Source organism: Magnolia sinica, chromosome 6 (assembly GCF_029962835.1).
Source record: "Magnolia sinica isolate HGM2019 chromosome 6, MsV1, whole genome shotgun sequence".
Lineage (NCBI taxonomy): Eukaryota > Viridiplantae > Streptophyta > Magnoliopsida > Magnoliales > Magnoliaceae > Magnolia > Magnolia sinica.
Genome location: NC_080578.1, coordinates 20,248,831 through 20,320,919, shown reverse-complemented (window position 1 = coordinate 20,320,919; position 72,089 = coordinate 20,248,831). Strand labels below are relative to the sequence as shown.

At 40.0% G+C, this 72,089-nt stretch overlaps 3 protein-coding genes, 1 long non-coding RNA gene and 1 other non-coding gene across 7 annotated transcripts; 3 read left to right on the top strand and 2 right to left on the bottom strand.

Annotated features, from left to right (window-relative positions):
- Positions 1-2,224: 2,224 nt before the first annotated feature.
- Positions 2,225-3,564, bottom strand: LOC131249903 (uncharacterized). Its single transcript, XR_009172898.1, has 2 exons — positions 2,901-3,564; positions 2,225-2,685 (listed from the first exon to the last, which is right to left on the bottom strand). It is a non-coding gene; the product is annotated as an uncharacterized LOC131249903 (long non-coding RNA).
- An 8,749-nt stretch (positions 3,565-12,313) lies between these two features.
- LOC131248481 (uncharacterized) lies at positions 12,314-16,763 on the top strand. Its single transcript, XM_058248763.1, has 4 exons — positions 12,314-12,777; positions 12,915-13,689; positions 15,341-15,491; positions 15,901-16,763. The coding sequence occupies exons 2-4, from the start codon at positions 13,006-13,008 to the stop codon at positions 16,386-16,388; spliced, it is 1,323 nt and encodes a 440-aa protein (XP_058104746.1). The 5' UTR covers positions 12,314-12,777; positions 12,915-13,005; the 3' UTR covers positions 16,389-16,763.
- An 11,871-nt stretch (positions 16,764-28,634) lies between these two features.
- On the top strand, positions 28,635-28,741 carry LOC131250236 (small nucleolar RNA R71). The gene has a single exon (XR_009173162.1). It is a non-coding gene; the product is annotated as a small nucleolar RNA R71 (small nucleolar RNA).
- Positions 28,742-40,946: 12,205 nt separating this feature from the next.
- Positions 40,947-48,872, top strand: LOC131248480 (uncharacterized). 3 transcript variants are annotated; one of them, XM_058248761.1, is made up of 4 exons: positions 40,947-41,170; positions 41,272-41,354; positions 47,508-47,715; positions 48,075-48,872. In XM_058248761.1, the coding sequence occupies exons 3-4, from the start codon at positions 47,692-47,694 to the stop codon at positions 48,456-48,458; spliced, it is 408 nt and encodes a 135-aa protein (XP_058104744.1). In that variant the 5' UTR covers positions 40,947-41,170; positions 41,272-41,354; positions 47,508-47,691; the 3' UTR covers positions 48,459-48,872. The 3 variants fall into 3 exon arrangements, with proteins under 3 accessions (XP_058104744.1, XP_058104743.1, XP_058104745.1); XM_058248760.1 differs by having other exon boundaries at positions 40,950-41,354; XM_058248762.1 differs by lacking the exon at positions 41,272-41,354 and having other exon boundaries at positions 40,954-41,170.
- Positions 48,873-48,933: 61 nt separating this feature from the next.
- On the bottom strand, positions 48,934-65,936 carry LOC131248479 (uncharacterized). Its single transcript, XM_058248759.1, has 5 exons — positions 65,446-65,936; positions 57,040-57,301; positions 50,408-50,607; positions 50,025-50,212; positions 48,934-49,375 (listed from the first exon to the last, which is right to left on the bottom strand). Exons 1-5 carry the CDS (start codon positions 65,547-65,549, stop codon positions 49,089-49,091), a joined length of 1,041 nt encoding a protein of 346 aa, XP_058104742.1. The 5' UTR covers positions 65,550-65,936; the 3' UTR covers positions 48,934-49,088.
- Positions 65,937-72,089: the final 6,153 nt, after the last annotated feature.

Sequence of the window (72,089 nt, the reverse complement as noted above, 5' to 3'; positions counted from 1 at the left end):
TGGTTTAGGTTATAGGTTTTGGTTTAGGTTATAGGTTATAGGTTTAGGTTAAGGTTTAGGTTTATGTTATAGGTTTTGGGATTTGAGAATGGGTTCGGGTTTAGGTTATAGGTTTTGGGATTTGAGAATGGGTTCGGGTTTAAGTTATAAGTTTTGGTTTTGGTTTTGGTTTTGGTTTAGGTTAAAAGTTTTTGGATTTGAGAATGGGTTATGGTTTAGGTTTAGGAAATTGGGTTCAGGTTCGGGATTAGGTTTAAGTTTTGGGTTTTCAAGTTTAGGTTTAGGTTTAGGTTAGGGAGTTAAGATTAGGATTAGGTGTAGGTTTAGGTTTTGGGAATTGAGTTTAGGTTATAGGTTTTGGGAAAGGTTAGGTTTAGGTTATAGGTTTTGGGATTTGGGAATAGTTTTAGGTTATAAGTATAGGTTTAGGTTAGGTTATAGTTTAAGGTTTAGGGATTTGAGTTTAGGCTATAGGTTTAGGTTTAGGTTTAGGGAATTGAGTTTAGGTTATAGGTTTAGGGAAAGGTTAGGTTTAGGTTATAGGTTTTGAGATTTGAGAATAGTTTTAGGTTATAAGTATAAGTTTAGGTTAGGTTATAAGTTAAGGTTTAGGGATTTGAGTTTAGGTTATAGGTTTAGGTTTAGGTTTAGGTTTAAGTTTGGTTTAGGTTATAGGTTTTGATTTAGGTTATAGGTTAACGGTTTAGGTTATAGGTTTTAGGTTTACGTTTAGGTTTAGATTATAGGTTATAGGATTTGAGAATGCGTTCGGGTTTAGGATATAGGTTTTGGTTTTGGTTTTGGTTTTGGTTATATGTTTTGATTTAGGTTTAGGTTATAGGTTTGGGTTTTAGGTTAAGGTTATAGGTTTAGGTTAAAGTTAGGGTTTATGTTTAGGTTTAGGTTTAGGTTATAGGTATAGGTTAGGGTTTAGGTTTAGGTTTAGGTTTAGGTTATAAGATATAGGTTTAGGGAATTGAGAATAGGTTAAGGTTTAGGTTTAGAAAATTGGGTTCGGGTTCGGGATCGGGTTTATGTTTGTGTTTTCAAGTTTAGGTATAGGTTTAGGTTAGGGAGTTAAGATTAGGATTAGGTGTAGGTTTAGGTTTAGGGATTTGAGAATACATTTAGGTTTTAGGTTTAGGTTTAGGGTTTAGGTTTTAGGTTAAGGTTTAGGTTTAGGTTAAGGTTGAGGTTTAGGTTATAGGTTAAGGTTTTAGGTCATAGGTTTTGGTTTAGGTTAAGGGTATGGTCCCTGCAAATACAGATATAAACACGGCCATCTGGCGCAAATGGCCAGGCCCTTCCAATGCTGTCTATAAAAAATGGACAGCTTCATCATGGTTATAATAGCGGTTCCCTCTTTCCAGGGAACCCCGCTCTTCCGAATAGCTCCGACGCACATCCAAGTCTACTCCATTAATTTCGATCAAATACATAAACACGACCTGTCCAAATAGCCAGGCCCCTCCAATGCTGTCCATAGGAAATGGACAGCTTCATCATGGTCATAACAGCGGTTCCCACCTTCTAGGGACTCCCGCTCTTCCGGATAGCTCCGACGCACATCCAAGTTTGCTCCATCAATTTTGAGCAGCGGTTCATAAATACGGCCTGTCCAAATGGCCAGGTCACTCCAATCATGATTCAAAGAAGAGAACTTGAGGGTTTTCCTTATCTTCCATTGTATGCTTCCAAGGTGCAGATGACCCTTGCTTCTCAAAACCGCAGGCTGTTTTGTTTTGAAACTCGTTCATCTCACTTGAAAAACCAGCTGAAGCAGATCACTCTGAAAAACAGAAACAGGTGCAGAGGCAACAACTATGAAGACAAATTGCAATTAGAGTTTCAACGCTCAAAATGAAAAGAGATGGTATGAAATACCTCAGATATTTCATGGCCCACGTTTCGGACATGAATAACCTTAGAAGGCTCTATCATCTTAGCAGATCTCTGCAGCAAGCAAAATGGCAGAGAATCCAGGAATTTCACTATTTACTATTTACATACAGGTAAAATATAGTTGAATTCAATGTAAAGAAAAAGAATCACTACCAATTCATGTCATTTACTTCAACATATAAAGTTAGGGGGAAAAAACTAGTAATCTTTATAGATGAGGGCCATGTAAGCCCAACTTTCATTGATCCAGACCGTACATATGATAACTAGACACTCTAGATCTAGACCGCTGCTAGAAACTAGACACTCTACCCACAGAAGATTCCAGCCAATCCATGTCCATGGAGAGACCTTTTGAATTAATGAACAATCAAAAGTTTCAATTAAGCGAATCGCAAATTAGGTGGCATGGCATGCAACAAGGTTATTACATGACATCTCACAAAGACTACACAAAAGGGTGGGCTAAATCAGATGATCCCAGCCCTTTGAGTGTGGGTTTATTTTCTCACCACCATCTGTTTTTACATATCATAGATAATTAGCATCATCAAAACCAACAACATATAAGTATACATGTTATCAAATGTACAGTAAGATCTAATCACTTTAAGACCCGGCTGAACATCGAATCTAAATTCTCGAGTTTTTGAACATGTCAGAGTTTCTCTGATGGCAACTCACTATTAGGATTTTATAATGAGGATGGTGTTAGTAGCTTCCATTGGCCTTCCATGTATATTGAACAGTCCCATAAAGTGGCACACATGAAGAAGATGAGATCTGTACACTATGCATCTAGTGGCCCTGTTATGGATGGTATGATGGACCATACAAAAATCACATTGCACTAGACAATACAAACTGCTGATTACTGAATTACATTAACCAACAGATTAACCTTTTGACACTGTGTCTAAAAGGTAAACTCTGTAGTCTAATCCAGATAAAGCAATCCAAGAGATATTGAATCACTGAAAAAAGAAATCCAAACTCACTTGGCTTGTAGATGTTTATAGAACGACACACTTCCCCTTCCTTCATGAGTCAAGATCAACATCGGCACCATCTTCCTCAGCTTTATCTTCTGGGTCATTTCCAAGATCTAAAAAAGTCAATGAATAACCATTAAAATGCTTCATCTTCTAGGTTCATTTCCAAGATCTTATATAAGTTCATTTCCTGCTACATCCTTTTGATTCTAAAAATCATTAATTAGAAATGGAACCAATTCTCTGCAAAGAACAAAGGTTAACATAAATACTCTTGAACCATGTAAGCAACACTTCAAATACATGAATACTCCAGCTCCAGCTTCTTGGCATTCATGATGCATTACATTCCCCAATAAAGGCTGCCTACACTAGTTAACAAATCAAATATTTAAAAATGATTGCTTCTAGATGAATAATTGCCTGTGGAATCATGAAAGATTTGAAAATATTCAAACATATAAGAGAACTATCCTTCTATTTTTGAGGTAGCATTTGGAGTTACTGACAAATCATGGATGACAGTTGGTAGGGCTTTCAGCTACCCACCCAATCATAATCATAAACATTTAAAGAATAAATATCCAAATATATAAGAAAAAGAATGAAATAATGATGTAAATGTAAGTTAACTTAGTGAAACATATTTTTCCAAACATGTCATCTTGGCCTTTGGATGAAATATTAATTTAAATGTAAGATGGTTAATATTACTTTTCACAGTGTAAAGTTTCAGTTATGTCTCTTCTTTACCTTCCATTTTCTTCTTAACAAGAAAATCCATATTTACTAATATTCCCATTTTTCTATTTTTCAAAAGCATGAGTTCGAACTCTGAACTCATTGATGGGGTGTAAATAAAATAACACAGGAGAGAAATTATGGGGCCCTGTACATCAGTCGATGTGAATAGTATAGCACACTCCAAAAGTTGGCTGCCAAGAACCTATTTGTCTGTATAAAAAAGAAAACAACACATGCCATCACCACTCCCACATACAAGAAAAGGACCGGACCAGTACTAACAGTAGAGATGCACACACTAATATGAAATGATCAGATTTTTCTCTATTTTTTCCCTTCTCCATCATAAAACAAGAAGTTATTTCTTTGCGATAGGAATTTGGAAGTAAACAAAAATAAGGGTAAGCACTAGCAAAAAGAAAAAACAGAAGAAGAAGAACCATATACTCAGAAGCATGAAAAAGAACTACCAATCAGGCCATGAAAAAGAACTAGACCGAAGACCCATTTGTCTTTCAGAATCAGATTCTGAGTTGCTGGATGAATTTATCTTATATGTAAAATTTATCTCCCAAATTCAAATTAGAGCTTGGTGAATTTTTCCCAACCTAGATCCTTAGTTGTTTAATTTTCTTGTGTGTAAATTGCTAAATCTATCACCAAAAATCAGATTCTTCTTCTAGGTGATCAGATTTCTTTTGCCAAATGGTGTTGATTTTTGTGTCTTTCCCAACCTGATTCTATATGTGGATTTGTACGTATTTTTTGAAACCTGATTTTTTTTTTCTACTGATCCATAGATAATACCATGTTGACTTTGAATCATCCAAGATCATATTTTTTTTCCCATTGAATTGTTCTCTGCACACGTGCTAAATTTTAATTGAATTCTGAACGTCATTCACAGTAAACTTGCTGGCTTTGTTGAACTTTCAGGGCTCACCATATGTGTTGGATCACAAAGCTCCAACTAGTAGAAGTTTTTATCAATATCTGAACCATATATATAAATAACAAATGACATAATACAAATATTAAAGGCAAGAGAAAGGGAAAGAAAGTTCAGGCAAAGTCATCTTGCAACGAGGAAATTTACCTGTGTAAAATATGTAATCAACTGTGCCAATGAAATCTCTAGTGCACTTTGTGAACTACGGTTCATTAGTCGTGGGGTCCATTTTCCTTCTTTGTTGCTCCAAACCAATTCCAACTCCCACCATCCTTACAAAGGATGAGTATGCACTGACCTGTAACAAACACATTGTCACAACTTGTGCAAAATAAGTGGGTGGTTCAAGGGAAGTGGCAGCAGGCTGAAGTTTTACCATTGGAAGTTGATGAATTAATTTGTTTGCAGGATGCAAGATTCCAAGAGTGTCTACTGTCAAGTCAGGATGCAACTCATCCACCTTCCCCATAGCCAGATGTTCATTCAACACTTGTGATGTAAAATTATACATTGGCAATTGCAAAGAATGCAAAGAAATCAATTGACACTGTGAATTGGAAAAATGAAAAATTGAAGATCATCTATTCTGAGATTCCACATAGAAAGCACACACCTTCCCAACAATCAATTTAATCCTCATAATGCTAATAGTTTTACATGTACTTCCATGAATGACTTCGGAACCTTTTGCATTCTTTTTCAAATGATGGAAAGCTATTTCACCCTATGAACATTAAAATAATCTGAAAGAGATTGCTTGATCACAATCAAATCCAACAATAAATAAAACATGCCACCAAATTTCATGGAATGGAATCATATACCTACTTTACACACAACAACACCCCTATATGAAGTGTAACTAGAGCACATTCCCTACTTCAATGTATTCAACTTTTGCAACATAAGCAAGTAAAAATCAAGCCACAAGTCAAACTGAAAAGAGTGCTCAACTAAGTTACAATTTAGGTGTGGCGGTAAGGATTTTTTTTCTTTTTCTTTTTTACTTTTTATGGCATTACTATGAGGGATTTACAAACTATTGCAGTAAATAAATGGAGATATGCTGTCTATGACTCTACATGCACATTAACATTACAATAACATATGAGCAACATTTGCAAGACAATTCATGAAGGTCTTGCAGGATACACTATGGTATTATTACCAACTCAATGATATCAACATGCACAAAAAATAACATAAACTATCTCAACCAGAAACAAAGTCACAATGCAATAACTTCCCAATCATTATACAAAGCATTGTTACATGATTAATCCCGAGAACAGCAAGGAAGAAAATGTGAGGGACCAGCTGAACAAGGGCATTGTACCTGATGACATTGATGTTCATTACCTAGCAGGTCTAATTAAGGCCTGGTTCAGAGAGCCTCCTGCAGGAGTACTCCGAATGCCATTTCAAAGTCTTCCAGAAAGAAAAGTGGAAAAAAAAGGAAAAGAAAAGAAAAACCCACTTGAGTTCTTTGAAACCCGTACCATAAAGCTTGAGTTGTGTTTCAAGATCATGGCTCCCACTCGAATCACCTGCACTACTGCCAATGGGCTGTTTATCAATCAACCGCCTCCTTTTCTTGGTCATCGCTTCTTCAAGAATTCAACTTATCAAATATCAAAATACTATCAAACAGATCTCAAACCAATTCCAAAGAAAAGCAATGAAATCATCAATGAAAATAGAGAATTCTGCATAAAAAAACACTAAAAAAAAAAATGAACTTTTTCTGTGGCACTCTTTCTTTGCACCAAGGCCACATCTCTTCTGGTAGCTTTCACATCAAATTAATGTGTATGATAACCATCAGTAATTTTTCAGCAACGATCTAGAATAAGAAAGAAAGAACCAACATACAGAGGTGAAAGAGAAGGAATAAACATACACAAGTGTAAGACATGCAAAGTTGTAGGGTCTCTCCAATTACAGCTAGCAAATGTCTTCTTTACACACACAACACAATTCGATAATGATATTCTGACAATCACTGTAAGAGTCTCTCCAATTACACCTACAAGAACATTTGTGTCTAGGTCCCATAAAGTGACAATATCCTCTGCAGCAATATAACTAGAACAGAGCCATCGCCAGAAAATACAGCAGTTGTCATTGACCTTTTCTTGCATGGAAATCAAGTTCTCAATCAGAACGTGGACTAGAGCAGTCCAATCTCTGTCATTTTTGGCTCATTGCTCACCAATGTAGTGACAACCGGTGCACAGTCCCAATCACTATAAATAAATAGAAAACGAGATGTGAAAATCTTATTTAAGGCATGCATTTGTAAAACTAAAGATTTTACATATATTCCAACCATCCACATTCAAAAGAAAAGAAAAAAAGTTGCTAATTTTATGAAGTGACACATTTCATTACAGAGATTATCTGAAAATAAACAATTATAAATAAATAGAACATGAGATGTGAATATCTGAGCTAAGGCATGCATGTGTAGATCTAATGATTCTATGTGTACTCCAACCATCCACACTCAAAAGAAAAGACAAGAAAAGAAAAATCTTCTCTTTTTTTTTGGCTGAATTTTATGAACTAACACCATTCATTTGAAAAATTAGCTGAAAATAAAATATAAAAACAATAGAAAATGAGATGCAAAAATCTGATCGAAGGCATGCATTTGTACATTTAATGATTCTACATGTATTCCAACCATCCACACTCAAAAGAAGAAGAAAAGAAATACTAATTTTGCTGAATTTTATGAATTGACACCATTCATTCCAAAAATTACTTGAAAATAGAAAGTTAACAAAAAATGAAAATGAGATGCAAAAAATTGAACTATGGCATGCATGTGTAGATTTAAAGATTCTACATGTATTCCAACCATCCACGCTCAAAAGAAAATAGAAGAAAAAGCTGACACTATTCATTACAGCTGACATTATCCATGTATTTTGTGAATTTCAGTCCATGTAAGATGAACAAACATCCCTTGTAATACGATGAGCCAAAAGAGCTCAAAACTACTCTACACATGATAGGAAAAGTGATAACAGGCGGGAAAAAGTTTCAGACCTTGAAGAAGGCTCCTTAGCTGACTCTTCGATCACCTAAGATGACTCAGACAAAGGTGTAGAGCTCTTGTCAGTATTTGGGCCATTTGTGAAGATTGCATTAAGCCCAAAACTAGCATCAAAGCTTCCGAAACTCAATCCAGTTCTCTCAGCTTCAGGGACATGAAGATGGTTTGGAATGATGACGTGTTTGTCTGAGAAATGCAAATCCTCTAGCTTCTTTTCCAGCTTCACTATTACCTCTTGAGTCTGCAGCACTAGACGCAAATAGTGACTGAGAACTGACTTCTTAGTAGCCTTGATGCATAAATCAATCAAGCAAAACTCAATGACCTAAACTTGAATCAGCCGTATTTTCAAAGCACAATTTGACATGCCCGTGCAGCAAATGTTTATAAAAAGATCAACCATTGAAACCTTAGAAATGAGTTGTATATTCACATTTTGAACTTAATCTTGGCACATACAACTGAACAAGCAAAATAAATTCAGATCAGTGCAACCGCTTTTAGTGTACTATGAAGTCAGATTCTAAGGTTTTTTTTTTTTTTTGAATGGTAGCTAGTAGCTACTAAGAAGTCAAAGAGTGAAGTTTTGTATGAAAGATATATATATATATATATATAAATGAACGGATAGAAATTATAAACAGATTCGATACCTGAAAGTTGCAAAATGCAAATACAGTCTATTAGTTCTAATTCCAGAGCTTATCTGCAAGTTGCGTGCAAGTGATAATGGAGAGATCTATGAGCCTAGATGCAATATCCTGATACCTGCGGCCATCAATGGCAATTGTACACACATTAGTACTAAGATTTAGTGACTAAAATCATCCACTGAAAGAGTCATCATCCAAGATCATATCTAAGGCATAATCATAATAGGGAACCTGTCCTTGCAGTCCACATAAATTGAAGTCATCTTGTATATAATCCTCATCAACTTCACAAAGGAGCTCATTTCGTCTCAAGCCACAGAACCAAGAGATCCATGATGAATCATCTCCCTCAAAACAGCTAAGTTCTGTCTCTTCGTTGCCTGTCTCTGAGAGGTCTTTAAAATAAAAATAACCCAGTTCAGAAATTAGGATTTAGAGAAATAAAATAATGCAAAGATATAAGAAAAGATATACCCAGAACAAGTTGTTAGGAGAAAAGGCCTTTTATTTGAGACAAGCAAATGCATTGCAATGAATTTGAGACCATCCAAGTGCTAAAGCAAGCTTCAACAGTAACCAAGTACACCCACATCCCGCAGCTGATCCCAGCATTAGACTCATCATAGAGCAGGTTAATAGAATTACTAGAAGCGACAAATGGTATCTTGGAGATATGTATATAACTAATACAACTATACAAAGATATTCTCTTTTATGGACTAGTTCCATATCAATGAATAATACACACAACATTTACAATAGTGGATCAGATCAGAACGGGTGCCTTTAGCCACCTACCACAATTCAATATCATATCCTCAATCAGTCAACATTTTTTCCTTGCAAATTTTTTTTTTTTTTGAAACAACACCTTTGGAAAAGATTGTTATCATTCATAATCCTTTTACAACAATAACACTTCAACATACAACATTATTCAAATAAAATTCATGCCTAAAAAATAGCTTATCCAATCTCATCTCCAGCAAATACAAATTCATGCCCACATCTGGCTATATTCCAAGTTCCAACATCTTAAATGGTGGCTCACATATGTTGACTCATCACTACTACTAACTACTATGATGATCCACATTCTTACTCATGACTACATGCAATGGATGGCTAACAAGGATCATATCTAGGATCAAATGACAATTGACAACACGATATGAAGCATCAAGCGATCTTATTCTTATTGCTACATCAATCTATAGGATCCTACCAAAATCTAAAAATCCCAAAATAAAGCTTAAATGGGGAATTTATCAACAATTGAGATGGCCTGCATTTTGCATGCTTGCAATCCCCAAATTGCATTGGCTTACATCATTAAACATTAGGAACGTTTCAACTACTACCTTGTGAAGGGAGACTATGTCTTTAGATCTATGCAGCAAGCTGAAGCAAGTTATCAAGCACCACCTGTCTAGCAACTGAGTGCTATATGCAGTAAGCTGAAGCAAGGCATCAAGCACGGCCTTTGTCGGTAATGCAGGAATAGCTCCCCTCTCCATCACAGTCAATGCCCCACATGCATTTGCAAACTTGAGAGCCCCTCTCAATCGATCTTCATCTTGAAGCAACAAAAAATCAGAAGCAAAGAAGAAAATCAATACAAAAAAAATAATAATCATAATAATCTTGAGAGCCCCTCTCAATCGATCTTCATCCTTGCATAGAAATTCAATACAAAAATAGATTCATCATCACGTACCTAAGCAAAGAAGAAATTGCAATCAGATGATTGTTAAATGCCTGGAACTTCTAACCACCTGGGACTCCTAGGAGGATCAAGCAAACACGAACAGGGGCGGTGGCTGCCGACGAAGGCTGTGGTCACAGGGGCTGCGGCTGGTGGATGAGCCGGGGCAGTGACGAGGGTTGGATGAAAGGGGTTTTGAAAACCCTAGCACGGAATGTGCTCACAGATCAATGTTGAGTTTGCGGCGAAAGGGGGTTTTGAAAACCCTAGTGAGAGAGACAGAGAGATTGGGAAACAGAGAGAGGGAAATGCGACTGAGTGACAGAGAGTGGATGAGGGAGTGCGAGAGATCGCGAGAGGGAGAGGGAAAGGGAGAGGGTCAGTGCGAGAGAGAGAGAGAGAGAGAGAGAGAGAGAGAGAGAGCGGGGGTTTTGGTTTTGGGAATTTGGGTGCGCGTGGGTAGGAGTGCGGTTCGGGATTATTTTTAGGGGTGACGGACATCACCGTCTGGATTTTGTTTCGAATTGTGGGGCCCACCGTTGTGTATTTTATCTATCCACTCTGTCGATTCATTTTAACGGCTCCTTTTTATGGTTTATTCAAAAAATGATTCAGATCTAATATTTAGGTGGACCACACCACATATTAACGATATAAATTTATTTTTTATTCTTTCTCATTGTGTGGTCCACTTAGAATTTTGATCTTTCTAATTTTTTGTCCCATGCACTGAAATAATATTTCAAAATTGATAGACCGATTAGATAAAACAAATATATTACAATGGGCCCCATGAAGCCCCTTAAGCATAGTCAGTCTCTAATAAGGTCCTATGGGGAGGTATGCTTTAGCTACAGATTAAGTATGCTTTAGCTACGGATTAAATCCGTAGCTATTTAGCTACAGATTAAATCCGTAGCCATAGACCTCTATAGACCGCAGCCTTTGCTCATTTTTTTGGTAGTGATCCTTTTTTAGGGCCCGTTTGGCCCAGTGGATTGAAAGGGATTGAATGGAATTAGGGTGGATGGCATGGATTTCAAAGTAATGATGGTGTTGTCAGTGGATTTTCTTAAGATCCATAGGATTGCTATATCCAAGGGATTGCTATATCGAGTTTGTTTGGCATGCCCGGCCAATCCTGAGATTAAACCTTCCCATCCCTTCCAATCCCTCAAACCAAACACATCCGATGCAAATTTGAACGGATTAAGATGGATTGGATGGGATTTAAAGGTACTGATGGTGTTGTCAGTGGATTGTCTTAAGATCCACGGGATTGCTATATCACATGATCAGATCCCCCGGTCTGTTTAGCACGCTTAGCCAATCTTGAGATTTAACTTCCAATCCCTTCCAACACCATCCAATCCCTTCCAATCCACCCGGCCAAACGGGCCCTTATTGTTTTGCACAATATAAATGGGCTTTCAGTTCCAGCCAGTTACGCCCACTATTGAATTGTAGGCCAACGTTCCGTTTCACACATTCACCGATGCACTATTTCCTTAGAAATATTAAAGATTGATAAACATTGATTGTTTTAATGTTCTAGCAAACAACGAACCAAAAAGTTAGAATTTGCCGTGCTGAGGAAATTTTTGCAGCATGGCCGTCCAAAGTCGGAAGCCATGGACAATGGCCAAGATTGCCATACTTGAGAGCCCATCAACTAATTAGGGGGCGTTTGGCACATGAGTTGATATGGTATTAGGTGAGAACAGGTTTTTAAATCAAATAGATCATCCCACGTCTTGCTTGGGACCCACGTAAGGTATGAGTTGTGAAACCCCTTCTTAAAATCTGTCCAAGCACAAGGGTTTCTAAAATCATAACTAGGGGTTTTATGTGGATAATGGTCGGTACTAAGTGGACTTTTCTACGCTCCTTGGGTGTGAGTATTTAACTGCAAGACCTAATAATCCAACCGGTGCGTATCTTCAACTAAGATCCATCTATAGTGGAGCCCATCGATCAGAGAACTTGGACCACCCATTTAGGGTGGCCCGCTCGGATTACAGAGGAGTCCCATCGTGTGTAATTTTCTTGTTTTGATCTCTTTCGCAATAGTTCCACCTGCCCCCACGCAATAAAGCCCCGAGTCCCGACATTCCGCTGGTGGGACCCACTTCCCTTGTCAATGCGACCAAATAATTTGCTACTCCAGCAGAGTACAGTACTATATTTACCAAAATCTCGCGGTAAATCGTAAATCGAGAAAGCAACCCCGTATATTTTCTTCACCAGTCGCTCGCTCTCTCTCTCTCTCTCTCTCTCAGAGAGACAGTCAACTGTCTACGCGACATGCCTTCGCCCCAGTCCAAAACCCGGGATCTCATCTCACCTATCCGACGTGGCATTTCCCCTTACAAACCCCTCTCAATATTCAAATCACTACAAGAAGCTACCAACCGTCCACCTATTCTGTTTTCTTCCCATGGATTCTCTCTTCCTCTTGCCTGGAGATCTTCCCTTCTCGTCCCCTCTCAAGAAGCTGCCTCTCTCCTTCATTCCCATCATTTCCGCTCCCTCTCTCCATAAATCTCATTTCACCCTCCTCGTTCATCTCAATATCTAGAATCTCTCTCTCTCTCTCTCTCTCTCTCTCTCTCTCTCCCATAACTCCTACGTTTACTTCACGATCTATGCCGCTTCTGGAATTTCTCCTCTTTCCTCTGCACTTGCAGTAGAGATCTGCAAAGCAGCTCAGTTTCTCAGGTCTCTGATTTTGTATTAATGGCGGTTGTAAGCTCTGCGGCTCTTCTCCGCAGGTATTTTACCTTAAATGCTCGCTGAGTTCTCTGCGTATATCAGTTTTGCCAGCTATACCACGTCTCTACAGACGGTTTTATTGTCTTTTCGTCTCTTTTCTCTTTCATCGTCGATTTTGGTGTTTCACGGATTCCAGATCTTTAAAGATCTCATAAAGCGAAGAGAATCACTGTGGAGTTCTTCCTTTTGATTTCCATTTTTTTCACCGGATCTTGATTTCTCAAGCCATGGCTTCGTCCCATGGAGCGAGACCTGTACTGCTGAAGGATTTTCTGCGCGACGATCAGCATTCATCGGACGACGACGATTTCCTCTCTTTTCCGAGGCGGTCTGATACGACCGTTAGAAAGCTTCTGGAAATCGATCTCAGTGCTGGAGATCTGAACAGCGTGAGGCGATTGCGCAGGAGCCGATCGAAGGCGGCGGCTTCTACGGCGATATCGGCATTCCAAAAGGCGTCTGAAGCTGTTATAAACGCCGTCAAGTTGCTTCCGTTTTCCTCCGTTAAGTCTCCGTCGTCGTCCCGCCCGAAACAGAAGCTGAGAAGAAGCTTCTGGAAGAATAACGAGAGAGAAGTGCGGGAAATCAGAGGTAGGGTTAGAGTCCGAGACATCGTACGGTGGAGATCCTTCGGTGATGAAGAAGGGAAGAAGAAGAACAAGAAACCGTTGGATTTCACCTTCCCTTCTTCCACCAACACCATAACCACCACCACCAGCAGCCACAGCAGCTGGTCGGAGAGCGATTTCACGTCCGATTTCGTACGATCTTCTAGTGGCAGTTCAGTATATTCGGCCGAAAACGAGGGGTATGATGGTAAAAAGCACTCGGCGGAGATAAGCCGCAGCACAAAGCGAGGCGGTGTCGGTGAGGATTCGATGGAGACAGCCACCTGCTACGGAGAACGTAAGGTGCGTTTTCTTCAATTCTTAGTTTAATCTTTCATTTATTTGTGTTTTTTGGACTTTTTGAGAGGCGTATACGTGCAAATGTATGGCGTATATCTCTCTGTCTGCTGGTTAGGGGATATGATAGCTTTGTTTAGGCTCTCAGATTCCCACCGCACTGTACATTCCCGTAGTTTTTTATTGTTAGAATATTTATTTTTAATCTTGTAGGTTAGGTGTTTGTACTTATTTGCATGTTAAAAAATGCTGATTTGTAGTCTCAATGTTTTAGAAATCAGGTTGACTGCAACCATAACGTGCGGCTATTTTACTTCGTTTGACCTAATAAATGATAGGTGTAGATTTCTATGTTGATGGGTCACCTCCATCCAACTACCATACAGATTGCATGAGTGTATATCAATCCGGACCTCCAAAAAGTGGGCCACATCCAATTGATGTTGATCAAATGGACGGTCAAAAATGGTCCAACTTCAGTAGCCGATATCTGATCGATGAGATCGTCTAGTAGCTGTGATTTTCTGTCTATGGACCACCACAATCGGATATTGCAACCCGCTCGATTTATGGACTGGGGCATCCAAAGGCCTACTTGGGCTATGACACGTGCGCATGGGTGTCTACGTGTGGGGTGCGTATGGAGAGCAGCGAGCAGAGTTTTTCAGATCATTCCGTTTGAAGGAAGTGAGCCAGTAACAAACAGTTCACGACTTGAACACCATTCAATTTATAGAAAGAAAAGCCTTGGCTGTCTGACAGATTGTGATGCTTCGTACAGTCGGCTCTGAAACACAAATTTAACTGTCCAAACTGTGGGCCCCATTACAGATGGGTAATTAATGAAAAGTTACCCTGATAGGTTCGCATCTAATGGACGGCTAGGATGAGAAATAGTCAACGGTCTGAATTCTACAACCAAAATGTCCAAAATCCGTTTGCCGTCCACGCATAGGGAAGATCCCACCGACAGATGGTCACACGTAAAGAAAACTCATCACAGATCTCACTTTCCATACTGGATGAGTTAGAAGAGACGCTCAAGCAAAGCAGCTTCTAACTTACTTTCATATGGACGGTGAGGATCACTCTTCTTAGAGAATTTTCCATGTGGAACATACACGGTGGGCCCTCCCAGAAGGCCCGATTCACCATTTGGTTAGGCAAAGATGCGAACCACTAGGCTAGTAAAGAAACCCATTGAAAAATAGCAGGGGAGGTTTGGGTGAACCACCCCGTTTTATTCTTCTTCCTGCCACCATCTGGGTCGGTTGGTGAGGGGTTTTGGTTGGGGTTTATTTAAAGCCATCTGATTCCCATTTCCACTGTCCTCCTTCAAGGAAATAGCGAATTTTGTTCTTCGTCTTGTCGTGATTTTATCTCCATTTCCATCTTTACCAAACTACCCTTGTGTCCTATCCACTATTACCAAACTACCCCTAGTGTGAAATGCCCCATGCCCGCTCTTTTCTACCAGCCATCGAAGCTCTTCTTAATCTTATGGGATTAGAATGGATTATTGAGCTCTGTATGGATATTTTGGTAATTTTGTAGTTCTGCTTCTCCACGGATTTTATTATTATTATTATTATTTTTTATTTTTTTTCTGGTTTTCATTTTCATGTAGAATTTGACATGTAAACATGGAATTTTGCAGGGAGCGGAGGGCGAAGGAGGATCAGAAAGCCCGTACGAGGAGAAGGAACAGCTGAGCCCCGTTTCCGTGTTGGATTTCCCATGTGAAGACGAGGAGACCCCGTCCTCGTCCTCGTCCTCGTCTTTCCAGCAGAGCTTGGCGAACATGGAAAGTATGTTCTTTGTTCCATTTTTTTTTTTTTTGGGTCATTCCTTGTGTGTTCACGATCTCGTTGGATCGGTTGTGGGACAACTGCTTACGGCTCGTTAGTGAATGCTATAAGCCATTCATCATAGAAAAGGTTAAAGAGGCCAACCCTGGCACATGTGCTTCTATAAGCATGTAAGAACTGAGATATATGCCATCCAACAGGTGGGTCCCGCGATACAACTGGACGGGGATGAAAGGATGGCATAATCTCTCGGGTGTGTACGACCTGATTAATGAAATCGTTGATTTTTTGGCAACATTTACATGTGGAGTGTGGTTGCCGCGACACGTTTTGTTTTTTGTCGTTTTCTTGTAAGTAAATGGCCATCGCAGTGAAACTATCTGACGACGATGATGTTTTGCTCGTATAGGGACAAAGCAGCAGCTTCTGCAGAAGATTCGACGCTTCGAGTGCCTCGCTGAACTAGAACCCGTCGATCTAGTGAAAAGGATCGCTCAATCCGAGCTGGAAGACGACGACGATGACGATGAAGAAGAAGAAGAAGAAGAAGACAAATTGATGGATCTGCTCAAGCATTTCAAAGCTAGCTACGGAGAAAGCCAAAAAACGAATATCGACAGGTTTCTGATAGATTTCTTTCGGGAAGGATTGTCGATGCAAGAAAGAGAGGATGATGAGGTTGAGAAGGAACTATTGAGGGCTGCAAGCAATTGGATGAATGGGCTCGGGGCGATCATCTGGGGGGTGCAGGATACCAGGGAGGAGCACCTTAAGGAAATAGAGAGAGGCGGGAGGTGGAGGAAGTTCGACGAGGGAAAAGGGGAGCTGGTGGTGGAGCTGGAGGTTGGGGTCTTATCTTCTTTGGTGGAAGAGTTGATGCTTGATCTTCTCTCTTGATATATCTACGTGCCGGATTGACAGAAATACCCTTGAAGATGGCCTCCTTTGTGAGGTGGCACACTGTCATATTAGTGAAAATTCCGGGTGGTTTTCGTCATTAGGTAAAGCATGGCCAGATTGAGACCCAAACCACCTTGAATTTCGAAGAGAAAATGCTTCATAGGATCGGGAATTTTAGAAATATTTAGGGGTACTTTCGTCATCTGAATGTGGGGAAAATATGATCGCCACGTGTAAGAGCATGGGAACTAACAAGTAGCGTGCCCTCCCACACGGGTGCTATGGCTAGGCAGAAGGCAGCGACTCGTGCCTCTACCAAGAATATGTGTATAAATATTATAATAAGCTTTTATTTATTTATTTATTCTCCAACTTGGGTACATGGATCGATAAATACCCGAGCACCTGCCTGTAAAACGGCGTTATGGGAACCCACTTTATTGGAGCGATTCCCACCCTTCGATCGGGGGCCAGCAAATTGACACTCGACAAAATTTTAGAGTGGCGGACGTCGTTCACCGGAAAGAAGCCAAAGTTCGGATGGCTGCAGTAGGGAAATCTGGGAGATGTATGGACATGCGTTACCCGTGTGTCCGGTCAAATCGATCCTATCGATCTTCCAGGTGTAATCGTACTCTTCGCCGGGAGATTTATAGGCATGTTTGGATAGCTGTAGTAAGCAATTCTTGGAGACATATGTCCACGGTCTACCCGTGCGTCTGGTCAAATCTATCGTCTGGATCTTTCAGGTGCAATCGTACTCTGTGCTGTACTACCGTAATAGGACAATTTGGACGGATTAGAAACGGATTGGCTACTGCTTTGTGGGCCCCACCATGACGTATGTGCTTCATCCATTCCGTTCATCCATTTTTACAGATCATTTTAGGCTTGATCCCAAAAAAATAGAGGGATATAAATCTCAGTTGAACCACACCACAGGAAAACAATAGTGACTGGACATCCACTATTAAAATCCTACTAAGGCCCACCGTACTGTTTATTTGACATCCAATCTGTTGATTAGGTCATACAGGCCCAGATGAAGGAAAAAAACAAATATCAGCTTGATCCAAAACTTTTATGGCCCCCAAAAGGTTTTTAATGGTCAACTCTCATTCAACACTGTTTCATGTAATGTGGTCCACTTGAGATTGGGATTTATCTCATTTTAGGTCTCGTATGTTAAAATGATATGTAAAAATAGATGGACGGCATGGATGAAACACATACATCATGGTGGGTCCCACAGAGCATCGACCATCAGCCATTGGCTGGTGGCAGGGGAGCAGCCAATCCGTTTCCAATTTGGACCGTCTGGTAAGCCCGCTTTGGATGGAGCACATGTGAAATCTGCAAAGATGGACGATCTCATCTATCTAATTCGTTTCCTGAATCTGGACGGTTAAACACTTTAACCGCCCATTTCAAAGCTGCAAATTGAATGGCAAAGATTGTTTGTATAGACAATGGCGGACGAAACGGACGGACGCTCTACACGCCACGTGTAGCGTGGATGTGACACCACACTTCATGTGGTAAATACGTGTAGGGAGACAATACGATGGAGCAGGTAAGACAGGAGTATTATCAGGCAATCTCCCAAGAGTATACGTAGCGGGCCAAATCATGGACGGTTTATGGTTAAATAAATAAATTAGACAATCCTAGCCGTTAACTTTCATCACCGTCTCTAGCTTGAGTGTCAACCGTTGCAATTTTGTTTGCAAAGGCTGCCTTGGAGGCCGCTGATGACTGCTACGATCACCTAGTATATGTATATTTGAACCACTTCTGAATGATGAGGCCAACCAAACCAAATCAACGTTACAAATTAATGAATCAACTTATGGCATCCACGATATTAAATGTAGAGTTGGGCATTTCTGAATTGATCTAGTGGATCTGACCCGATTCAAAGGCCTGGATCGATGCGGGTCGAGTAGGATCAGTCAAATTCGACTCTTCATCGGATTGTGGTCAATCCGGACTGATCCGAACCGAAATCTGATCTGATCCGGATCTATTATTTTTTAAATATTTTTACCCTAAGTGTATATAGTTTTTAACTTTTTAATATAATAAAATGATCTATAAAAATAGATGGACGGCATGGATGAAATAAATATATCATGCTGGGTTCCACAGAGCACTGGCTATCAGGCATGGCTGGTAGCAGTGGGAGCAGTCAATCCATCTCCTCAGAGTCATTCAAGCGGCGTGTCGAGCACCGTCTCTGCTTAGAAATCGGATTGCGTTGCCAAGTATATTTTTATTGTACTGAGTAAACTATGTTGGGCCCACTATGAATTCATGTTGTTTATCCGCACCATCCATTAGTTTTTTTTATCTCATTTCAGTGGTTGAGACCAAAATTGAGACATACAAAGCTCAAGTGGACCATGCCACAAGGAAAAAGTGGGAATAATGATTTCTACCGTTGAAACCTTCCTAGGGCCTATAGTGATGTTTATTTGTCATCCAACCTGTTCATAATACGAAAAGGACATGGATGAAGGGAAAACACAAATATCATCTTGATCCAAAACTTCTGTTGCCCAAAGAATTTTTCAATGGTAGATGTTCAATTTACATTGTTTCTTGTGGTGTGACCCATTTGAGCTTTGTATATAATTGATTTTTAGTACATGAAAACAAAATTAAATTATAAAATATATGGAAGGAGTGCATAAAATAAATACGTCATGGTGGGACCCACATAGTTTTACTATGTACAGTTATCATACTGAGTTACTCGGTACGCTGGACACTTCTGACTGACTGACAGACGTGAGGAAGACAGATGGGCAGGTGTACCATGCTGTCCATGCGTGAGTTGGTGCATTGACATCAGCAAGTTTTGTGGGTCCCATGAGGTATGTGTTATATCCAAACCGTCCATCCGTTTGGCGGGCTTATCTCAAGGTTTAAGTCGAAAAATAAGATGGATCTAAAGATCAAGTGGACCACACTGCAAAAATCAGTGGGGGGTTGAATGTTTACCATTGAAACTCTTTAAGGGGTCATAGAAGTTTCGGATCAATATGAAATTTGTTTTTCCTCTTCATCCATGTAGTTGTGACCTAATTAATGGATTGGATGGAAAATAAACGTTATGGTGGGCCCTACAAATTTTTTAATGGTAAAAATAATATTCTTTTATTTTTAAAAAATTAATAAGTTGGAGGCAAAAGAGCTCACCAGGCGGGAACATTTTCACACAAAATCGTTCCCAACCCGATTCAAATCATACCGAACACGATCCGACTCGATTTCCCTGACCGAGTAGGACTCGAATCGGATCAGGCCAGCACTTGATCGAATCGTATCGAGTCAGGCGACCCGGACTCTGTCCCGGATCAGATCGAGTTCGAGTTAGGCCATGAAAATTTCGGACCGAGTCAAGTTGGACCCAATCCGATCCAACTCGACTCGATGCCCAACTCTAATTAAATGGGATAGCGGATTAAGTGAGACCCCAACCTCATCCAAGACCGTGGGGTTAGTGAGGCCCACTTTGATGTATGTATTATATATTCACGAGGCCCATCCGTTTTTCCATTTCATATTAGGGCATTATTTGAAAAATAAAGCAAATACAATTATCAAGTGGATCATATATACCATATGAAATAAGTGGTGATTGACCGTTAATGGGTCACAAAAGTTTTGGATCAAGCTGATATTTGTTTTCCCCTTTTAGCGAGGCTTATGTGACCTTATTAACAGATTTGATAGTAAATAAACATTACCTTAAACATTGAGCTGCGTGCTAAGAAGTTTTTAATGCTATGACTGTCAATCAATCACCACCGTTTCTTATGGTATGGTCCACTTGATAATTGAATTTATTTCATTTTTGGAATAATGCTCTAAAATTGTCATGTCCTTAAATCTAGTGTCAGTAATCCATGATTACTATACACCAAATTTTGGTTGACAGCCTCCGTAGAACTCTGATTTGGAGCTTCCAACTATCGTAGACTAAGTCCCATAAGCGAAGCTCCACAATGAGGATTTCTGAAAGTAAAGATGACAAACATATATCATTTTTCAAAATTTCATCATATTTAACATGTACTACTGTGTACAACTGAGCACATCAAGGCAAAACCAAAACATAAACCATGTCATATTTACTATACCTGATATACATATACATGGTACTACAAAAAAATATATACACTGATATGTACAAAACAAAAAGGACAACTGGAGTCTGTAACCTCTACTCCTACAGCTCCCTACTCGCACCCGAAAAAAATAAAAAGGAAACCTTGAGCTACTAAGCCTAGTGAGTGCGTGTGTGCAGTAAAAATGCATGTTTCATATCATGCACAGGCCTACTGGGCCGATAACAATAAAATAAAGATACAATGTATTATGCCACTTTTCATATTCCAAATCATTTTTTTTTCATATTTCTCAATTAGATCACCAAGGTCTGAAACAGAGGTGGGACTTGCATATGATTGCTACCCACTTGCACAGGCTTTTCCACTGTGGTCCACTACAGAGGTGGGACTATATAATCTTGGGCCAAACTAGTCTAACCCACTTATGTTGAACCTCACTATATGCCTAACAGTGAGAAGTCATAAGTCGCCTGGCAAAACGATAGCGGTCAATTTACGAACTTGTCACACACAACCTATCTTTGTTTGCCCATAAGCAGGTCAAGTCAAACCTCTCAACCAATCGACATGCGTCGGTGGGAGTCGTCGCTTTGTTATTTTGGCATTCTGTTCTTCCACCCGGTCTAGGTATTGGTTGCTCCCAATGGTACCAATCGGGATTTAGGGACTTTCACCCACAGACTCTCTAATCATGTCCTGTTGAATTATACATTTTCGGTGTAGTGTCCAACTCAAGTCATAACAAATTATATTTCATCGCATTTACAATCACCGTATGTATGAGTCCACACACAATCACAATATATCATGTTTTTTAAGACAAGCATAGGATGAACTTCCTCATGTAGTCTCCTCATGAGTTTTAAGTTTCTTATAGGGGTCTTATGTAATGCATCCTGTATCTAAACGGTTCACATACTAATCATAGACACATCGTCTATCGCAACACAACCCACTATGATCACCATACCATGATATGAATCATTCACTCTCAATCATACAATGATACAACAACTATGAACCATACATATGAGATGCACATGACTTAGCCAATCTAAATTCAATCCGGGATTCATTCCGCTATAAGACTTCATGTCACAAGCATGTTTTTTCTCAAGAATTAACTACATCAAAAGGAGGAAGGATAATTCTTTCAAATGTTTTGTCAAACAAGTAGCGGGTAGACTTTGTAAAGGACAGAGAGAAATCGATGGAAATACATATGAATTTAAACAAAACTAAATGATCTCTATCTCCCAATCTTCCATTAATAACTTAACCAACTAAATCAGAAAATCTAGCAATAACCTAACTAATTAAATAAGAAAATCCAGTCTTCTATAGGGCTTTGAAGGAAAATTCAGCAATAATCTAACCAACTACATCAGAAAATCCAGCAATAACCTAACCCTAAATTAGAAAATCTAGTCTTTTATAGAGCTTTCAAGGAAAATCTAGCAATAACCTAATCCTAAATCAAAAAATCTAGTCTTTTATAGGGCTTTCAAGGAAAATCCAACGCATATATATATGTGTGCTCCTAATATATGCACTCACCTATAACAATCAGAGGATAGGATTTCAAACTCAGTTACTACTTCCTTTTCTTCTTCTTCTTCTTCTCAACTTCAAATGCAAAGAGAGAGTGCTGAAAATGGATTGTTAAAAGAGGGTTTTATGTTTATGGACTTGAAAATAGTTTTAAAATTGGCTTTTGTCTAAAAAGAAGGGTTTTGAGAAGTTTAAGCTTATGGTAACAATAGAAAAAATATTATTTAAGTAATTTGAAATAAAGCATTCCAAGGATTTTTTTTTTTTTAAGTTGAGGTTATTTGAGTTATTTATCAAAATATACATTTGCATATCTATTCATAACTTATAATCCGGGTGTCATATTGACACCTCGTTTTCACCAGTAATTCCGTAACTCGACTATGGTCACAACGGTTAGGCTCTCGGACCTAACGGATTTTGAAAACTCGATGATGGGGCATCTCCAGATAAAATAAGGACATAGTTGTCATTTCTCAGGTTGTTTAATTTTAAATCCGTATATTAAAATTCGGACATCGGGTTGAAATGCATCTTGTGGCTCGATAACAGAACAACATTATGATCAAGTCAAAATATTCTTGGGGCCAATGGACCTACAGCCAACGGCCATCTAGTGTACAAACTAGATTTTGGGGCCTCGGGTCTTACAAAAATGATCTGAAAAAATGGATGAATAGCATGAATACATGATACATACATTAAGGTAGGCCCCACGGTAGCCCCATGAAAAGGGCCACACTGTCTTGGGTGAGGCCGGGATCTCACCTAATCCACTCTCATTAAATGGCTCTTTGATATTCCGATTCCACCGGCTCTGCCATACATCTCGCTAGAGGTATACATGAATTGAGCTAGCTCAGTTAGCTTGCTCAACTCGACTCGAAAAAGCTCGATTCGACTCGGTTCGAAGCTGAGTTCGAGCTAAGTCGAGCTGATTTTTTAAGCTCGAAAATGAGTTCGAGCTGGCCCCAGATCGACTCGACTCGGATCGAACCCAGCTCGAATCGAACTCGGATCGAACCAGTTCGATGACTCGGTTACTTTGATATTGATTATCATGCCCTAAACGTGGAAACCGGGCTCACAAAATTCCCGATCGCTGAATCCGGCGCCGACAGCCTCCGTAGAACCCCATTCTCGGCTCCCAGCGCCCATTCGCCAGGTTCCGATCCTGGGATGCTACAAGGAGGATTTTCAACATCAGTTTGATTCGTAAGAAGCATAACCAAAGGCATAACCCACAAACAACAACCAAAAACTCCATCACATTTCCACTATAATAAAAAACTTTACAAGTATAATGAGCATAAGGGAAATACAATGAAGATGAACAAAACTCCAAAATGATCTGCCACGCGCCCAAGCCTCAGCGCTGCTACGATCCAACGTCACCTGCACACAACGGTCGTGCATAAGCTTATAGAAAGCTTAGAGGGTGGTGAAAGTGTATGCTCAAGGTGGTAATGCAGTTATGCAGTATCAGAGTAATGCGGAACATGCTGATGAATGTCAAGAATACCATTAGCCGTACCAAGGCCATGCGGTGCAAAGAATGATGTCGGCCATACCAAGGCCATTGATGTTTTATTTAAACCAACCTGATTTAAATGATTTTAAACTCGCAAGTATACGAATCAAATGTAGATATGGTACGTATTACAAGATCGTTCCCACGAGGACTGGTTGTCACAATTCAAAATTAAAGACTCTTCTTAACTAATCCAATTAACAAATATTTGAGCTAGTAATTGAGTAAACTAAACAAAAATCAATGGAAAAATAACCAAGAGCAATAAGGAAAATTCAATCAAGGAGAAGACTAGGACTTTCGAATCCACCCTTAATTATCATAAACCTTGTTCTACCTGTTGATTCACCCTAATTCAGATTGATATCAAAATAAATAAAGCGCACTCTATGTCCTTGGTTGGGCACACAGAATGTATAACTCCTTAAAGCATATGGATCATATCTTTCCATCCATGGTCAGGCATGGAGAGATGTAGATTCCTGTTTCTTCCTCTATAGGAACCTGTTCATGGTCAGACACAAGCACCTAGAATAAGATCTCAAACAACATCCACATCTAGACTTTGGTTAAGCTCATAGAATGGACAAGTACAGAAATTTCAGTTAAGCATAGTAGAGAAAGAAACAAACCAATCAAATTCAGATGAAATCAACACATACAAGAGTCATTCAAATTAGGGGCTTCATCTCAGCCCTAGCTAAAAGATTAGCAACTCATGGAATCAATTGGAAAGAAGGAAAAATATAGATGATAAAAGAAAAACATCCTTTCAATCTCTCCCTTCTTTCTTCCTCTCTATCTCTTGTTTCTCCAAGCTGAAAAATCTCCAAAACTTGGATGTCCGGCTCCCTGGAATCGCTCTTGAATTCCCTCCTCTCTCTCTGTTGCTTTCTTCTCTTCTTTCTTCTCCTTTTCCAAAACGAGCTTTTTTCCCTCCCTCGCTCTCCCCAAACTCTCGATCCCTGACATGTAAATTCTTCAGTTTTAGTTCTCTGGAGTGCGTCCCTTGCTCTGGTGACTTCGAAGTATCAAATCCATGCTTGTAGTATTCTTTTTCCATCAACGTTCCTGATTTCATCCTACAACAAAAATATAATTAAAATATTCTATTAAGCATTATCATGTACGTAAAATCATGCAATAATTAGGGTCTGATATGCAATATTCGACCTTTATCACAACCCCCAACCAGCATTTTACTAGTCCCGAGCAAAACATGCGAAAAATAATTTTAGAAATACTTGACAATTCCTATAAACCCAAGTGACTTGTGAACAAATCGTCGAGGCGCGAGAATTCTAAGATTCATGAACGGTGCACAGAATTTTTCTTTCTAGAATCAAGCTCACGGTAAACTTCATAATCAATTTCAAAATATTAATCCATTAATTAGAATATTCTAAACATTGAGTTCCATGAGTGTATAGTGTAATCTCGGCTTACTATCATTAAGAGATCCAATTGTCAATTTCATGATATCATTAGTAATTAACAACGGAATGCATGACAACTGAAACCAACGCTTGCCTGATAGGTTAACTTTTTATTCTACTAGCCTTTGCTTTTCTTTATGAATAGTAACACCAAGGAGGGGAATCAAGTCCTCACCTATAGGGAGCAAACCTATGGCGAAAACTTGTCGCCTAACTTTTTCAAACGACAACCATAGGGAATCAAATCTACACCTATAGGAAGCAAACCTATGGTGAAGATTATATGACTTACGCTTTCTCTCAATTCTTAGTTACAGACCAAAGCTAAAAATTTCATGCTGGTTCCTTTCATGCTTAGTGATTACCAAGTTAATCATTCAATGATGAAACGGAACCTTAATGTGCAACCGAGATGTGATATGTGAGATCATGACTCAATCAATGTTTAAAAGTTCTAATCATGGGTTAACAATTCAATCTTAACTGTGAAATCTAACAGATGGCTGAATCCAAGAGTTATAAATTACCGACATTCTGTACCTTGCAATGTTAAAATCACATTTATCCTTCAAAATCACTTCAAATGCACAAGAAATTCCAGAAAATTGTAAAAATTTAAAAATTTTCACAATTTGTGCTTAAGACCAAGAAAATACTGATGAGGTAACCTAATCGCCCACCCCCTACTTAAAATCTACATTGTCCTCAATGTAAAAGAAATAAACATGCAATGCTCATGAGACAACAAAAGTAAAAGAGGAGTAATGGACAAATAGTACCTATATGAAAGAATCTAGAGGCTTTCCAAAAAAAAATATCCATGTAAGAGCGAGTCAGCATAAGAGAGAAATCAACAAAAGCAAAATGATAAAAAAGCAAAAAGAAAATCCTATCTATACCACTTTCGCAGGTGCTCTCGATTGCATTTAGCGTATGCAACAAGCCTTTAAACCCCTAGGTTGCCCCTAGTGGACGAGTTGTAGTCTCGTGAGGGTTTGCAGTAATGTTACCCACAAACATTGAAGTAACTAACTAGGAAAATGAAATGAAATGAAAAGATGGGTTGCCTCCCAGGAGCGCTAAGTTTAACGTCTTCAGCCAGACAAGAATGGACCATGAACTAATCAATCTTGATAACCTGGGTCCGTCAAATAAATTTCCTCAACATCTTGATTAACCAATCCCAGACTTTTTGGGAACAACTTGAACCGTGCTATTTGAAATGGGGTAGACATCCAACAATTTAAGCACCTCCGCTCGAATGACTTCTTTCACGTCTAACAACCTAAGCACCTCCGTTGGAATGATACCAACGTCTAACAATCTAAGCACCTTCGCTCGAACATCCTTTTTTATGTTAGGGTTAAGCCCCCTTTGCATTTCACGCGATGTTTCTACATTTTCTTCAAGATCAGTACGATGCATACACAAAGTGGGGCTTACTCCCTTCATGTCCTCTATCGTCCACCCAATAGCTGCCTTATATTCTCTAAGCACTTTAAGCAACTTGTTCTTCTGTTCCTTCCCAAGGTTAGACATTCTGATGACAGGTAGGGTCTCAGATGGACCTAAAAATGCATACTTGAGGTTTTTAGGCAATTGTTTAAGGTCAAGTTCAGGTGGTTTCTCAATAGATGGGACCGGTTTAGACTCAGAGGGTGGAAGAGGTTCCACTTTCGCTTTCCATTTAACAGTCTCCATTATAGGAGTAGAATCGAGCAATGCATTGACTTCTTGGATGGAATTCTCTATGTCAAAATTCATGCCAAAATGTGCTAAGCAAGTCTCAAGTGCGTCTTCGGAAGATTGAAGGAAAGATTCATGCACTAGACTCTCAATCATGTCCACTTCACATATATCCTCCGAGTCTGCTGGTTGTTGTGCAGCATTGAAAACGTTGAGCTTGATCTTCATGTTACCAAAGGACAACTTCATAACTCTATTCCTGCAATTTATGATAGCATTGGATGTGGCCAAGAATGGACGTCCTAAGATAACCGGGATATGACTTGTAGGATTCTGGACAGGTTGAGTATCTAGAACGATAAAATCCACTGGAAGATAAAACTTGTCAACCTGGATTAGCACATCTTCAATAATACCACGGGGCACCTTGATAGATCTATCAGCTAGTTGTAATGTTATTTTAGTTGGTTTCAACTCACCAAGTCCTAACTACTCATAGACCGAATATGGTAACAAATTCACACTGGCCCCTAAATCAAGCAACGCTTTCTGGACCTTATGCTCTCCTATGACATAAGAAATGGTAGGAGCTCCTGGATCCCCAAATTTAGGAGGAGTGTTGTTTTGAATCATGGAGCTGAGTTGCTCTGCAAGGAAGACCTTCTTATGAACATTCATCTTACGCTTTTGAGTGCATAAATCTTTAAGGAACTTAGCGTAAGCAAGAACTTGCTTGATAGCATCAAGCAACGGAATGTTGATTTGGACTTGCTTAAACATGTCCAATATCTCATTAAAGTTGTTTCCTTTCTTAACCGGTGCCAGACGTTGAGGAAAAGGTGCTTTAGGCACACAAGATGGCACATGAGTGGTTCCTAGAGAGTCAGAGTGCTTTTAGGCTTTCGATGCATTAGTATGTCTCTCTGCTTCCTTTTGATCTTCTGATTTGGAATTTGATTCTTCCCTAGGCATCTCTACTTTGTTCTCGATCTGTTTACCGGACCTAAGGGTAATGATTGATTTGGCTTGCTCATGATATTGTTCTTAGTTTGAATTAGAGCCAATCTCATACTGTCCTTTTGGATTTACCACAGGTTGACTAGGAAACTTGCCCTTCTCTCTCTCACTCAATGTGGCAGCAAGTTGACCCAACTGTACTTCCAGCTTGGCAATGGATTGCGCATTTGCGTGTAAACTCTGCTGGTTAGCTAGTAAAGTATGTTGGGTGTCTTTTTGAAATTGAAGTGAACTCTGCATAAAAAGATTGAGTGTATCCTCAAAAGATGGTTTCCTAGATTGTAAAGGTACTCGTTGATACTGTGGGAACTGCTGAGGTTGTTGACTGCCAACTTGGGAGTAAGGTAGCATAGGAGGATTTTCAGATGGTCCTCCTTGTTGTGGTCCTTTTGCTCAAGAGAAATTTGGATGTCTAGCCCACCCTGGGTTGTAGGTGTTTGAGTAAGGATCATTCTCAGTTCTCCGAAAGGTGTTCATAGCATGTACTTGTTCAGAGAGAAATTCTGAAAATGCTGAACTAGATGGACAAGACTGCGTAGGATGGGCGAGACTAGAACATATGGCACATGACTCAATTTGAGTTGTTTGTGGAGGTCCATTGTTTAACATTAAAGCATCCACCTTCTTTGTCAGGGTATCAATTTTGGCATACAGATCTGGCGTGACTCCTACCTCATATATACCCCATTTCCTCAGTGGTTGAGGGCTTCTTTCACCTCTATTTGAATAGTCCCATTACTGGGAGTTTTCACACAAGGTTTCAAAGAAATTCCAAGCTTCGACATCACTTTTAGTCATGAATGACCCTCCACTGGTGGCGTCAACCATGCAACGGTTCTGGGGTGTCAGACCGTCATAGAAGTATTGAACCTGTTGCCACTTTTCAAAACCATGGTGTGGACATTTAAAAAGTAAATCCTTCCATCTTTCCCAACATTCATGAAAGTGCTCACCCTCTTTTTGTGTGAAATTCATAATTTCTCTACGGAGAGCATTAGTTTTGTGAACCGGGAAGAACTTGTTTAAGAACTTCTTAGACAGTTGGTCCCATGTAGTGATAGACCCAACTCCTAGAGAATTCAACCATGCTTTCGCCTTATCCTTCAAAGAAAAAGGAAAAAGGCGCAAACGGATCGAATCGTCTGAAAAGTTTTGGAACTTAAAGGTGGAGCAAATGTCTAAGAATTCTTTCACATGATGATATGGATCCTCCTTATCTGAACCATAAAAGGAGGGCAACAATTGTATGACTCCAGGTTTAAGTTCAAAGTGTGTTGCCGTGGTGGCAGGCAACACTATACATGAAGGCGCATTGAATTGGACAGGAGCTGAATAATCTCTAAGAGCTTTAGTTCTATTCTCTTCCACCATTTCAAATAGGATGTTTCTAAATCTTCTACGAAAGGTTCTTTCTATTTCAAGATCGAAAGGTGCTAGTTCTATGTTCAGAGATCTACGTCCTAGCATAAACTATGTTATCAATATAAGAAAGAAAACTAAACTAAGATGCAACCTAAGATGAATAAAACTAAAAGAAAAAGTTATAAATTCCTAAAAACAAGAGAAAGCTATGTAAACGAGAATTGGAAGGAAGAACCCGAAAAAGGAGATGATGAATGTCTGAAGATTTGAGAGCTCCTCCTTTTGAAGACAATCTTATTTAGCAACTTCCTTCCTCAATTCCTGTAGACATAACAGAAATAAATTGAATTTCCTAAAATAATGCTAGAAAAATCCTAAGCAACGGTTAATTTCTAAAAAAGAAAGTTTCCAATCTTTAGAAATAAAAAGCTAAGTTAGTTTCTAAAAAGGGAAAAAATTTCTAAAACTAGAAAATAGAAAGTTACTTGAAAGAAGAATCAAAATCTAAAATTAGAAAATAGGAAATTTCTAAAAAAGAAAGCCTAGAAATAGAAAATTTCTAAAAAAAATAAAACCCTAATTCTAAAAATAGAAATTAGAAAAAAATAGAAAATTTGGAAAGAGATTACCAAATTAGTAGTTTATGTCAGGTCCCTACAAAACAGGAAATAGGTTAGTTTCTAAAAAAAAAAAAAATTTAACCTAAAGTTAGTAAAAAACCTAAGACTATGAATTATGATAAGAGAGAATCCTAAATCCAATTGGACCGAAACAGTCCCCGGCAACGGCGCCAAAAACTTGATGTTTTATTTAAACCAACCTGATTTAAATGATTTTAAACTCGGTAGTATATGAATTAGATATAGATATGGTACGTATTACGAGATCGTTCCCACGAGGACTGGTTGTCACAATTCAAAATTAAAGACTCTTCTTAACTAATCCAACAAATATTTGAGCTAATAATTAAGTAAACTAAACAAAAATCAATAGAAAAATAACCAAGAGCAATAAGAAAAATTCAATTAAGGAGAAGACTAGGACTTTCGAATCCACCCCTAATTATCATAAACCTTGTTCTACCTGTTGATTCACCCTAATTCAGATTGATATCAAAATAAATAAAGCGCACTCTATGTCCTTGGTCGGGCACACAGAATGTATAATTCCTTAAAGCATATGGATCATATCTTTCCATCCATGGTCAGGCATGGAGAGATGTAGATTCCTGTTTCTTCCTCTATAGGAATCTGTTCATGGTCAGATATAAGCACCTAGAATAAGATCTCAAACAACATCCACATCTAGACTTTGGTTAAGCTCATAGAATGGATAAGTACAGAAATTTCAGTTAAGCACAGTAGAGAAAGAAACAAACCAATCAAATTCAGATGAAATCAACACATACAAGAGTCATTCAAATTAGGGGCTTCATCTCAGCCCTAGCTAAAAGATTAGCAACTCATGGAATCAACTGGAAAGAAGGAAAAATATAGATGATAAAAGAAAAACATCCTTCCAATCTCTCCCTTCTTTCTTCCTCTCTATCTCTTGCTTCTCCAAGCTGAAAAATCTCCAAAACTTGGATGATCCGGCTCCCTGGAATCGCTCTTGAATTCCCTCCTCTCTCTCTGTTGCTTTCTTCTCTTCTTTCTTCTCCTTTTCCAAAACGAGCTTTTTTCCTCCCTGGCTCTCCCCAAACTCTCGATCCCCCATTTTGCCTTCCTTTTTATAGCTGCTGGAGTGGCCAGAGTGGAGAAAATTCGGAGTGTCAAATCCATGCCTGTAGTATTCTTTTTCCATTAACGCTCCTGATTTCACCCTGCAACAAAAATATAATTAAAATATTTCATTAAGCATTATCATGTACGTAAAATCATGCAATAATTAGGGTCTGATATGCAATATTCGACCCTTATCAGCCATGCAATGCGAAATGCAACTCAAGCATACAAATCCTCATCTAGGTCCACATATCAATACAGCTCAAAATCTGAAATATCACCGGGGTCTAGTACACTCCAAGCCAGATTGCCGCCCCATCGCGCACAATAAGGTGAGTGAAAAAGACCTCACTATCCGCCTTCCAATATCGGGCTCGGCTCGTCAATAGCGGACCCATTCCTCGAGCTGGTCAGACTCAGCCTAGCTTTGCCCCCTACTCTCAGGCGAGTAAGGCCGCACCCCCTTCCAACCGACCACGACACAGTGGAAAGCGCAACCGTCTGGTAATCGGTACTCAGTGCTCATGCACCCACTCGGTCTAGACGTTGGAGCAACTTCTTGGTACCATAAAGGTTTAGGGACTTTCACCCAGGGATATCTATCGCACCCCATGTAGAATAGTATTTTCGGTATCCAATCCTGCCAACCACGATACGTCTGTGGAGGCTACGGCCCTGATGTCGCTAGGGCGTACAGTAACCATATCACACAATGCGAATGCATGAATCACACTATCCAGTCATACAGCAATCCTACGCGTATCGTGCGCTCATGTAGGGCAACACCCCTTGTACGGGAGCCCCTAAACAATCTGCCCAAAGCCATATGCTATGATCAGTCATTTCTCATATCAAGCATACGTATGATGCATATGATCATGAATCATGGAACTAAACATGTTATATGGGATGGATGATGTTCATAACGAAGATGGGCCTAGACGGCCTACACATAACACGTACGAGCCTAACAATGGGCCCTAGGGAAAGTCATAATGCGGATATTTAACTAACACTATACTTGCAATGTGGACGTCAAACCATCATTGCTCCCAAGGCATAGCCCAACGTAAACATTATTACATAACCCATGTTGGGATCGTACATTGCAATGGACCTTAGGTACATCCCATTGGGTCTCAAATACGTCAAATGGGCCATATCATATGGGCCTTATATTCATCAAGTGGGCCACATCATTGGGCCGCACCAATGGGCCTTATGTGCATTGCAATGGACCATGACCCGTGGGCCTTAGAATGCATCAAATGGGCCTAATCTTATGGGCCTTATATGTATCAAATGGGCCTCGCCAATTGGGCCCCATACGTGCATCAAATGGGTCCCAACCCATAGGTCCCAATGCATCTTAATGGGCCTTAACCCATGGGCCCCTAATACGTCAAATGGGCCTCAACCCATGGGCTTTACATATAAATTAAAGTGGGCCTCAATCATGGGCCACAAGTAAACTGAGATGGGCCTTACATATCAAAGTGGGCCTCGACTACGGGCCACAAGTAAACTGGGATGGGCCTTCCATCACCAGTACATTATATATAATCTAATATAATATATATATATATAGTACATAAAATATTATATATAATATAATATTATATATATATACGCACATATATATACACACACGTACACACCCACCGTCCAAGACGGTGGGGTTGAAATATAAACATCACAGTAGGCTCCACCGTCAGGCGGACGGTGGAAATAAAACCCATACCACTGTGGGCTCCACGTGGGGCCCACCATAACATTTATTTTCCATCCAGACCGTTGATAAGGTCGCATGGACCTAGGTGAAGGGTAAAAATAAATTTCATGTTGATCCTAAACTTCTGTGGGCCCAAAAGGGGTTTCAATGGTAGAGGTTCAATCCCACTATTTCCTACGGTGTGGGCCACCTAAGTCTCAGATGGACCTAAAATTTGGAGGGTGGTCCACTGACCTTAGGGCCCACCATATGAATGGGTTGGATGACAAATAAACATCAAGGTGGGGCCCACGGCTACAACCGTGGGTGGCTGACCACCAGCCCGTCCGCTGGACGCTATGCGCAGGCAGCGCATGCTGCCGTCTGAGTGTTATTTGTTTTTTTTTTTTTTTCTATTTTCTTGCGGTTTTCATAGGTAGGGTCCATATTTTGACAATCCTGGCCCTCCACGGCTCAAAACAAGGAAAACAAGCCCAATATTAGGCCTGTTTCGGTGTATCGAAACAACAGGGGGTATTTCAATGGTAAACCCGCTGTTTGCCATGTTATGGCCCGTCTGAAAGTCTGATTGGACCCATCTTTCGGCTCAACGCCTAAAACGAGCTTGGAAAAGGAATGGACGGCATGGATTGATTACATACATCAAGGTGGGGCCTATAAGAGTGGGCCACCCCAAGTGCTTGTTAACAAGCAAAAAGTTGTGTTTTCCCTTCTTGTCCAGCGTCCAGGGACGCTGGATAGTTTGGCAGTCCACATGCATTGGAGTGGGCCCTGCTTAAGTGGGCCACCAAATGATGGATGGTGTGGGTACTACACATATAAGATGGGCCCCACTTATAAAGGATTTGGATAAAATACCAACCTCATGGTGGGGTTCATTTAAGTGGGCCACACAACCTCATTATCATCACACATAAAAAAGAGAGAGAGAGATAGAGAGTGGGACACGCTTGATGGAGGGACCCCGACACTATGGGCCCTCCCTTGCACTAAATCATACATCAAGTGGGTCCCATTACATGTAGGCCCATTAAATCAATATCCAACAGTGGAGATCCCTTCTCCACTAAAATAAACGGTCTAGATGACCCTAGGTATGCAAGGAAAATAAACATCATGATGGGGTCCATGGAGAATGGCCCCATCATGGAATGATCATGATGATCCAAGTGGGTCATCGGCCACATCTTAGGGTCCAAAGTGAGATCCAAACCATTGATCGGTTGGCCTCACTTGGCCCATCTTAAAAACATTAAAAACTACCCTATCAAAGCACCCACCGCTTGATCTTCTTGCTCCATTGGCTTCCTTAGCTCCTTGTGCTTCTCTTTGATGGAGGAAGATGAAAAATGGATGGCTAGGATGGGAGATCTAGGGATGGAAAGGTGGGCCACACTTGAAGTTTGGAAGAGTTGGAGAGCTCATACGTATGGAATTTTTTTTGCTTGGGAAAATTTGAAAATGAGGGAGAGACTTGTAAAGGGAGAGAGAGAGAGGGAGTGATGGGTGATGGAGTGATGGATGTGGTGGTGATGGGTGTAAGAGGCTCCTTTTTGACTTTTGTGGCAAAAGTTGTAAGAAAAGCATGGATTGTAAGAAACTTTTTAACTTTTGGGGCTTGCTTGGGAAAGGGTGAAAGGTGATGTGTACTTGACATGATGGGATTGATAGGTTGATTGATTGATGTGACACCTTGTAGAGATTCTCTCAAAATTTGCATGCGCGACATTTTCCTCGCACCGAACGCTAGCTCACATCTCCTGACCAGGGTATCGCCTCGACGCGCGAGTCACGGCATTGGAACCGCGGCGACGATGCGGTCGATAAGGTACAAGTCTTGGGTTGAGTCGACTCGGGTTGACGGCATGAGAATCAGGGTCGCGCGCAAACTCCGGTTAAGGGTCGAAGGTTGCCGGAATTCAACCGGGAAGACCGCAGAAGCCTATGGAACGGTACGGTCTAGGATACGGGGCTTACATTGATGTTGCTCACTAAGTGTTTGATGAAATGACTCAAAGAAGTGTAGCTGGTGGCAAGGAAGGTATGTATATCAAATCGACACCCTTTTTTTCTTAATTTTTATGTTGCTTAAAAGGTGTTTGATAAAATACCGATAAAACCATTGCTACTATCTTAAATACAGTGAGATTTTGAAGGTGCAGTCAAGGTGTTTGTGAAAATGCTACAATGGCAAACTTGGCTCAATTTTGGCTTGAACTCGGCTCAAACTAGCCTGAGCTGCTGATCGAACCGAACTGAGCCGAGCTGGCCAGTCAAGCTCGAGGACCGAGCCGAGCCGAGTTCGAGTTAAGGTCAGCTAGTGGCCAAGCCGACTTGAGCTGAGGCTAGCTCGACTCGGTTCGACTCAATGTACACCCCTACATCTCGCTAAGAGTTGAAAGGATGCATGGGAGGTCGGATCATATACAATGTTTGGTAGGTTAAGCCTAACCTACAATGCGACTTGTGGGGCCACCATGATGTGCCCATAACATCCAAACTGCTCATCCTATGCAGCAGCTGAATTTCTACTTGGTTCCGAAACATCATTCTGATATGATCCGATAGTCGTTTCGACCACACCATATTAAAGTATGTTCAAACCTTTCAAATCATGTGCTTTGACTCACCTGAATTTTGGAATGGCTTGATTTTCGTGGGTTCCATTTATCCTGATGGGTCGCATCTTGTGAATGGATTGGCCGACATGTTAGAATACTTGGTAAGTCCCATACAGAATCTAGAAGGTTTTGTCTAACATCCCAACTATTCCCTGTGGCGTGTCCCACCGGAGCTTTGGATCCGTCTGATTTTTAAGCGCTTAGGATAGCATGAGGGAGAACACGTGATTGGACAGATTAGATTAGTTGTTATGCACGTATAATGTTGGACCTCGACATGTTGGGTTGCACATTAAATATTGACCTATAAAGTGGACGCTGATTGTTTGCGACTCTATGGCTCAGACTGGTAGACTAATAGGAGTTTCAACATGAGGTAATTAGTTCGAGCACCCATTATAATGTGAGTGCATGGGTATTGTGTGAGTATATGATAAATACAAAAAAAAGAGACCCTTATGGGCACCAGCTAGCACCCTAAGTAGAGGTGTGCATGAACCGAGCTAGCTTAGTTAGCTTGCTCAACTTGACTCGAAAAAGCTCAATTCGACTTGGTTCAAAGCCAGTTCGGGCCGAGTCAAGCTAATTTTTTGAGCTCAAAAATGAGTTCGAGCTGGACCTAGATCGACTGTAAGACCCGTGTCCTAGCCCGTACTATTCCGTAGGCTTCCGCGGTCCTTCTGGTCGAATTCCAGCGACCCGCGACGTGTAAACTACATTTGCATGCAACCCTGAGTCGTGTCCCGTATTCCAGAGTCGACTTGACCCAAGACTTGTACCCTAGCGACCACGTCGTCGCCCCGGTTCCAACGCCGCGTCTTGCATACCGATTTGATACCCTCACAGGGAGATGTGGACCCGCGTTCAGTTCGAGGAAAAATACAGCGCGTTTGCAATCTCAAGAGAATCTCTACATCATGTTCCATCAATCAATCAATCAATCACCTCATATCAAGTACAAGAGCAACCCCAAAGTTAACTCTCTCTCACCCTTTCTCTTACACACCCATACATGTCAAGTACACATCAACCATGATAGGGCCATTCTCCATGGACCCCATTATGATGTTTACTTTCTAGTTTGATAAGGGTCATCTAGACCTTCCATTTTGGTGGAGAAAGAATCTCCACCGTTGATTTTGATTTGGTGGGCCCACATGTATTGGGACCCACTTAATGTATGATTGAATGCATGAAAGGGAGGGCCCATAGTACCGGGGTCCCTCCATCACACGTGTCCCTCTCTCTTTCTTTCTCTCCCTCTCTTTTTCATTTTTGTATGATGATGTGGCTATGTGGCCCACTCGAATGGACCCCACCTTGATGTGTCTTATCCACACCATCTAACCATTTGTTGGCCCACCTAGGCAGCACGCCTGTATGTGGGGCCCACCTTAGATTTGTGTTATGTGTAACCGTCCAGCGTCTAGGGACGCTGGACGTGGCTTCACAGTGGGGTGTGCACTGACTGTGTGGTGCTGACTGGCCAACCAAACAAAAGAAATATAATAATATATTTAATGTTTTGGGTGGGCCGCTCATGCAGGCCCCACCTTGATGTATGACTCTAATCCACGCCGTTCATTTCATTCCCCAGCTGATTTTAGGCATTGAGCTGAAAAATTAAGTTAATTCGATTATCTAGCGGGCGATTTCATAGAAAACAGTAGTTTTTACCGTTAAAATTTACTATGATGTTTTTACACACCGAAACATACCAAATATTAGGCTTGATTGGTCTGTCTTGAGCCTTAGAATGCAATGGCTGGGTTGGATTCTCCTGATGTGGGCCCCACCTATGAAAAACTGTGAAAAAACCTATTTTTCAAAAAATAAAAATAAAACAACAGCAACAGATGCTACTGCTGCTGACTGAGGACGCACAACAGCGTCCTGCTGCGCTGTGGACGGACAGGCAGGGACCACGGGTCCTAGCCATGGGCCTCACCGTGATGTGTGTTGTTATCAACACCGTGCATTTGGGTGGGCCCCATTTAGGCAGTGGGTCCCCCTAAAAATCAGTCATATACAAGCTTAAGTGGCCCACGTCACAGGAAACAGTGTTGGATTGAACATCTACTATTGAGACCCTGTGTGGGTCACAGAAGTTTTGGATCATTATGAAATTTGTTTTTCCTCTTTATTCAGGTCCGTGAGACCTTATCAACAGATTGGATGGTAAATAAATCTCGTGGTGGGCCCTACATGGGACCCACTTCTGTCATTGTTAAGCAGCAGCCGCTACCAAGTGCAGCAGCAACAGCCCTCACACAGTCTAAACGCACACCGTCCATTAGTTGGTGGACCCTACCATGATGCATGTGTTGTATCCATACCTCCCAACCATTTTGGGAGATCGTTTTATGGCATGAGGCTAAAAATGAGACAGATCTAGGATCAGGTGGACCACATTTTTGAGAAATAGTGGGTTTGAACGTCCACCATTAAACCCTTGGGCTTCAAAGCTTGGACCATTATGATAATTGTTTTTCCCCTAAATCCAGGTCTTTGTGACCTTATGAATAGACTGGATGGGAAATAAACCCTATGATGGGGCCCACTGGAATTTAACCGTAGAAAACATTATCACTACAGTTAGATATGGTATGGTCCAGTTGATCTTTCGATATAATTCATTTTTATACATATATATTCATTTCTAAAATAAGATTGTGTTCAGCCCATCTAAATTGGCCCATTCAACTCGGCCCATTTGACTTGGCCCAGTTGATTCGGCCCATTTAATTAGGCCCGATGTGATATATGAGGCCCGTTGTTGAGGCCCACCTCAATGTGATGTACGAGGCCCATCTGTTGAGGCCCACCTTAATATATATAAGGCCCACATGATGCGGCCCATCTGGATGTATTTGAGGCCCATGGGTCGAGGCCCAATGGGATGTACACAAGGTCCATTGTAATGTATGATTCCACCATAGTTTATATAATGATGTTTATGGTAGGCCGTGCCTTGGGAGCAATGATGATTAAATGTCCACATTGATGCGTGATGGTGGTTAAATGTCCACATTGTGACCTTCCCCTAGGTCGATTCTGATTATCAAGGCTGATTCCGATTGACGGGGCCGATTATTTGGGCCGAATATCGAGGCTGATTGTCGAAGCCGATTGTCGAGATCGATTATCAGTGCCAGTTATCGATACCGATTATGAGTATGTGACAGCATAGCATCATGATACCTACACTTTAGAGCCACCTTGTGTATATATTAGGCCCATAGGAAAGTCCAGTTTATTGCGCGATAGAGAGGGTAAGGAAGCCTACTTATTGCACTTAGACTCGGATCTGCCCTCGGTGGGGGATATTGTGATGCTTCATCACTGTGATCATATGTGGGCAGGCGCACGTGGGCGGACACTGATGTGGGCGGGGCCAGAGGAGCTTAGGCAAGCTACCAATGATTGGCAGGCTACTGTGCACACAATGAAGGCATAACTTTGTCCCACATCGGTTGCAACGTCCGATGTTGTGATGGCTATAAGTTAGATTCTTTCCTTAACTATCGTGACGCATTTTAAATTAGTGAGCTTATCTTGATATTTGGACTAGATCCGCCATCCTTCTATGGACCCCTATCATTCGTATGCATGTTGTGATGGATGATTAATTAAAGCAGATGTCATTGGCTGAGATGTTTATGAGACTCCTTATGAGACGGAGTTATCCCCACATGATCGTGCAATATGCGCAGGTTTGATGTATGGCATAGATGAGGTTGATGGTATTCGTGGCTCGTCAGGATTTGCATATTACATTGTTTCCTCATCATTTGTTATTGTCTTATTATGTTTTGCATTGCATAGCCTTGATATGGCCATTAGCATTCATGCCTTGCATCACATAACCTTGGTACGGCTGATAGCACTCATGGACTTACCAGTATATTTCCGCTACTCTGATATCGTATGATTGATGATTTTGTCAGTATTTTTGCTTACTATGATTACTCTTATATTGCTTACTTGGCACTTACCTTGTGCACACACTTTCACCACCCACTAAGCTTTCTATAAGCTTATGCACGATAGATGCGTGTAGGTGGCGTTAGGTTGCAGCAGCGTGGAGCTTGGAGCATGTGCTTGACTTTTGGAGCTTTGATTTCAATATACATATTTTCCTTTCAGCACTGTACTCAAATGATTATATTAGTGGATATGTGATGATAATGTTGCCTTTGTGATTTGGGTAAACTTGTAGTTATGCTTATTATGAAACCAATGTATGTTGGAAAATCCTCCTTGTAGGATCCCAAAATCGGAATCTGGCGTATGCTGCGCTGGGAGCCAAGAATGGGATACTACGGAGGCTGTTGGTACCAGATTTGGCGATCGAAAATTTTGCGAGCTCGATTTCAGGGTTTGGGCCGTGACATCGACTCGACTCGAATCGAACCCAGCTCAAATCGAACTCGAATCAAACTAGTTCAGTGACTCGGTTACTTTGATATTGATGTTGCTCACCAAGTGTTTGATGAAATGACTCAAAGAAGTGTGGCTGGTGGCAAGGAAGGTATGTATATGAAACCAACACCTTTTTTCTTGATTTTTATGTTGCTTAGAAGGTGTTTGATAAAATAGCCGTACAACCATTGCGGTTGTCTCAAATACAGTGAGATTTTGAACGTGTAGTTCAGGTGTTTGTGAAAATGCTGCAATGGCAAACTCGGCTTGATCTTAGATCGAACTAGGCTCGAACTGGCCCGAGCTACTGACTGAACCGAGCCGAGCCGAGCCGAGTTTGAGTTGAGGTCAGCTAGTGGCCGAGCTCAGTTGAGCTAAGGCCAACTCAACTCGGTTTGACATGATGTACAACCCTACCCCTAAGCCATCACTAATATGAGTTTTATTAGTAGTGATAATAACGTCCACTAATCAAATGTCACATATACTTTATTAAAGGAAAACACAAATATCGGCTTGATCCAAAACTATGACAAGAAGTAAATTTTTTTGAACATTAGGTGTTTAATTCCTACCGTGTGATTCACTTGACCCTTGGATTCATTTATTTTTGGGCATATAGGGTAAAATGATATGGCAAAATGGATGTACGGTGTGAATTTAACTTATACACCATGGTGGTGACTCAGATCTCATGTCCGTGCCAATCTCATGAAGTACACAATCCGCATCCCAACAGGACAAAGCAGAGGATTCACCTCCATGCGTTATTTTGCACACGCAGGAATGTAAAGTTACCAGACTGGACCGTCCATTCATTGTAGGTAGAGAACGGTTGTTAGGCAATGATGCAAGAACCCACCAAACAAATATATATAAAACCTATCAACAACATTAAAAAACTTATGTTAGATAAGGTAGGGAAAGTAAGCCAATCGACTCAACTTCAAACACCTGTTACATGGGCCACACTATCAATTGCTCACTATCTAGAGAAGCGATTTGGTAAGATGATGCTAACCTTCAATCTATTTCTTGCAATATGGACAGTTATAACAATCATCATCAAAATTAAACGGCTGTGATCATCCAACCGGCTCAACTATTTCATCTTAACCTGAAGACACAGGTATGGAAAGACTGGACGGTCCAGATCGATGACTCATATCCAAATCAACTAGTTGCATCGGAAAACTTCCATAGCCAGTAGTTCCTTTCTAAGAAGTAGATATCGAGCAATGCACTGCAATCTTCTAGCTATTTCAACACGTGTCAAGGTAGACCACCATGCATGCAGACACCAAGGGACATTTATAGACGAAAACCTGACTTTTACCACTTTACCCCCCCTCTCTCTCTCTCTCTCAGGGAAGAAGAAAAACAGCTGACATGGAGGAAGGCGCAACTCCTTTGATGCAATCACATGGCCCAACAGAAAACAGTGGGCCAAAAGGGCGATGGTGTGGAGTCTCTGTAAAGAGCATCGTTTATGCGGGCCTCAATGCCATTGTCACGTCCTTCTCACTCATTTCTTCCATCTCTGCCGGTCATCTCTCTTCTGGTGAGGTTATTTTTGTAATTTTTAAAATCATTGAAAGCTTCTGTAGGAAATGGCATTGCAATGTGCTCATCTTCCCTATTTTGATACTTGGCTGTGTTCAGGCGGTGTGTCACTGATCGTGATGGAACGTCATATGCACGTCTCCGGTTAAAAGACATTTGTTGAGTGCGTTACATACGTGAGGGTGCAGCCTATTTCTTCTTTATCTGTGGCACATGCTCTCTCTTATAGTAATGTAAGGGGAGCACTTTGAAAGAAAGTATCTTCTTGAAAATTTCTTGGTGAGAGACTTTTGTGTGTGCTGGAAGAGTGGAAAAGAAGTGAGCCTTGTATTTTTTATTTATCTCATTTTAGTGAAGATTAAAGCTCAGTGTTGTTACTCATGGACAAAAATATATTGTCGAACTACGTAAATCTCTACACATTTTCTCTTGTTTTTATTTTGAATTTTGGCTTTTGGGTTTGGCTCTTTTCTTTATGGTTACGCATAGGTTGCTTCAATTTTACGCAGATGTTTTTCGACATAATTGCTATTATAGCCAAAGGTTGAGAAGCATTTTAATTCAAGATTGATGTTGGCATTTGTGTTGGAACTATGTTTTTGACGGTAGGAACAAATTCTACCAAACTCAAGGTGCTGAAATTCGACAGATCCAATTACTCATTGTGGAAACCAAAAATGAACATGGTGTTGGTGAAGGGAAGATTTGAAATTGTGATGAAAAAAAAAAAAACATGAAGAAATGAATGATGAGATATTTGAGGGAAAAGTCAGTTAGTTATAATAGATCTTTTTCTTGCATTGGATAATTTGATTTTGTTTAACATGTCTAAGCAAGCTATTATTAAAGATTTGTGAGACAAATTATTAAACCTTTACGAAGAGAAATCATTGTAAAATGAGATTTTCCTCTGACGACAATTGTATAATTTAAATATGAAAGAATAGTCTTCTTTACAAGAATACATGAATGAGTTTAATATACTAATTAACAAACTGACAGTGGTCAATGTGAAAATTTATGACGATGAAAATGTTGCACTTTTGTTTTGTTCGATGCTAGATTCATAAGATCATTTGATTAATAATCTCATCCATAGTCCAGATCTCAATATAGAGTCAGTCATGTCTATGTTGTTTACCAAAGAGTCTTATAAAAAACACACAAGGGATCTTCCGGTAGTACTATAATGGTCAAAAGAAGATCTATTGAGAAAGGTACTAATAGGTGAGATCAAACAAGATTCAGGTCAAAATGGGACAAAATGAAAAAGTGTTTGAATTATAGAAAGAATTATCACTTATGCAAATATTATAAACTCATAAAAGCGAGTCAAGAAAACTCTAATCCTAATTCGTTAGTATTTAGGCCATATAAATAAGGACTAAAAGTACTTGATTAAAATTTATTTCTCGGTTTAAAATCTATTAATTTATATTTTTATGAGAATTAAATATTTAAAAAGCTCAATAGAACTCATTTGCCTTCTTCCATTGCTAAAAGTAAGGATGTTTTAAATTTAATTCATTCTTACACTTGTAAGGCTCCTATTGAATTCTTGTGAGATTTAGAGTATTTTTTTTCTTTTACTAACAATTTTTCTAAAAATGTATGAATGTACCTATTAAAAAAGAATAATAATACTTTTATTTGTTTTGTCAACTTTAAAACATTGGTTGAAAATTAGAAGAAAAAATTAAGTCATTAAAAAATTGATAATAAAGAAGAGCACCTTGAAAGAATTCAAAGATTTTTACAATAATCATAACATTGAAAAGTACTACACGGCCCATGGTACTCCACAACAGAACGAAAATGTTAAATATATAAACCATATGCTTATGGATCATACTAGGATCATTTTGAGTTTCACTAGGCTCGAAATGTCTTTTTAGGTGAAATCCATTAACACGCCTTATTACTTAATTAATTGTTTTCTTATGACTATACTAGATTGCAAGATCTTTGAAGAGGTAAATTTGAAGAATTTCTTAACTAGAGCTCGTTTAAGAGTTTATATTTGGAATGAGTTAAAATCCAAATCACAATTACAATCAAAACGATATGAATTAGAATCCTTAATTGTGTTTGGTAGGTTATAATAGAAATGTATTGGAATCCAAAAATTATATTTGAATGCAAATAATTAGACTGCATTAAAACTCTTTAGTATATTCATAGGAAACTGAAAATAATTAACTTAATCAACTTTAATATCCGAAATTAGTGTACATCTTGAAATTGCATTGAATAGTTTACCACGACGTGTGTGAAAGCTTGGCGAAGCTATAGAATTATGACTAAGTCCTAGAAGGGGGTGATTAGAACCAATTTAAAATTCTACAATTAACAACTAATTGCCTACTTAAATAATTTACAAATTTAAACAACTGAGGCAAAAAAATACTAAGGCTTCCAGATAAAATGAGTCCAATCACATAAACTATAAAATCTATAACAATTAAGCAACTAGTCTACAAGAGATAGTGAGCTTGTGTGTGTTTACAACTTAAGTGCCTAGCATAGAATCCAATTCAAGCATTCATATGATTTAACTAAGAAAAAATATAAACATGAATAGAATTGTGCTTAAATGACAATCACAAACACAAGCATGTATAATGGTTCGGTTTCCCTACTTCACTCACAGTAGACGCACTCTCTTCGAGTGTACTGTTATTCACTATCTTAGGAATTTTCAATAGGTTCACCTATAACTTTTACAAGCATATACTCCCGCCAGAGGCCTACATAAGGATTTGCAAATGTACATTCCCACTAGAGGCCTACATAAGGACTTATCAAACGTACACTCCCTCCGGAGGACAACACAAGGGCTTACACACGTATTCATCCATATTGGTGGCAATACAGTCCTACACAAGAACCTACGCGAGTTTGAGTAACAAACTTAATACTCAATCCTACGCAAGGAAAGAGTATGAATGAACTCTACAATTGACACTTACTTGTCTGATTGTGGCACTTTTGTAGTGCATTCTTGAGATGTTTAATCGATGTTCTCCCATGCTTCAATCAACTTCTCTTATGCTCCATCAATCTTTGAAGTGGATGCTTCAGCTTCTTCAATTGCCTACCTTGCATATGATGCTCCAATGAAGCTACCAAGGTAATAAGAGAGGTTTGGTTGAATCTCCTACAACTAAATGCTTAATTGATTTTCAAATGGAGATTCACCTAGATGGGCATTCTAGAGGTTTGAGAGATAATGAGTTTTTCTATTGGCTTGGTGTCTATCCTCTAAAAAATGTAAGGAAACAAGATCATCTTCATAAACAGCTTGAAATGCTCATGAGAGTAATTAAATACATGCAAGATAACTTAGATCCCTTTGAGTGAGAGTCTAGAAGTGTTGGTAAATATTTAGACACACTAAGACCTCTAACTCACTCAAAAACCATTACACAACAAAGATCCGATTGCAAAATATATAGCGAAAAAGCACCAATGAATCTCTAACAGCTAAGCTCAATCAATTGACCAAAGGTCGTCAATCGATTGAGCTCCACTGAAATAGTCCAATGAACTCACTGGATGTTTTGGCGATGTTCGATCAATCAAGATCGATCAAGGAAGTGCTTGATCACTCGATCGATCGAAGTCACTGAAGAGTTGGCTAGATTGTGCAGTTTTTTTCCAGCAACTCGGGACCTCTATAGCCAATCTAAGCATATTTTAAATAGGCTCCTAAGACTATGCGATGATCAAATGAAGCAATTAAGATTATGATTATGTAGAGGTTAAGTTGTTTTGGTTCTAAAGTTAGGGTCACCAAGGAACCTTAATTTACTTGTTCTTCACTTCGTTGATGCTTCAAGTCTTCATATGTCTCTAGTCTTTTAGCTTCCAATGGCTCAACCGACTCAATGACACAAAGACACATGTTGACAAAATAAATGCATAAATAAATGCACTAACACATGTGATATTTGGCAAAATGATTGTAATAAGATCATTTAAATATACATTTTCATCTAAATGAGGGAATTTCAAACCTCAGGTGGGTTTGAAATGTAAGGATTACAAACAAGCGACTCATGAACTTTTTTAAACAGTCCATTTAAATGCTAACATTTGAATAGTTTAGGTCGTTCTATTGGTGTGATTTTAGTAATGCAACCAATAATTGGATCGTTTTAGGTTATCATCAACATGTCACATGTATAGTATATTATTAGCGTAGCAACACCTTAATTTATTACTCGTGTGACTTTCCTGTCTTTAAAAGTGGAGCCAAAAAAGGCATTTCACACCAATTACATTTAAATCACAGCAAAGCAAAGCAATTTTAAAACATAAAAAGTAACTTTTTACTTACCATTATTGATTTCATTTACCTCCGATTACACATCACGAAACGCACCAAAAAGATGCATGTACGCTACCTCCAAATGCACCCAAACACACGGTGTCAAACGATACTTTATTCATTCCTTCACATTTTTGTGGACACTTGTATGTGCATTCTCAAAGAACAAAGGACTAAACTAGATAAGATGTTCAAAATGTGTATTTTTCTTAACTATATAGATGGAATAAAAATGTACAAATTGTGAGACCCTATTGCCCACAAATTGGTGATTAGCTGAGATATCATTTTAATGAAGATTCAATATAGAAAGACAAAGAAACTCTCAAGTTTAGAGTGTGAGAGATGATTAAATTAGAATTTTCAAACAATAATTATTCAATTTGTTTGATTTGTTTTATAACTTTATATATGTAGATTAACTTTTCATAAATGATAATTAATAAGTTGCTTGAACATGCTTATACTTGAAAACATGAATCATTTGTTAGGCTTTTTTTAATATTTTTTTACTTTTTTCATACCATTTATTATAATTTTTCTATTTTTAAATTAAAAATTAAAAGTAGCGTGTAGTTTACGCTATGCACTACATAGGGCTGAACACTACGCAACACGTTACTGCTATTTAAAACACTACTACACACTATATAGCTTATGCCTCATGCTTCAAAGCGGTGAATGCGATGCTACAGGCTATTCACTATTTGAAACACTGGTTACACAAGGCAGTTGGTTATTTTTTTTAGCCGTCTATTTCTTTTGTTTATATGTGGCCCAGTAGATGAGGGGACCATATTACTTTTTGTCCCCTGAGAACCTACATGGTTGGCTCACCTGCTGAGTGGCCTGGATCTGGGAGCGCCTGTGACAGAGAGTGCAATAGCAAGGGCAATTAACCAGTATAGTTTGGTGTAATATTGGCAAGTTACAATATTTTACTTATAACTATCCATTTGATGGCCATAAATTGGATGACTAGGATTGCTTGATATGTGTGATTTTCTATGTTCTATCCACATGTCCTGTGGTTTGGATGGGCTGGATAGCCTTACATGTGGGCCAGACTCATTCATCCTTGCCAGTGGAAGCTTGTTCCACAGTGTAGGCCACATACATATTAGGAAATCTCAGCATTGCAATTTTCAACTGTCTTCTCTAAAAAAACCCTCCCAAGTACATTTCAAATTCTCAATCCTACTTATCATTTCTGTTGCTCCTCTACCAGGGAATGGAGACAAGGTTGTTTAGCTTGGTGGAAAACCCTTGGGAAAAGAAAATTGAATTCCCCTAATGTGATAGTTTCTTCTGTTTGGAAAACAATAAAAGAATGGGAAATAGATTCCTTTTTTCTATGTTTTCCTAAAAAAGAGAAACCATGGGACCTATTTGGATAAGTGGAATTGAAAAGGAAAACTTCAGATTTGTGGAATTCAGAAAGTATATTTGAAAAGGAAAACCTCATATTTAAGGAAATCCATGAATAATGAAATTCGTGGAAAAGAATCCTAAAGTAACTTTCATGAAAAAGTGAAAATTTATGAAAGGTCATTAGTCAAAAGGTGAGAAATGTCTCTCTTAAAACATGGTAAACTAGATTATTAGGTTTTTGAAAGGAAAGTCAAAGTATCCTTTTCAAGGAAAATTATGGAAGGAAAAAAAATTACTTTCTACAAGTTACTTTATTGGTGCAATTGGTAGAAAATGTCACATCCGTATAAAACTTTTTTCTCTTCAGGATTAACTTTTTGTATTCTACCAATCTTAGCATGCCCTAGAAGGACCTATTATACGTAGATGTCACACTTCTGAGTGACTGTTGACCTTTTAATATTTTCATGAAAACCAACACCTCAAGCCATTCATAGTTTTCTACTTCCCAAGGATTTTGTAAGGTTTGTTTTTTTTCCACATCCATGCTTTGGATTCTCCTTAGTCAGGCACAAGCAGGTCAGGCGAGAATTATAAATATCTTACTATTACAAACATGATGTTTGGATTGCAGTTGATGTTTTTGTACTAGGCTTTGCGAATTTGGTGGCTGATGGGATATCAATGGGCTTTGGGGACTTCTTGTCAAGTGACACTGAGAGGGACATGGCCTCACGAGAGAGGGAGGCAACAGAGTGGGAAGTCACGAACGATGCCCGACCACAGCAAATGGAGCTGCTAGATACCAAGCACTCGGTATGGATCCTGAGGACGTTAGTACTGTAAGTTCGCTCATTTTCTTCAATTGCTTCCTGTTTCATATTCCTTACTAGGTTTTCATTTCCATTTTGTCACTAAACAAAGATCCCGGCAATAAAGAATCAAACTAGTTAACAGTGCTAGTGTAATGATTCCAACAGCTTGATCTTTGAACTGGTTTGCAAACATTACCTATACAATCCTAACAGTTTGATCCATTGGTTGGGAACATTCGATGAGTGTGGTTTCTGGGCCATGGCCCATCCAGGATGTGGCCCCTTGGGTGGACAGTATTCATATAGGCATGCACCAACTGCTAATAGAGATGGTTTCATTTTCAAACATTCTGTGAATAGCTTGACTTTGTGATGTGTGAATGAAGGTCGTGAGCATCTTTTCAAAATACAAAGACATAATGGTCCATGAGAAGATGGCGTTGCAGAAAGGAATGCTACCGCCCAACCAAATGGATAAGCCATGGAAGAGTGGTGTCACCACCTTCGCCGCCTTTCTCTTCTTCGGGAGCATCCCTCTCCTCTCGTTCATCATCCTCATCCCCTTCACACACAGTAAGACTGTCACGTTCACAGGCGCTTGTGTGCTGTCCGCCTTGGCCCTCACCCTCTTGGGGCTGGCAAAGGCCAAGATTGCGGGACAGAACTACGTGCTCTCTGTAATAGTCACCCTCTCCAATGGGGCTGTTGCCGCCACCTCAGCTTACTTCATAGGGTGGGCACTAAGGAATGTAGCTGGTATCCAGGACTGAAACTAAACACCCAGTGGGAAGTTATCTTGGCTTTTTAAGTAGGGCTTCTAAGGTGGATTTTGTTGTAATGTTCGCCGAACCTTGTCCTTGACAGAGAACTCTATGGAATCTTATTTATTTTCTTTGCTGAAGCTCATGTCGTTTACCACAATTTACCACATTTGCGTTGCTACATTTTAGTCTGTACAAACAAGAACAGGTTTACATGTTGGGGTGGGGAAACCATAGCTCACACTGATCGGACTATTATAGCCTGGGTAAATTTCAAAAATGCCAGAAGTCTTGAATTCAACGGGCAATATCAGACACTTAACTTCACCAGATCAGTGTGATTTTTTTGCCATGCTCTACCATTATCCCCACTATTTGGATGGTTTGGATTGACGTGCTTGTATGATGTCTTGGGTGCAGATTGTACAATGTCTAACCATTCCAATCATATGATTCCATCAACCACAGAGTACTCTGACCCAAATGAAAAAAGAGCCCATAAAAAAGCATTTCAAGATCATTGCAAGAGTAAAAATTAAGAGTTTAATAAACAAAGGGACACATGCCTCACCAGAGTGGCCAACATGATCGCATGAATTTGATACAATCCACCATCTGTGCATTGGAAAATGAACGCCACTACTCGACCTTCTTGGTGAGGGTTGAAGTCCTAAACTCGGCGTCTTCTTTGATGAAGCTCCACCAGAGATAGGTAAGGGGTATCGTGGTGGCATGCCATAAAGCATGGGCATCAATATATCCTTCATAAGGAGGGAAATCATACACCTCCAGAAGCATGCCAAGTCCGCCTCCCAAGACAACTACCCATAGCTTGAAGCGTGAAGGGTGACGAGTTAGACCAGCCCAGAATGCCCACAAGAGAAGCTGAGCAATGCCCATGACAACACACACTTTCATGTTCAAACCTGCCAATTGCGCAAGTAGCACATTAGTACAATATGTCCCTAAAATATGAATGCATATGGACCATCTCCACCTCAATGTAGCATGCTAATGGCTCGTCTTTGCTGTAATGGAATGGACAAAAAGTGCCCCTCCAAAATAAGGAACTATATGATCCTCCACCTGCTAAGTATTCTCCAGCCCTTAGTTTCTCACAGTTCAGTGATCTAGATCATTGTTTCAATCATGCCCCCCCTGTGGATGGAGTGTGCCTAAAAAATCTCCCAAGTTGAAAGGTCTTGGCCATCCAATAATGGGCCCTTTTTTCACCATTTCTCTTCAGCATCTGTTTGCAGCCATGCCAATGGAAGGGTCATGATTGTCCCACCAGAGATTATTGACGCATGGCCCATCCACAGTAGATCCAATGGATCAATGATGTGAAACATCAACACATGAGCCCAATACCAATATAATTCCTCTTTGGCAATTGCTAATAGTAAGCATAGAACTGCTTCCTGAGTGGTGTTAGTCCAAGGGGCTCATAGACCCAGCCCAGGAATCTTCTGACACTGATGGCTTACAAGAAGTACACCCCCGGAAGTTTCATAGTCTGCTGTTAGAGCATGTCAAAAAAATTATTTAAGTTACAGGTGAGAGATGAGGACTCACCATAGTCAAGTTCATAGCAGTTGAGATATAAGATATGCGTCGTCACAAATGCTATAAGCGGGGCAGCAACCATGACTCTGGCAGCTTCATCCCTCACACTAAAAGTTCGCAGTATCGCCACAATAAGAGTATAGCCGAGCAAAGCCACAGCTGATGAATAATCTAACTTCTCTGTTAAATCAACATCTCTGTAGAGCATTCAGTAAGATATCACCATCTTGAAAGAACAGGAAGAAACGATTCCTAATCACCACCTACCAACATGCAGCATGCAATCTTTGGGCTAAAGATGAGATCCTCAATGATATTCTAGAGAAACTGCTTGTTAACGGTACTGATAGTATATGGAGTCAAATATTAGAGAAAATTGATAGAAGACTCACCGACTGTGGAAAACAGCACTCCAAAACCAGGAATTCATTGATAGAAGCCCATAGATATGCCACAAGCCAGTGTATTCATAGTACGTCTTCCTGGTCTGAGGTCTTAGAGGCAACTTATAATACAAAAGGACAAAAAAGGACAGCCACCCATGGAATTGCATTGCAAGGTTTAGCACAGAGAGTGCAACAGAAACAGGTTCCTGCATACACAGTACCATTACTACAATTGCACATCAGGTAAATGGAATTTGATTTTAAAATTACAGATATGTAAGTCTCTCCGCACTGCTGATCTCACTTGTACAACTGCCTGCAGGCATGTGCAAGATCCAACAGATAGGCCCCATGTAGAAGCCTTGGCCACAAGTTGGCACAGTTCAACACCAAGCAGGCCAGGAATTTGTAAAACATCGACCATGACCATGAGCCTTTTTCTGAACCATCCATTTTTTGTACATGTAGAGGCACCTGATGAGTGGCCCAGACTGTTTCGTAGGCCAGGGTGCACAGAAAGGCCCAACAGAACAGTTCAGTCTCACATAGGTGCACGTGAGCCTGCAGATACCTATGCAGTAGGAAGTGCAGGTAAGAATAGCAAATCTATGCAAGTTGACGTGGATTTTCAACCAAAGATCTAATTGTGAAAAGGGTAACTAAGAACCAATATTCAAATATTCATACTCAACCCAACAGATCTCAAAGTTCATCAACACCAACCTGTTGAAGAACTCAAGTCTGTATAAAAATTGCATGAGTCGAGCACAGACTCAATAGAGTTTATGAAAACCAATGGTAGGAGTTGGTAATTGCAGCCTAGAAAATATGAAAACCAGATGTAGGAGTTGGTAATTGCAGCCTAGAAAATATGAAAACCAGATGTAGGAGTTGGTAATTGCAGCCTAGCCAATCTGAGAATACTCAATGGAGAGCTCAAGTCAATTAGTGAGTTTCCAGATATTGGTCAAATCATTGTCACGTCATCTTCACCACTACCACCACCATCATCCCAACTATCCAGGTCACTTTCATGACTGCTTGGCAAAAGTTTTCAAATTGTGATCTAGCACTCCAAGGGTAGAAACATCCAACCATCAAAATTAAAGATTTGGACCACTTCTGAGGGTCCATGTTGATGGGATGGAAGATCATCGGTCCTGATGTGCATTTTGGACCAGATCAATGGTCATTTTAGTTTTTATAGTTCTCAATTCCTCTACTAGGTTCATCACTTTTTTGGCAGGCCACTTTTCAGATATCAAAGCGTCAGAATTATATGAAATTGGTCCATATCATTGGTCGCTTTAAAAGCTCCCCCTTGCCCTTCCAATAATAACAAAAAAAGAAAAGAAAAGAGAAAAGAAAGAATGAATGAAAATTAAAGCCTATATTGTGAGCTTCCAAACAAGCCCCAGACCATGACAGAATGCCTAAATGATAGTTGATGGGATTCAACAATATTTTGTTCTTCTTTTGAAAAATAAAATAGAGGATTAGGATTAGAAACGATGAATGATTAGGGTTTCTTTTGCTTTAAGAAAGAGTATACAAACACATACTCTTTTATGAATAGTTTGCAGTGGTTATATATAAAAAAGTCCAATTTTTTTTTTTTTTTTTCCAGAGAAGCATGTATTGCTCTCTCCCTTGTCAATGGGTTTCTCATCCTGTTGCATCAGTTGCAGGGATTTTCACGTGATATATGGGGGAAGATCTTTTCTCTTTTTGGGGTCTTCTGGTCAATGCTACAATCTATGAGAGAGATTATGGAAGCTTGGGATGGAGGCAAAAAAGGTGGTGAAAGAATTTTGGAGGTTTGGTAGATGGTTATCATGGCAGTCCTGTGAACTGAGCAAAAATAATCTGACCTTTTGATGAGGACATTACATCACGCAAGCCATTACGTACATATTAGAGGAGGCAAACCCCAATCTCCCTATGGCTAGGTGAGTACCCGTTCGGGTCTAGAAGAGGAGCTGAAGACCCCACATAGCATGTCCAAACATCATCGAAGACCGCACATTGGGAAGATGCTTGTGGGTTGCATGGAGGATGAGCTTGGATGAGTTTTGTATGACTTTTGACCGTTGGATGGCATGATCAAACCATGGGATGTTGCTTCATCGTCGTGGCCCGCCTTGATCATAGACGTCATCGGGACCCATCGGGAACTTAGGATGGTTTAGATTATTTTATGCTTTAGTACTTTTGTTAGTTAGTTGATTTATGAGATTATATTTTTAAATTTTCTTTTAGTATGGAGCATATTGAAATAAGTGTTCAGTAGGGGGTAAAAAGCAAACCATGTTTTGCTTAAGCTGCGTTTTTATAAAAATTCAAATATGGAACTATATAAGGCCTTGGACGTCTAACCCTAGGGCCAGTGATGCTTTGAATGAAATTTGAGATTTATCTCTTGATGTTCTTATGAATTGAGTCTTTTTAATGGTGTGAAGTCATCCCTTTGGTGTGAATCCAAAAGAAAGCTACCTTGGAGTGAATCCAAGACTATCCCTTATCTTCTCTCTCAAATGTATCTTCTCAACTTCCATCTCTTTTCTTACTTCTTTTTTTTTCCTTTCAGAACTCTCAAATCCTAGCATCTAAAACCACAAATCCATCAACCCAAACCTTTCTAACCTCAAAACCCACCCAACTACGTGTGGATTCATCCATCCATACAACCGTACGGTCAGCCGTACAACCGCATGTGTGTGGCCCATCTAGCATATGGTTTTATTCCCTTTTGCCTTTTCTCATCCCATCAATGTTTCCTCGCAAAACCATAACCTTAATTCATAGTTTCACCTTCTTTTTATAAACCCTAAATCCCATTTTCTTCCATAAACCCTAACCCCTCTCAAACCCAAAATTCCATCAATTCCCTTTTGATGTAAATGATTACCCTTGATTGATAGCCTATTTCTATGTTAATTTGGGGGTTTCTTAATCTCATTGGGACCGATTGCTTTAGTATGTTAATAGTTCTTATTATCAGCATGTATTAGCCTAGGATCTAACATATTATCTACTTGTTTACTGTTTTGGATTGATATGAGATTGATGAAATTTATGATTTATTGCTCATATAATATGGAAATTTGATTTTATCATCACCTTAGGATAGAAAACTTCATCCTACATCACCTTTTTCTCAACAAGAGTCATCCTAATTTTGTCTTAGGGTCAAATGCGGGATATCTAATTGGGGGAATGTATTTAAGTCGGGGATGTGTTTTAAGAATTTATATAAGGGTTTTGTTGGGCTTTTTGTCTTTGTATTCGGGATAACGCCTTGTTGTCATCTTTATCAGGTTAATAAAATCTCATGGTATCCTTCAAAAATAAAAGATTTTCACATGCATCGCGTTTCCATCTTGTATCTTCAATTGAGGAGTTAATCTTCATACAAAACGACACATAATTATTAGATTGATTGCAGTTAGCTTTGATCTTCAATCCTAGTTGTGTCAATGCATCTCAACATGCATGACTGGATCTCTATGCTCAAGCATGAGGGTCTCCACTGTGCAAGAAGTGGACCATAGCCTACTGACAATGGGGGCCTGCTTGGATAGTGGGAAAAGAAAAGAAAAGAAAATTGTAAATGATTATTCAATGATAACATTTCCAGATTTCCATAAGCATTATTGAAACATGGATTTCATTTTTGATAGTCTTGTTTGGATGGCAAGTGGAAATTTCATAAAGCTCCAATAATGATAAGCCCGTATCTTATGTATGAGAATTTGAGTACGATGTTTGGGCAATGATTGCTATTTGAAATCCATGCTTCCTTTGCCATCCAAACATAGTGAAACATCCATCATGGAAAGATGCATCCATTCTCTTTTCCTTTCTTTTCTTTTCCTACTATCCCAAAAGACCCTAAATGAGTACATGCACGAAGCATCTGCCAAACCATACAGAAATATGCAATACACATTTCATTACTTGTCTAAAATTTGAGGAGCCACCATTCCTCGAAGGATTGAAGGCTATTGTGGGATCACCACAGCCAACAAAATTCAAATAGTTGACTTAAAAAAGGAATATGGTGATGATGAATATGTGTTATGTAAAGGAGAAATGAGGAATTGGTGGATCATCTCCCTTTCTAACGTTGCCGCGGGCCAGTCTGCTGGTCCAATTTTGGGGTGTGGTAGGCATATTTGGAAGATGCTCCCCTATGCTATTGTCTAGCAGGTCTAATGGATTTGGAGAGACAGGAATGCAAGAATATTTGAAGACAAGTCTGCATCTTTGGCTTCCTTTATTTTGTCCATTGTGCGAATAGCTGAGTTAGTTGCTCCATTCATAATAGGGGTTGAATCATATCGAATTGCAAATTGTATCATAAATCATAAGATTATTGTAATACCATGTTAAAGGATTCTCATCTTTCCTTCTTTTTTTCCATCTTATTTTTATCTTTCAAAAAGTTTTCCTTAAAAAACATACGAGGATCGTTTAATAATTTATGCTCTTGTCACCTTTCATGAATGTAGAATCACATCAGAAAAGCAGCATTTGATTATGTAGATCAACAAAAAAAGATATTTTGAGTTCTAACCATCATTCCACAACACACATATAAGTCAACATCATCGTAACCATCTATAAAAACATTCCGATAAGTCATTACATCAATTGGTGCTTCGATTAGTTAAGAAATAAGAAATCATTTAAGGAAAAAAAAACTCTATAATTTAACATTGAAGAGAATATATATATATATATATATATATATATATATATATATATATATATATATATATATATAAAATTTTATAGTCATTATATTATTTACAAAACAAAATTAAATAATTTACCTTTTCTAAATGATTCTTTTTAAAGATTTTTTTCTAAATGATTCTTAAAGCCCCCACCAATTTAAAAACATAAAATGAAAGCCAAGTGAAGTTTAAAATAGAAGAAAACAAGTATAACTTGAATCATAAATCGGGATTTGAATCATAAATTGTAGAATTCAAATCATAAAATCGTGGGATTCATATAAATAGGGATTCAAAGGTGGGATTCAGATCGTTTTGCTTAAGATTCAACTCAAATCGTAAATCGCAATCATAGGATTTTGACAACATTGCTCCTAATACATCTGATTGGTCAACCAACATGGGATTGAGCTGAGGGTTGAGTTGGCGACTGATGGGCATCATCTAGGAGATTGGTAGGAATTGGTGGGGCTAAGGGAAGTGGATGAGCAGGCTCTTGTCTAGTTGGTCAGGTAGGCTAGAACCTAAAAGATGGACCGCTTTCCTCACTTTGATGTTCATAGGGAAAATCTTCAACATAGAATGCTCAGTGCAGTTGGGTTGAGCAAATGAGAATGAATGGCAAGTTGCCCCAGGTTGTCAAGGTGGAAATGCAGCCACAGTAGGTCACGAGACGGGTGGACTGGTGGGGGTTGTACGACTACCAGTGGTGTGCTAGGGTGGGCTCCTGGCATTCCCTATATTCTCAAAGAACTCTGGTGTCTCTCTGAGAAGGGACAGGGAGGCAGTGGTTTTTGTGGAATTTGGCCTCTGGTGGGGGCTGGCCATGGTGTGTCATAACAGCCATTACATTAAGGTAACGGTGGCAACCGTTTACATGTTATGGGGTCATAACAGCCGTAACGGAAAAAATAACCAGTAAGGGCTGCTACAATCCCCCGTAACAGCCAGTTGCATCCCTTGTAAAGGCACATTACAAGGCCGACATAGGTTTTTCAGGTTTTTTATTAGAGAGAGAGAGAGAGAGAGAGAGAGAGAGAGAGAGAGAGAGAGAGAGTAAGACCGTTATGAGGCCCGTAATGGCCGTTGCAACCCGTATTGTAAAGGTAACGGTGGTGGCCATTACAGAAACCATTACCGTTATGGAATACCTTGGGGTTGGCTTTCTTTTTTATTTTTGGTTTTTTGTGTGGATGTTTTTTTGTTTCCCTATTTTTGGTATTGTGAAGTTACGATAGGATCACCTTCCAGTGTTGGTTGTATTGCCTTTGCTTAGAAATCATCTCCTCAAAAAATATGCATTCATAAAACGTAGGCAGGAAAACCACAAAGTAGCCCATATCATTGTCTATAAAATCATACAAGTGCACACAAAAAATGACACGTGTCTCATAGGCTGCACAACATCCAACATACATACAATTAAAACCTAAAACTAATGCATTCCTCTCATGCAGAAAGCGTAAGCTTGACCAAAAGTTCAACTTGCTGAAGAAACACTATTATGAATGAGCTGAAAGCAGTAATGTGACTCCACGAACACTAGAAGATCTAGAAGAAAAGGCAACAGCATTAGTAATTCACCCTTAGATCAAGGACCAAAGATATTATCAAATATATGCATATCACTAAGGTTTAATTAGGATACCTAAGCACTGACGGATTACAAGCGCCACCATTCCTCATCACTACTTGTCATTCTTTAGCTGGGTGGCAACGGTTGCATCTAATTCTCTATGAGTTGGTTTCGTTACTAAGATTTTAAGAAAAGTATCCAGTAATATGATTGGCAAAAGAAGGATCCATGAAGTTGACACCAAAAAGCTAGGCATATGCTGATGATGATGATGATGATGATGATGATGAACCTTCCATAAATATAATTTAAAAATGTCAAACCTGAATGCCAAAAACACGCTTGAAGGGCCATTTTCCATGATACTTAACAGGCCCATGGCCAAGTTTTTCTCTTTCTTTTTCTCTTTCTAGCATGCAATGATAGCGGCAGTCATTCCTGCAGTCCCATTGCTTCCACTGCAGGTAAAGGGGTTCCTGCATGTACCATGGACTGTTGCCAGCAACACCGTTGGATGAAAATCTACAGTGTTGAAAACAGATACCTCCGACGCATCCACTCTGTTCGCATTGTTCTACACATGTCCTGGCATCTCAAGAAATGTCACATTAAAGAACAGAAAACAAGGAACGGTATCTCATTTTCATATCACACATATTCAGATTACATTTTTGAACTTGATGACAATTAATCAAATTTCAGGTTTAGACAGCCAACTAAATGAACTTTCATTCTGTAGTCCACATTTTGTGGTCCTTGGCTGAATAAAAGATCATAGAAGAAGAAATATAAAGCACAAATAAATTAATGGACAATAGATTTAGCACCTTTATGGAATAGATTAACAGCCATTAACAAAGTTTTCAATTGGAAGGGCAAAGAAGCAAAAAGACAGTTGACTTCTCTTATGAGGGGAATGTCTCATTATAGAATATAGCTGTTTATTTGTGTGCCTTTGTGTAAGTAGACTATATGTTGACAAAAAACAACACTTAGCGAGATCATGTAGAATATCAAAATTCGGCCATCTTATCCAACATGCTGGAACAGCATTTGGTCCTTGTCCAACTTAGATAACAAGAAAATTTCAGATATGGTGGACAGAAAGTAAATGCAAAAACGGAAGGTGTCTTGTGAAACCACCCCAATCCCCATCATATGTATATGGTGAACAAAGACTCAAAGTTGTCCACTAGTCAGGCCGTCTCTCATTTCAGAATTCCATTCACACGCCGCTAATCAGATAATGCCAGTCAGCATGACTTTTGAATGGAACCCATCTGTGGGGCCCAATGAGTGCACAGTTCCAATCACTGGACACACAATACATGATAGTGGAGATTCAAGACAGTGGAAATTGGGCAGGACAAAATTTGCGATGCCCTCACAAGACAAGGACAAATAGGATTTGTGGGTGGAGAATAGGGGACGGTTAGGTTTTGCTATGATGATCAAAGAACGGAAAACGAAGGAAAGAGAAGAAGCCAGGGGGGGGGGGGACACAGAGATAGTGGAGAAAGTAGAAGATTAAGGGGAAAAATCCTTGATGCCAGATCAAACTTTCTCTAATGCACACTTTGAAGCAATCGGAAGCACCAAATTGCAACAATGGTTGTGTATGGCATGGACCTCCCTACTAGTGTGAAATTAATGATCTTCAACTCCCCCTTTTAGTCTAATTAATGCAGGACAATTAACCACTTGCTCTAAAAGCTAAAACTGATAGAGCATGGCAAATTAATCCCTTTATCTCATAGCCCAGGCCCCAAATCCATGGGTTTCGCCTCACATGGCCCCTAAATCCGTGGGTTATGTGGGTCACCCACCCCGAGTGTGCCCCTGCATCCCATAGGCCACCCCACTCGAGCCTAGTGTGAAAATGCCCCCGCATTACTAACCCTCCTGCTTATCTTGATTCCTTTTCATTTTTGCTTGTAATTTGTCATGAGGAATTCTCTTCATCCCTATTATAAATTCGTGACTTCTCGAAAAATTAAATAAATATATAAAAAAAAAGAAAAGAAAAAGAAAAGATCTTGAACTCCTTTCTTGTCTTCTACCAAAGAGCCATAAAGTATAAATGCTATATAAAAATTATAAAAAAAAAAAAAAAAAAGAAAAAAAGATACTCCTAGAGGCATAGTGAGTTACACATTCAACTAAAGAGCCCTATATAGGCTTTCACAAAACATAATCCTAATGAAGGGTGAGAAGACCAACATATCCCCCTCTTATGGTTAATTAACAAGGAAGCTTAAGTAGGGATAATTTGGTCATTCCCCATTATTTAAATCAAATTATAATAAAAAACTGAAAATAACTCTTGAAGGATGAAATTAGAAATGAATGCATTTGAGGAAATTCAGGAGTGGCACCAATAGGTTAAAAATGAGGGAAAGCAGACGTCGATGGTATGGTCATGTGCAAGGGAGACCAAGAACTACGCAGGTTAGGAGTGTGTTTGTACAAGTTGAAGGCTCTAAAAGGGCAAGGGGAAGGCCCAAAAAGACGTGGGTGGAGGTAGTAAGTAAAGTCTTGATGACCTATGGTCTAACTGAAGTTATGGCCCTTGATAGAGTGGAATGGTGGAAAAGGGTTCATGTAGACCCCAATTAGTTGGGATAAGGCTTAGATGATGATGATGATGGTAATGAAAACAACTCCTGATACTCCACACCAAGGTATTCCTTAACGATAACAGTGACCATAACAACCAACGATGTTACTATTACAATAAAATTCGTAACGGCCATAACGGATTTCGTTTACCACTTTCAGCCCCGTAACAGACCATTATGGGGCCATTACGGGCATTACGAAACTTTTACAAGGCCATTACGGGTCTTTTTTTCTATAACGGCCATTACGACCATTATGACCCTGTAACACGCAACTATTACCATTACGTGAACCATTTTGGAATACCTTGCTCTACACATGTGATCATGTGGAGCCCAGCTTTGACCTCTTTCAGTACTAATGAGAACATCCGACCATTCAGAGTGTACCAGAGGAGGAGATCGATCCAGCCTTCACTTTGGCTTGATGACTTGTACATGGGCCCAAGTGGGCCACACTGAGGCTTTGAAGACCCCACATGCATGATCGGGCATCTTCGAAGATCCTACACTAGAAAGATGCATGTGGGCTTCTTAATTGACCGTTGGATCGCGAGGATACGACGATCAGACCGTTGGATCGTGTGGATCCTTCGATTGAACGATTGGATCATTGTGATCCTTGATCACTTTGATCATGAGCATTTGGATTATCATATTTCATATTTTTTTTGTTGATTATTCATAGCTTAGGATTAGTAGATTTATGTTTTATTGCATTAAAGGACATTTTAAATATTATGGGTTTTTTTTTACGAAATCTTTCCTGAAAGCATTTTTTTGTGAAAAAAAAAAAAAGACTTTTCTGAGACTATAAGGGCCCGTTTGGCCGGGTGGATTGGAAGGGATTGAATGGTATTAGGGTGGATGGCATGGATTTCTAGGTAATGATGGTGTTGTCAGTGGATTGACTTGAGATCCATGGGATTGTTATATCCCTGTATTGCTATATCCAATTTGTTTGGCAGGCCCGGCCAATCCCGGGATTAAACCTTCCCATCCCTTCCAAACCCTCAGACCAAACACATCCCAGGCAGATTTGAACGGATTAGGGTGGATTGGATGGATTTTAAAGGTAATGATGGTGTTGTCAGTGGATTTTCTTAAGACCCATGGGATTGGGATCAGATCACCGACTATGTGTGGCAAGCCCGGCCAATCCCGGGATTTAACTTCCAATCCCTTTCAATACCATCCAATCCCTTCCAATCCGACCGGCCAAACGGGCCCTAAAGGGAGGGACATCCAGCCCTAGCCCTAAGTAATTGAATCAAAACTCTCTTTTGCTTAGAAGAAAGCATCCCTCTCATGTGAAGTGAGTATCTCTTGTGAAAAGAGATGATTTTGGTGTGATTCCAAGTGTGATATACCCGTTATCTCCTTATTCTCCATCATTCTCTACAAATCAAGGTACTTTCTTCTACTTCTCTCTTCTCCATTTCTCTCAATCCCTCTCGTCTCTCTACTTCTTCCTTTTTCCTTTTATTGTTACAAAAACCCATTCCCATTACACCCAAACCACCAAAACCTAGCCCCATACCCAAACCGTATGACCGTTTACGGTCACCTCTCTCTTTATTCTCCATCATTCTCTACAAATCAAGGTACTTTCTTCTACTTCTCTCTTCTCCATTTCTCTCAATCCCTCCCTTGTCTCTCTACTTCTTCCTTTTTCCTTTTATTGTTACAAAAACCCATTCCCATTACACCCAAACCACCAAAACCTAGCCCCATACCCAAACCGTACGACCGTTTACGGTCACCTCCCTCTCTCTCTCTCTCTCTCTCTCTCTCTCTCTCTCTCTCTCTCCCCCCCCCCCCCCCACTTTTGTTCCTTGCTCTTTTCCCTTTGAATCCCTAACCTAAATCCCCAAACCTTATTTCCCCAAATCTGAAAACCTAAACCTATTTCCCAAATTTCCTAACCCTAGGATTGCACCAAATCTGCCCGTTGAATTATAACTTTGCCTATGCTAATGTGGGAGTTCCAATCTCTCATTGGGCCTTAAATTTTCATGCGTATATGATTCATGCTTGTGTGGGACTATTGCTTTGTATATAAATCTGAATTTATTGCTTCTTTGATGCTCTTTTAAGCATAGTTGGATAGCATATTATCATATTTGAATTACTTGACCAATCTCCACATACAAGTAGTTAAATCACGCGTCTTGCATAAAATTTATAGAGCCTAGGATTTTAGCATAGGTATACATAGGGTAGCATGTTCATCACATCTAGGGTCTTGTTAGTGCATTCATTGCGTATAGAGTCTAGGGTAACATATTGTGATGTCTAGGTTAGCCATTTTTCCTTTGTCATAACATAGTACTTAAAGAGTCTTAAGTTTTGGGCCCTTTAGTTTGTCCCTTGTCTATGTTTACGCGTTCTAAGCGAGGTTTTGGTCTTCACCCTACCACCACAAGCCAAGAACAGATTCTCGAAATTCTTAATGCCATATCTAGATGACCAAAGGCCCTTGAGGCTCAACACAGAACCACCAACAATCATATAACTCAGTTGGAGACTTCCCTACAAGCAAACCCCGACAATGGGGAAGATGGTCAATCCCAAGTGGGAGGTGCAGAGGAAGCTCATGTTGGAGGACGTGGAAGAGGTTGTGGCCGAGGTGTTGGCCATAATGGGGTGCATACCCAGTCACCCCGTGGAGAGTATCTAGACCACCATGATCCTGATGATCATGTGATGAAAAGTGTCAAGATCGAGGCCCCAAGCTTTGATGGTCATCTGGGCCCAAAGGCTTTCCTCGATTGGCTTGCGAACAAGGACTACTACTTTGAGTGGTATGAGATGTTTGATCGTCATCATGTGAGGTTTGTCAAGATGAAGTTGGTGGGTCAGGTTAAATTGTTTTGAACCAATCTTGAGAGCAAGTTAGAAAGGTCTATACAAAACCCTATCGTAAATTGAGTCGAGATTAAGGAAACGCTTAAGGAAAAATATCTTCCTCTTTCATATTGCCAAAAATTAGTGGATCTATGGTAATCCCTTCGCCAAGGCCCGTGAAGGATTACATTACCAAATTTGAAGAGTACATGATGAGATGTAATGTCGAGGGAGACCAATGGTGACTTTTTTGCATTTTAGGATGGGCCTCTGATCCAATAGTCAGCGCGAGCTGCTCTCTCGCGATGGTGGCACCCTTGAGCATGCTTATCAGTTGGTGCAAGAACTTGAGCAGTAGTTAAGACCGCAATTTGGGAGACGGCTTGACTCTCATGAGTCCAATGTTAAGACTACTCCCCAGGGAGCTACGTCTAACTTTGGGAGTCAACCCAAACGCTTTGCTAGCACTCGAAGTAACCCAAAGGACTTCAAATGTAAAAGAGTCGTCAATGCCAGCTTGCAAGGAGGCGAACCCAGGCGGTGCTACAACTGCCAAGGATATATCCATTTCGCTTACGAGGGTCCCACAAAAGAGCGACCTAAGGCCCTCGTAATTGAAGAGCATGAGGAAGATGAAGATGGCTAGGGTGACTGTAAAGAAGAAGAATATCACCCTGTAATTGGTGCTAGTGATGAAGAAGAGGAGATCGTACCACTTGCAGTTGTCAAGTACGCCTTAGCTTAGACTAAAGGAAGTGATGATTGGCGCAGGAATACCATTTTGTATACTTACGCCCAGTGTGGTGAGAAAAACTGCAAAGTGATCGTCGATAGTGGCAATTGTACAAATGTGGTCACCAAGAGCACCAACTCTCGTTTGGGCCTAAAACCTAGTCCTCACCTTCAGTTAGAGTTATACACAAGCTGAGCCGAACCGAGTTTGACCCAAGTTTGGTTTGGCTTGTTTATGTGACACTCCTAGTTTGAGCTTTACACAATCTGAGCTTCAAGCCTATCCCTACTGTTTGAGCTTGGTTTGGTTTGGTCCAAATATGTAAGCCGAGCCAAACTGAGCCAAGTTCGAACAGGGGTTACTATAATTGTATGCATTGCATCAACAAGGATACAGATGGATGCAAGACTAAGTTTTTACTTTGTGAAACAGGATCATGCTTCTCTTTGGGTTTATTATATTAACCATGTGGATCAACCAAGACCTTAGTGAATTCCATATGGTGCCTTTGGGATGACATGCTTCCAAGGCATGGGTACTATTCAAGGTATGTGGAGGTGAAGCTGAAGCATGCCTAATGACTAAGAAGCCAAGAATTCTTTTGTAAGGTTTTTGTAAGCTAAAATGAACTAAACGGTGAATTTTGAAATTTTAGCAACTGTAAACTCTTAAAACAATTCTAGCAGGAACTGATATAACCTTTTTTCTCCATAACAATAATCATTGTCCAGACCATTTAAATAGTTGGCAAATGCTCCTCTTCAATGCTATCATAGACTAAAGGCAACCCATGGTATTCATTTCCAAGATGTAACCCCACAACCAAGAAAATTAGCAACAGGCCACATCAGCTTTCATCAAAATGATAATTAATCATCAAAGATGAGTAACAAGCTACGTAACAAACCACTATAACAAAGCTATGGACATTCTCACATCAACATATCATCGTATCTATCAATGAAGGAACGGCCATTACATGTTAGAGATACTAGAATCAGAGAACAAGTACTCGTGACAATCCCACATACAAGAAATGGTATGTCAGCCAACTTCTATCATAACTCGACCTAAACACAGCCCAGACAGTATAGCATGAGTTGAAATGATACCGGGGCAGGGGGGTGACTGTAACGAAATGTTTTTTTTAAGATAACAAAGATTTTTTATTATTTAAAATAAAATTAAAAATTAAAAAAAGAAACAACAAGAAACAAGAAAACAGAGCCCCTGAGAGGGCAGCCTAATTACATCCCAAGAGAAAGAGATTACAGTGTTGGGAAACTACACAAGAGAAAGAGATTACGTAAGTGTTTTTGTATACCATGCCGTAACGCGTTATGGTTCCCACCATTACCGTTACATAACAGCCGCTATGTAACTGGTTTTTAATACCTTGCCTATAATACATACGCCTGGTAGAGAGAAGGTAGATTGAGCTCGTCCATCTGGTAGCCCTTACTGTAAGTGGACTGGAGTTCAATCAAAAGACCAACCAGTCAATCCTAGCCATTTGATGATTCTGATCGGTGCACCACAATTAGATTGTAGAAGACAGAGGTGGTGGTTTTGGGCGGGGGGAGTCAACAATCTGTGGTTGTAGTGGCGAAGAAATTACAGCAGGGCTGCTTGGTGTGGTTTCTGAACTGTGGATCATCAACATATGGCTCACTGGATAGTCCCAATCCACCATCCCTCGACCACTTTTACAGTGAGGAGGTTGGCTGGCTGTATGGGAGTTCCTACAAAACAGGGGTATATAATCTCTCCAAAGTCTTTAGAGATGAACAACAGTGAGAAAAGCGAGAGGGGGGTGTTTGGGGTGGTGTAAAGAACTGCATTTCATTGACCAATTGCTTCCAAGCAGTCAAACGAGGCATAGACTTTACAAGAAGCTTGACGAGTTTCAAGCTATCTTTGCATCCAGCTGAATATAAACAGAGTTTTGCCAGGCATTTATGCGAGGTCAAAGATTGTCTTATTAGATCTTCAATTCGTATCCGGCCGAACATAGAGTTTGTATATGCATGGCCAAAGATTGTGGCTTTAGATCTTCAATTTGAATTGGGCAATCTATGCACTTTGATTAGTTGTAGTTGAATTCACTTGTCCCTTTAACAATGCAAATCCACCATTGATTGAAAACATCGAAACAATAAAAATAAATATGCCATGAAGGGGGGGGGGGGTGCTGGGGGGGGAACGAATGAATACCACGAAAGTGCCTGACTAGGGAAAACCTCACCTAGTCGTGCGATGAATGGTCGGTTACCGACTGGAATGGCAGTTTGGGGATAAAGGATGTCGGGAAAGGGCCCCACATCCGGAGTTGACCAATCATCATTCAATTAGGTGAAGGTCTCCTAGGCGGGGACGGCTTGGATTAGCAATCCTCAGAATACAATTATATCAGAAACAATCTAGTAAATACGAATCGAACTACAGCAATTAAAAAGCATCATTAAAACAGGGGGAAAACCCTATTTGGAAAAAAAAAAAAAAAAAAAAAGTTACAGATTAATGGAGCCTACTTGTAATGCGGATCGGCGTCACCGGCGCTGGCATAGAGAACTACAAAGAGACCCGCGAATGCCGCGAGAAAAACAGCCAAACGCTCCATTTTCCGATCGTCCATCTGATTAGAAACTTTAAAAAACAAAGAAGAAATTCTCTCCACCTAACAAAGAGAGAGAAGAGATCTCTCTGACCATATCAGCAGCAGATCTCAGTAAAAAATCCATTAAATAACCGTATTCTAATACTCTTTCCCATCGTACAGAAACAATCTATCCCAGCTGTGGTTGTATCTCTTGATCGAAGACTGGATATTCAGAGAGAGAGAGAGAGAGAGATTTCTGAAAACCTAGAGAAGATGATATTGAGAAAATGGGCTTTTTGGAGATTCGGAGCTTCGACGGGACTTGGATTTAGGGAGGACGATGCGTGGGGTTCTCAGGGCATTTCTCCGGCTTAGCCAGGTACGATTTGACACGTGGTAAGTGTCCCCTAAGGGATTAGGATTTGTACGATTCTCGACCCGAGGCTCTTGTACACGGGTTTTCAGCATGTAGACGTGAGGCCGATGGTTTATGGTAATCAATGCCGTTGATCTGCTATACCGCAGCTTTTGATGGAGTTTTGATGGCCTCGATTAGTCACTCACCAGCTGCCGATTCGGTAGTGACCCTACAGTACCGAAATCTCGGTACTGGTCGGATGCAAATTTCTGATAAGGCTTTTTTCTTTTTCTTTTTTTATTATTCTTTTTTATTTTTTTTGTGGCGAGAAACGCGCTACCACCCCCACACAAGCATGGAAACAAAGATTTTATAGAAAGCCCTTGGAAGAATTTCTTTAGCTGGTAACTCAAGTGGCCCACTGTCGTGTTTGTGAGAAATCCGACCGGTTCATCCGTTTTTCAAGCTCATTTTAAGATCAGAGACCATACTTAAGTGGACCACACACAATAGGAAAAAATAGAAAAGAAATGCCTATTATTAAAACTTTCTCCGGCTCTACCTTGATGTTTATTTGACATCCAAACCAGTTATAACGTCAGTCCTACTGGGATAAACTGAAAACACAGATAACTTGGCCCGTTAGAAATCTTTTGTGGCCTGTGAATGTTTCAACAGTGGTTGTTCAATCCCTATTATTTCCTCTTGCGTACCCCACTTGAGTCATCGATCCAGCTCAATTTTTTTTTTGTCACATGTTTTAAAATGAGCTGGCATAACATGTGAGTGGGATTGATTTCTCAAAAAATTATGGTGAGACCCATCTAAATTCCCCTACACAGGTACTTTCAAAAATTAAACCGCTTTCACAGGAAAGCCATGTGTTTACCATGGGACCAACAATTTGTTTTAGCTCTTTTAAAATCATGACCTAAAAAATGAGACCGATCCAATCCTCAAGTGGACCACACCACAAAAAACAATGGTGATGGAATGACTACTATTAAGAAATTTTGTGAGAGTTCCACTTGAAATTAAGATCTAATATATTTTTGGATTAGTGCTCTAAAATGATCTGGCAAACTGAATCCACAGCATGGATAAAACACATACGGCATGTTGGGGCCATAACAAAATCCAGTCCCACTTCATCAAGGGACACGACTTAGTGTGCATGAAATCCGTACCGTTCATCACGTGCATCCATTTTGTTTACCTTGATCCCGAAAATAAGGCACGTGAGTTATCCCATAGAATTATAGCTAAAAAATCCAAATATTCGTGATGGTCCAACCTAAGTTTTGGAATAGTGTTAACCTTTTATTATTTTAAATTGTGATGAAGCACATTAAAAATTAATGGATTGTGTTGTGGGTAAAAATGGTCTAACCACCCAAGGGCTCCTGGGCAATCATCTCCAGTCATTTTGGAGAGAGGATAGACTTTACACTCCTGAGCCTAGTCCTTGGTACCATGTATTTTTGAGTTTCAACTAAGCTTAACTGTATACCTCCAAAATCTGTTCGGATGTACACGATCAAAAGATGACCAAAAGACTGATCGGTTCGGCAAGATCAAAGGGACAATCTATCAAGAACAGTAAGTATTACAGAGGAGATGGGCCCACCCTTTATGATCGGAGCCTAAATAGATTGAGGAACACGAAGAGTCAACCAGTGATGATCAGTGTGGAAACTCATTCTGAGTCGATTATGTAGATTTGCCCGACCAATCCATGGCTTGCCTCAGCCTGGCTTCAGCCTGAGTGATCGAAGGTTCAGCTCAGGTCAGTCTCGACCACCCGTTGCATGATTCTGGGTCAACTACGTCAACACTTATCACTTACATGAATCTTACGTAATGGTTGAGAAACCTACACGAAGATTGCGCTTAAGATCGCGAACAGTCTCCAACCCACCTATATTATAAATAAGGGGCTCATCTACATTAAAAAAATAACGCAAAATCTTTTACCCAAAACCCATCAATTCTATAAGACCCAGATTCCTTGCTTGGCTTTAGCATCGGAAGGTCCTCTACTCTAGCCAGGGTCTCATTTGTCTTCTTTTTGTGCAGGTACTCAAAAGTCAAACAAGAGCGGATCAGATTTTGCATCAACAGATTGGATAGTATATAAATGCATTTATCCAACTCAAAACTAATAATGGCACCAATCCAACTTTTCCCTAAGGTGTGGCCTACCTGAGATTTGGATGGTCATGGTTTTTGTGTTACAGGGAGAAGATGAGGCACTATACGTGATGGACGGGTGGATCTGATGAAAGTTCCACTTACATGGTTCGCAATGCGCCAAGTACTCCCACCAGTCCAATCGTCCAAATTCCAACTTCCAATCTGATGGATGGCCCCAGATCTTCAAATGATGCGATGTCTGCCCCTGCTTTTTAACATAGCTCCGCTCTTCCTTCACATGAGGTTCCTTGATTGAATCACGGCCCAATGAGTAAACATCAAATAAATCCTAAGATCTCAATAGGCAGCCAACAAAAGAACTCACCTCACGAGAAAAAATTGGGCCCACATGCGAGAGTAGATTAGGTGCAACCGTGGCCTCCAGCCCTGGGCTCGCCCAAGATGGTGCTGCCCTTACCGTGGGTGCTACCTCGATGTATGTATTCTATATCCACTGTGTCATCTTGGCTCAGCCGCACCACATGGGATGCTAGGCACCCGAGAAGCGAGCTATTATAATGACCGGTTGGAGCACTAGTGAGCCGTGTCATAAACTCCACAACACCCTACATGTGGGCCATGATAACACTAAAGAGACTGTTGTCTATTTTCCTCCTCTCCAAGGCAATAAACATCTCAAAGTGCACGAGGGAGCCAGAGACTCCCCCCGTAAGGTAGGGGAGTGAGAGCCTTGGAGGGTTCGGGAGACGGGAGCCATCACGTGATATTTATCAACAGGTGGGATGGCCTTAGGAGGTGTTTAACTGTGGAGTGTTCAATCACCATTGTTTCCTTAGAGTATGGTCCATCTCAGATTTGGATCTACTAAAATGACATGGAAAAATGGATTGAAATTGTGGGTATAGAATACATACATCAAGGTCTACGGCAAAAGCTCGCACCATCTTGGGTGAGGGCAAGGCCAGCTGCACCTATTCCACTCCCCCACGTTCACACTACAACAAAACAAATTGTGATTGTGGGATTTTTTGGTGCATCAAGGCCCATCCAATGAATGGTGTGGACCTCCAAAGCATGGGCTACAAACTGAATGTTACATACTCTCAGGCCAACATGGCACGATGTGGTCCTTCGATGGGCGTGAATCCGATGTGTCCCGGTAGTTGGCACAAAAGACATTCGGCAACTCTACCTAAGTGGGTCATACACGTACCCATTCGTCACTTCTTAACTGTCCATTTTTGGGACATTTATGGCCCACCTACTGCCACTTCCCTAGGACAACGTCACGTGCTCTATGTGATAAATGGGTTGTGCTGGCACTAGGACTTGATTAAGTCTAGCCCGCAGCACCGGTGTGGTGTTGAGTGCTGTTGGAAAGCTCTGTGGGCCCACCATGACCTATGTGTTTTGTTCAGGTTACTGTTCATTTTTCCATATCATTTTATAATATGATTTCGAAAATGAGACAGATCCAAAACCCAAGTATACTGCTCCATGAGAAAGAGTGATGATTGAACGCCTACCATTTAAAGCATCCTAGAGCCCACTGTAATGTTTCTCTATCATTTAATGTTTGAATAAAGGAAATAACGCTGTGGAAAATGTTTTTATTAAAAAATATTTTTAAATAAAAAATATATAAATACATATAAAATGTTTGTTAAATTTTGATTTTTTAGTGTTTTAGGAATGGTACCATATAAAAAAGGAGATAAGAAAATCTTGAATTTATAAGGTGTTGAGTACCTTACTATTTGCTCAGTGAATTTGTGGAGTATCGAGACTTGTGTGTTAATACACAGCCACGGTCTCAGTCTTGATCTCAGGGCGTCAGCATGTGAGGCAGCGTGGTTGTATAAGTAATAGTAGCGCACTTTACACTTCGCATACATGTGTATCATATCGCAGATGGGTCACTCCCTTGCAACTTTACGCAAATTGGTGCAACAATGGTTTTGGATCAAGTGACTAGAGTATTGTGGGTCAGAGGTCTAAGAGAGACTTGTCTGCCCTATATAAGGGCTGGATCTAGCCATTTAAAAGGTGGTGTAACTGCTTATGCAGTAATAAACCAGACCATGCAAAAATTGCTACATGTGGCTAGCCCATGCCAACAATAATAAACAGCTATTCACTTGAGTTTAAACGACTAGCATGCAATTGGTTTTCCCTATGCAAAATGGTCGGAAAGATAACAACTAGTTTCTCACCAACAATAAAAAATGGTCTTTTGGAATTATGACATTTGACCAAAACGTCCAACAACCCTAGCCTATATAAATAAAGCTCAAGTAGTTCATTGATCGATCATCACTAACCACTTGAACCACTCTCTCATACGAATTAACTAGTAGCAACTCGGTGTTCTCTAATCAACCAATGAGGTTCAATATGAACCTTAGCTTCTTTTTTTTTTCTTTAAGTTTTTTCATCTGCCACCAAATTATATATACATAGTACTATTAGTGGTTTCTTCGTATTTACTAAATGCAAAACCACATATGAGCTTGTCGTATCTTAAAAGTTATTTGACTGCAAGCTATCAACCATCTCAATGATTTTGAGAATAAGACAAATAGTACTTTAAGGATGGTGTGTTCGCATGTACTTTAACTTATCTTTAATATTTTTATTTCTTTTATTATTTTAGAAAAAATATAAATATATAATTTAAGAATACCACGTTTGTAACAAAAAATACAAATGAAAACTTAATTCAAAACTTCCATAGCCTTTAATAAGGTTTTAATAACAGGTATTCAATGACAACTGCTTTCTATGGTGTGATTCACCTAAAATCCGAAATGCCCTTTTTGGCAAAATTGATGGACGGTGTGGATAAAATCAGATGCATCATGTCCGTGCCCAAGAGCTTTTCGAGTAACACATGATACTAATGTAGGTGCTGCGTGCTACACTAGGCTATCCGAGTCACCGGCGCGACGAGAAACGTTAACGGCACCATTGAAATCCAAAAGTGCGATAGCCTCGCACGTGGAAGTAAACCCACGCGTGTGTGGGGGTGTGCGTGCGTGTTTTTTTAAGGGAAAAAAGACCCACGCGTGTGTGGAAGTAAACACGCGTAAGATGGGACCGCTCCTCAGCCCATTCTCAGATTCAAGACATGTAAAAACACCCACGTTGAAAATTTTCTGGAACCATAGATGTTATGGATCAAGCTGATATTTGTGTTTTCCATTTATCAATGTCTTTGTGATGTTATGAACAGGTTAGATGACAAATAAACATCACATTAGGCCTTAGGGACGTTTCAACATTATTTCCACTGTTTCCTGTGGTGTGGTCCACTTGATATTTGCATATGCTTTATTTTCAGGTTAGGATCCTAAAACGATCTTAAAAAACGAATGGACGGCCTGGATAAGACGCATACATCCGTGGTAGCCCCACAGAGTTTACTCAGTACGCAATCCGCTTCCGCATTAAAGCCAGGCAAGTACGATCGTTATGTGGCACACTTATTTGACGAATCTGAACCACTGGCTTGTTTTGTACAGGTGTGGCCCATCTGATACTCACTATAACAGACTTTTGGGATTATTATATGATGAATGGCACATGCATAACACATGTTTGCCTATTTTCATGCTCGAGATACGACTGCTTTTCGACGAGCAATAAAATAAAGCTAACCACATACGGCCTGTCGCATAGTAACGTAACACGTGTCACATTGTAGAATATCTGAGATCACTTATCCTCGTAAACAGGCAGATCTACTCAATAGGGCCCACATATGCTCTTTGAGCCATACCATTGACCGTCCATTTACTTCAACGGTGAACGGCCTTTCTTTTGCACGGGTGATCCTGATGGTGAGGCCCATCGTTTGGATGGCTTGGATGTGCTAGTCAACATGCCACGTGGCAGATCAGATGTAATTGCGAGTAGCATTGTAATTGTACTCGCAGAGACTTAGCAGGGCTTGGAGGGAGACGCATGATAGGAGACAAAATAACGAGATACTAGGCTTAGATGCCATTTATCCTATCCGCATGTCTCCGCAAAAAGGCGAGTCGCATTATTGGTTTTTTTTTTTT

What these genes read in the sequence shown, in the direction of transcription:
- LOC131248480 (XM_058248761.1), top strand. Translation starts at nt 47,692, where the DNA reads ATGGATCCTGAGGACGTTAGTACT. An exon ending in ATCCTGAGGACGTTAGTACT is followed by an intron (nt 47,716 to 48,074) that starts GTAAGTTCGCTC and finishes GTGTGAATGAAG; the next exon opens with GTCGTGAGCATCTTTTCAAA.
- LOC131248481 (XM_058248763.1), top strand. Translation starts at nt 13,006, where the DNA reads ATGGCTTCGTCCCATGGAGCGAGACCTGTACTGCTGAAGGATTTTCTG. An exon ending in CCTGCTACGGAGAACGTAAG is followed by an intron (nt 13,690 to 15,340) that starts GTGCGTTTTCTT and finishes GGAATTTTGCAG; the next exon opens with GGAGCGGAGGGCGAAGGAGG. An exon ending in GAGCTTGGCGAACATGGAAA is followed by an intron (nt 15,492 to 15,900) that starts GTATGTTCTTTG and finishes TTGCTCGTATAG; the next exon opens with GGACAAAGCAGCAGCTTCTG.
- LOC131248479 (XM_058248759.1), bottom strand. Translation starts at nt 65,549, where the DNA reads ATGGACGATCGGAAAATGGAGCGTTTGGCTGTTTTTCTCGCGGCATTC. An exon ending in GACGCCGATCCGCATTACAA is followed by an intron (nt 57,302 to 65,445) that starts GTAGGCTCCATT and finishes TTGAGATGCCAG; the next exon opens with GACATGTGTAGAACAATGCG. An exon ending in AGTGCTGTTTTCCACAGTCG is followed by an intron (nt 50,213 to 50,407) that starts GTGAGTCTTCTA and finishes AATGCTCTACAG; the next exon opens with AGATGTTGATTTAACAGAGA.